This window comes from Amblyomma mixtum, chromosome 9, assembly GCF_055824585.1.
Source record: "Amblyomma mixtum isolate Tamu chromosome 9, ASM5582458v1, whole genome shotgun sequence".
Taxonomy (NCBI): domain Eukaryota; kingdom Metazoa; phylum Arthropoda; class Arachnida; order Ixodida; family Ixodidae; genus Amblyomma; species Amblyomma mixtum.
Genome location: NC_143020.1, coordinates 112563006 through 112635094, shown reverse-complemented (window position 1 = coordinate 112635094; position 72089 = coordinate 112563006). Strand labels below are relative to the sequence as shown.

The following is a 72089-nucleotide window of genomic DNA, read 5'->3' as shown; positions in this document are numbered from 1 at the left end:
CCCACTGAAAAGGGGTCTAAATGCACCGCGCAGTACAAATACGTGCTACCGGCGTCAACATAAAACGCGAAAGGCATCATTTAATTAAACCTGAACAGCAAATATAAAATTTTAACTAAGGGAGATAGAGCAGCGTTGGCCTCAAAGTTCGATCTCCTGTGCTGTTCGGTACACATTGGCTTCCCTATACTGGCTACACACTTTCTCCTGGCTTTGTGTTTAGCTTGTCTGCGTGAAATTTGTAAAAAAAAAAATTCGCTGCGGCTTAGCTTGGTTAAGCCCGGTAATTGCGAAAGCAATATCTGTACGTACACCATGGTACAGCTGGTAGTGTAGCTGGTGGTGGTGCTTGGGGTTAGACTTGTGGTGATGCATCGGTTATATAATCCAAACCAATCCAATCTCATGCAGTCCAATCCAATCTATTCCAATCCACTCCACTGTAATCTAATGTAATGTAATATAATGTAATCTAATATAATGCAAGCTAATCCAATCCAATCTACTCGAATCCAATCCAATCCCCTCGAATCAAATTCACTCGAATGCAATCCAATCCACTCGAATCTAATCCACTCCTATCCAATCCACTCCTATCCAATCCACTCCTATCCAATTCAATCCAATCCCCTCCTATGCAATCCAATGTAATCTAATGTAATCTAATCCAATCCAGTCCAATACAATCTAATAGAATCTAATCCAATCTAATGCAATCAAGGTGAAATGAAGGTCAATGGTGGTCACCATCGCGGCACGATGGTGGTCACCGGCCGCGGCACGGCAACGGCGTGAAAGTGCAAGTAGTATTGCTTTCGCAATAAAAGAAGTATCCAACCCTACTCCGTGCAGATGAAATGCTTTAGACATGGTTGTCTTTGTCCAAGTAGCCTTCTCGCCACTGAAGCCAAAACATCATAATCAGGCTTTAAATTCGGCGCAGTGCCGTTTCTGCTGGAATGTCTGGATGCAACGTACCGTCTTTGCCAGAAGTAACCGAGCAAGGTTGGTTCCTTCCTTAGCCTCGTAGCGAAGCGCGTATACGGCAGCTCTCAATCTCTGTACAGTAAGGTGAACCCTTATCCTCCCGTTCTGACCCCTTTAGGACTCCAGGGGTGCCGTAAAGTCTCCGTTACACGGCTGCGAAGCAAAAACCTGTTGCTCGGTTACTTTTGGCAAAGGGAGCACATCCCAACGGACATTATAACATCTGCTGTTGCTTGGACACGAGTACCCCATCATCGATTCTTTATCAAATTTATCCATGCCGGAAACTTTTTACGATTTATTTTATTCATCCGTACTACGGTTGAGGGACACCTTCAATGCTTAAAAATATAATTGGAACGTACTTAAGTCGTTAGTCATATCCTTCAAAGGGCTAATGAGTGAAATCATTAAGAGCGGTCGAAGTTACACAGCAATAGAGAAGTGAAATGGTCAGGAACTGAGCTTATAGCCAAAGATATGAAAGCATACGAGTGAGGGGGTCCATAAAGAGCTCAGCTTAACAAATCAATGTAATGAGCTTTGTAAAGGAAGTACCCTCATAATTCACTTGCCGTGTGTGCTCTCACAAATGCACTTGTTCGGGGGGAACGAGGATCTGCAGCGCAGAGGTAGCAGTTGGCTTTGAATCTGATTTCAGCTTGGTTTGGCTTATTGGTGTTTAATGTCCCAAAGCAACTTAGGCTATGAGAGACGCCGTAGTGAAGTCCTGCGGAAATTTCGACCACCTGGGGTTCTTTAACGTGCACCGACATCACACAGTACACGGGCCTCTGGAATTTCGCCTCCATCGAAACTCGCCGCCGCGGCTGGGATCGAACCGTCGTCTTTCTGGTGAGCAGCTGAGCACCATAACCACTGAGCCACAGCGGCGGGAATCTAGTTTCATCTGTAGTTTTCCTGCTAAGTTCGAGTGAGAACAATGAGAAGGAGAGCTGAAATAGATGTATACATAATACCCAAGCTCAAGGTTGGCTTTAAATGGCACTTCGTCCCAACCGCCGAAGGTTTCCATGTGTCCGTGGTTGCGATTACCTATTCGATACGGCGTGCGCAATTCAAAGGCCGTGTTGTTTCGCAAGGGTCTCTGCCTCTCCCATAGAGTATAATAGGTCGGGAAAAAATCCAGGCCTTCACTCTCACAGGTCAGCTATAGCCTTGATTTCCAATTAGGGCGACCGATTAAATGTGTCCCAATAAGAGCGCGTATCGGGACCACAACGCGAAGAACGCGCATGCAGACGACCTATACACAAGCGGACGCCACAACTGGACGAAAGTAAAATGCTAGATAGACCGAAGACATGTACGAGAGCGCCGTCATTATATTTCTTAAACGACCGTGTAGCGTAGGGGACAGGTAGGCTTTCAAGAACTCAACAATTAAGAAAAGTCCTTAGACAATCCCGAACTCCGTCACCGTGTTATCTCGAACGGCGGCTCCCATGCCTTGGAAAGCAGGCGGTCGCAGACGAAGTAGCAGACGACAAGCTACGGCAGGACGGCCAACGACTACAGGTTTTTGCAGACGACTTGGCTCGAAGCGATATGTGCCATCTACGAAGCAAAATAGAAGCTGCTCCCTATAAATGCCGCAAGAAGTGATCAGCAGTGCTTCGTAGAAAAGATAAAGATATGAAGTAAAAGGAAAAATGCGCCCAGTGGCGTAAAGAAGACGAGATTGAAAAACAAAAACAAGCAGTTTAAGCACCCCTGGAAGCCCACAGTAGCCGATGGGCTGTCGCAATCAGCGTGTGAAAATGGTCGCCTTATATTTTTCTTGGTCGCGCACTTTTGTAGTACATCTAAGACTTCTTTGGTTTTTGTTATGTTGGCGTCCGCTCTTTCGAATGGTCCCGGAAAGTGACCGGCTCTGTAGCTCTGAGAAAGTTTCTCGAGAGCTTGTTTTCGGTTGAGGAGAAGATATTTATGGTAATTTTTCTCCGGGCTGTCCGTCCGTCAACCCCTGCTGCCTTCTGTGATTTGGATTTGTGTGTGTTTTGAATTAGTTTTATACATCGCTTTCGGTCAATTAAAAGGCCAGCGGGACCCCGATACATCCTCTTCCTGAATCGTTACGGCTTTTGTTATTTCTCTTAACGTCCGTTACAACTGCGTCCTGTCGGGTATGCTTTGTTTTTAATATGATCAATTGATGCTGGTTAGTTGTCAGGTGGCAACCTTAATCGCGTGCTATTCATTAAATCCGTTCGTATCATTTAATTTTTACTGTTCAAAAATTGTTTTGTTTTTATTGTTGTTATTGTTTATGAATTGACATCACCACCACACCCGATTACGCATGGCAGTATTGTCAGTTATACATATGTGTCCTTCACGGGTAAACTATAATGGAAAGTTATAAATAATTTGTAGAAGCAACAAATTTTTCACCGCATAGAGAAAGATAGGTGCATTGAAAGAGATGTCATGAAATAATATACACTGAAAACAAGAAAGCAGTTACGGAGAAAAAATGTAGAATCAAAGCAAACATGGGCAGAAATATTTGCCAAAATAGATGTTTCTTAGTAAAGAATATGCAATAAACGTGATAAAATTGTTCACTAGAAATCATTTCTCTCAGGTTCTTAATGACGTCCAAAACACGCCAGCATTTTATGCATCAAATTTGTTCAGTAGGCCCGGCAATGTGTTTACTGATATGCGTTCTTAGCCGTCACTTGTGTATGTAGAACGCTCTATATTTCCGGTTTCCAGCATCGTAAGCTTGTCAGAAAAAAAAAGAGGTATGCTTTAATAACCGTGACGCAGTGATTGCTTCCGACTTAAACTTTAATATGTGACGGAAAGTAACTAAGGCTACCACTAATTAAATTACATCTTTTGAGAGATATTGTTTATCTTGTCACGTTGTAGTGACGGCAGTCCAGCGGTCAGGAAGACACCAACCAGTCTTGGAAACGAAGCTCTTTATTTGGGCTGACTTGCGCCCACAAAAGAACTGAATCACTCGGTGGCGGCGTAAGCAACAAGCGTGCTCGTCAATCGTCGATCTACGAATGTCTGCTGCTCGCGGCATCGCTCAATTTAAAGCCGGCAAGGAAACTTCCAGATAACAAGTCAAGATTATCTACGGTAATCTGGAAAAACCTAGATGCAGCCTTTCATGGCTGCGAACAATCGAGATTAGTCTGGTCGCTTCTCGCGCCACGAACAAAAGTGATAACGACCCTTTCCTGCTGCCTTGAGCGTGAACGAACACACACTGCAATGATACGTGGCAATCTTATCTCTAGACCTAGCAAGCTCACAGAAGGAATTGATGTGAGAACAGACAATGATATTTTTTTTTCCCCCAATAAAACACCAAAATTATCTGCACGCGCCTACAGAACAAGAGAAATCTGACGTAGCTGTGCGAAAACCTGTCGTGTTTTAGCAAGTATACCATCAATAAAAACCCAGGTGACCAGATTCCGTACATATCAATCGAAATTTCTCAGGCATTTGTGACTCCACAACATGCACACCAAAAAATGTACATCCTTCAGAAATTTATAACAAATTACAGCCTCTTGGCACACATCAGGGAAAACAGCAAAAAGATTTCTGAATACAGTCGTGGCGCGAATTTAGCAACAGAATTAGCCCATGTTGGTTTCTTCAAAAAAATAAAAAAAGAAAGGCTGCCTGTGTGTCTACAGGGTGTATCTTTTTTCGGGTCCCTGAGTCCTGAAATGGTAATTGGCTTTCTTAGTACAGCACAAAAGTAAGCGCAATAAATATACACACTTCTGGCTGTATTGGGGCGCTCAATTTAGCATGCAGCTCAAGTGCTCTTGACGATGGCATTTAAGAGCCTGATAACAGGGGCTTTAATTTCGCGTGAATGACGTACGAATCGCCGCGTGGTTCATTTCTTCTTTCTTCGGCTTCATTATCGCTTGTAGAAACTAAAAGCGAGGGATTGAGCATGTATATTTCTCTACGCCGATGTTTTCTCTGCTGTCTGTGCAGCCTTCTTTTCGTTTGTTTGTTTGTTTTTCCTATTACTGTATGTAACGCTGTTCTCGAATTGCTCCGGCTCTCTAAGACTGCAGTGGGACATTTATCTCGGTGCATGCGCTATTGGTGCCGTTACGCAGTTTCATGGCTCTTCTTATCTGACAGGAGCCCCGAAGTGGTCCCGGATCCTGTCTTAGGACAGCAGAACGTTACATGGCCCCCAAGAAAGCAAAAAAAAAACAAAAACAAAAGGAAAGGAAAGAAGAAGCAGAAGCAACTTCCTAACGCTGTTTTTTTTGTTTTTCCTGAAATCCGTGAAATACAAACGTTAAAATCACTTTTTAAAAATGATGTAAACAGAGCACAGGTCGTTTACCGTTCATTTGAAGCTACGAGTTCGCGGGTGAAGAGTACTTTGAGCGATAGGAGCACCCGGATACACCTAATGCCGTTTTACACAGGTGGGCGAATCGTCCCGCGAATCGTTCCGCAATATACTTTCTCCGGCTTTAATAGACAAAATATGGCGATGTGGCCTTCTCCAGATCCGCTTTCAAGTCTGTGTCGTCTGCTTCCTGCTCCGAAGAAAGACGTAGCCGTTCAGGCAGACGACGGCTGTGAGATGGGAGTTTGAATGTAATTAACGGCTTTCGGTGTTCCGTCTTTCGTTCCCTCATTCAGTCGTTCTGCTTCAACATTAGAGGGCTTTAGAATGGCGTGAGCCGCGTGTCGCTACTATGATCCGCTTCCCCTAGATGTCATATGTGCATGCGCAATGCACAGCGTATGTGCAGCATGCATATATGCATATATGTGTGCACAGCATATGTTCATGCATACGTGCAATGCCCAGTAACGGACAGTGCATTGCGCCATGACAAAATTCAGTATTCTGCCATATTTTTCGCGCAGTTAAGGTACCTGTAATGGTACCTACAGGTCAGTAACAAGGGCATGGCAGGCGACTGCTCCGACAGTCAGTCGTGAAGCTTGCAGGATTTTGCATTGTTCTTCTTGTGGGTGTTCGGTAATTGTACATACTTCCACATTTTTGACTACATAGCTGTATTGTTCGAAGAGCATATCTTTTTTTCGTTTATAATCTCGAAGCCAAGATTTCTTCGCTTTTGGTAGCTTTGGCAAGAACTGTGGAGGAGAAACATTATAGGACCATAGACAATTTCAGTTTCATGCTTTCTGCTCTGCAATGATGCATAAGACATTAATTTACATGAATATTTACATAATTATTATCGCTGTTCTTCACATCAGAAGTGCGGTTCTCTCGGTTGTACTATGTTTTATGGCGCATAGGCAGCTTAGGCTATCAAGCACCAAAGAAACATCAGAAATTGGTCCGCGAATAACTAACTATATTTGCTTACTCGCTTATCTTGTACAACCGTGAGATGATAATATTTGCTGCAAATTTTTCAAACTATGCTACGATTATCTTATCAATGCTAATAATAAATTATTCAAATGTTCCATATTACTTACAAATCCGGCGCAAGTATTCGCGATGCCTTTGCTCTGGTACAGCTGCAACGAAAACAATTTTTACTTGAAGCCAGGAAATTTTATCTTCTTCTCTAAGTATTCGTTTGGTTTCCTGTTGTTCTTACAATTTCTGTGTCTACCCAAGTGAACTTTCTTTTTGGTCAGTAACAATAGCTCGATTGTATACACGAAGTGCCCCAGTTTTCTCATCTGTTCAGTTATGAATGTGGTCCAGTTCTGTGAAATGTCAATGCGGGAAGCTGCCTTGTCGGGCTCCTTATGGAATCATTTCTGGAGGTGCTATCATTCTTATAATCAAGAGAAGATAAAACCTAATTTTTAATCAAAGCCAAAATGCAATGTCCTAAATTACATATTGTATATAAATGTTAAATTTGGTCTATATTAACTGTTGTCCTTTCAAGATCCCAGCTGCCTTAGTCTCTTTGCCAAAGACTAACGACTGTCCCCAAGATCAGCCATAATTATAGACTTGTAAATAACGGCATGAGTCCACATATTAGAAAAATGGACTACAAATCTACAAGACTGCATTGACCGAACATGAAGATTTAAAGTGCACAGGTTTCATCTATATTCACAGCAGATGAAAAGATCCACTCGGCGTTATTGCGGTAATGCAATTCTCGAGCCTCATTCCTGTCAGCGCTTTTCTTTGCCTCACCGTTGGCTTGAAGCATTCGGCAAAAAGACACCAATAAAGAACAAAACACATACGGCAGTTCTATATACCACCCAGTGGCTTCATCGCATAGTTACAAGCCGCCGGACACACCACGAACTTCGGGCTGGGGTACATACGAAGGGCTCATAACAAGAAATTGGTACAATATTTAAGCGGATGACCTGTCAAATAAACGATGCACTCTCGCCGCGCGCCCCCTAAAGGCAGCACTCAAACTGGTTCTATTTTGTTTTTCAAGTTTTCTTTCTCAGGCGGAACAAATTCCTTTCGCAGACGGCTCGGCGACATAAGCATCACGAGACTGGCGCCCGCGTAGTCTTGTGACGCGTCAGAGCAAAGCAGACGACAGGGTGTCTCTGGAGTGCAGCCGGGACGCGCAGCTAGCAGACGACATCGCCGTGGCAGACGACAACCATGCGGTACGCGAGCTTTTGAAGAGTTCCGAAGATGTCCACCGTTTTCTTCCTTGTCCTGTTCTTCTTTTCTCCTTTATGATGACGTATAGCTTTCCACTTTCTCTCCGCCTCGAAATTCCACCGCCAGGACTGCAGGGCTACTTTTCTTGCGTTCGCTTTTATAGAGGCTTTCTTTTAGGCACGTGTAGACGACCTGAGGAACCATACTGTCCGGCAGGTAGTGCAGAGACATATGCGGCTCTTCGATTCCCATCGAGCGATGAGTGTGACTGGCTTGCGGCCGTTGCTTCCAGTGGGGAAGGGGAGCTTTCAGATGCAATCAGCGACACGAGGGGGATCCTCACGACGCTGTCCTCAACCGACGTCGACGACGGGAAAGAAAGCAACAAAAAAAAAGATCGTGCCGGCCAAATCGTGATAAATCCCGTCGCGAACCGTCCCGCAGACGCCCCGACTTGCGCGGTGGCTTCTGTCGTCTGCACTTTCACTCTCTCGGCCTCCCTGTCGTCTGCTACCGGAGTTTCGCACGCCACGTCTTAAGCCTCTCCCCTCTTCTTTCGTCCTTCCCGTTCTGGCGTTCCTTTTACGGGCTTCCTTCACCAAGCTTTCAGTTCGGGTGTAGCACTCCATTTGTTCTAGCCTTGGCCACCATCATTCTTGTGAACGTGTGCTTAGGGCCGGCCGCAGCCTTGCTCAACTGTTCGAGAGCCAGCGCTCTTTCAGAAACGAAATATGAGGCGTATTACCGACGGAGCGCACTAGGGATTCTTTTTTCGCCTTGTAGGATATATAGCGTAGCGTGTGAGGATCAGCTTAGAAGGCCTCTCCTAATGACGACCAATTACTTCAGTTCTGAAACTTCAGTTTTATCGCTTCAGCAGCGTTTCTGATGGTGGTCAGAGTCGGCCGTGTCCGTCTGCGCCTTCTGTCTCTTGCTATATCCATTCTTTTACGTTAGAAAAAGACCATCGGTCATACCTGTTCTCTGCGAGACATCCAGTATAACAATCCTTTAATTAACATGTTCTCCCCAGAGCCCCTAGTGCAAATAAAAAACACTGGTCACGTGATCAGACCTTCGACTGGGTTCCTACGGGGCATAGTTTCTTACCCGATGATGTGTCAAACTACACGTTGCTTCAGTTTTAAAGGAAACACTCACTTTACAAAGGAAAAATAATTACGTGGTCATTTTTGTACTCAAGTAGACAATGCCTCATGATTATTACATGCCATGGGAAAACTAGTGATAAAACAGGAAGAAGTTTCGCTTCACTTATTAGTGCCAACTAATCATTGGTTGTATGCTCACATGCTGCCCCCTTTCATACTGGTGTTAACTGTATGTCCTTCTTCTTGGTTTTTAGTATATACCTTTTTTCTATCTCGTGTTTGGGCCCATATTCCGCAGTTTATCTTTCCGATCCCCTCTCTCTATCTACTTGAACAGTGCAGCACACTACAGGAATTTTTTTTATGTTTACTGAATTATTTCGCTTGAAGACACTCCGGCGAGGGTAATATATGAGATGGGAGTTCGGTAACTAAAAGAAAAAACGAAGCATACTTAATAATTTACATTGCTGAAGTCACACATGCAGTAAAGAAAGAAAAAATAAGAAGTTGGCAACCCGTTAAGCAATATATTAAAATATTAATCTATGGCAGTTAACGATATAAGTGAAGTGTGAAATTGAACGTCAAAAGATATTAAACTATATATGAACTTGTCTTGCAGGTAAATCCTCGTTGTTGCGTCACATGAAGAGCGCAGTGAGTGCATTGGCAGAAAGCAACATCGGCTTTGTGTATAATAACACGTCTTCATTCACTGTTAAATGAGGCCCCCTAAATCTATCGTAATGTTTCTCTGCACAACTTCACTCCAAACGCACCTCCCAGGCCCCCGCGTCCAGGGTTGCTAGTCATGATTCTGGTTGATTCCCCACTTATGGCCTGACGTTGCTCACAGCTCGAGACCTGTATCTGGTTGGGGAACTACTCTGGCAACACTTAACATCTGCCCAGCAGATCGATTGGTGCGGCCGTACGGGGCAGGTGTATCGGCCTCCAAGTTCTCACGATTTGCTACAGCTACACGACGGCTGAAAATTATCGACGCAACAACGAACACAGCCACTTGCACCGGCCATTCGTCCTAGAACAGCTGATCAGCAAGATGAAAAACAAAAATAAACTAAATAAAGCGTCCCTAGTCTCGCCGTAGTGTAACGTGAATCAGAGGCACCACAAACGAATCAGCCGGCCGACAGGTTCGACCGAGCCGACTGAGAGCAGTCCAAATCCATTTCGCCGTGCCGGAATAAGCCCACATTCGGCGGAGCCGCAGTAGTAGCATATGGGTGTAAACAACGATCCGCAAAAGCGCTGCAGGTACAGAAGCTACCTAAAAAAAAGAAAAAAAAGGAAACACCGTCGACATGGGGAAGGGAAATGAGCCTTTCAAGTTCAAAAAGACCTCATCCCCGCTCGAACAGCCGTCGGTCTTTAAAGCCAAAGAAGCACACATAAAAATAAGGACGAGGGGAACTGGGCCCCTCCTTCAAGACGCCAGGCGGCGTCTCGGCGCTATACTCTCGAAGAAGCAAACAGCCAGCCGAAACGAAGCGAGCAGACGACAAGAGGGCGAAGCAGACGACGACAACGCATCTGCGCTGGAGGGGGGCGCCTCTAGAGGTATAGAACGACCAGGCAGGGTACGAAGCAAGGGGGAGGGGCTCTCCTGCTGGTAAATACGGAAAGCGACAGAAAGAAGGAATAAAAAATAGCATAACGGAAGCAAAAGAAAGGCAACAACCACAATGGCGGCTGCACCCCCGTAGCCTCTCCCGTTTTTCCCACCGTTCGCGTCGCACTTGCTCGCCAGGTGTCGTTCGCCGCCGGTGCAGTGCCAGTAAAGCCACGTGGAAAGGGGGAGTGGGAAGGGAGGGGAGATGGGTCGCCTCAAACGGGAAGTTCGATGGCTCAACTTGCGCCCTCCGAGATTCGGACGACAAGATGTGCGAAATGGAACAAGCTACATAAACACACAAGAGGGAGGCAAAGGAGAAGGAATAGGCCTGGGAACCCTGGTTACGGAGCACTGAGGCCCGCTTAGAACGCGTTGGTATGTGCCGTATGCATCGGTGTTTACTCTGCGTCCCCTGGATCGGCCTAGGCCTCGGCGCGGTGTTTTCCTCATTCGCAGTTCTTGCAATAACTCCCTAGCGTTTCTATATAGGCTGCTTATGCTGAAAATTGAAAAGCGCTTGAGCTTCATCGAGTAGCAAGCTTTTTTTTTCATTTTCAGAGAAGAGAAAACTTTAAACACCCCTAAACTAGCATAACATAAAGAAGGGACTGAAATAAACCACCCATTTTATGTTTATATCTTTCGGGGCGTTTATCACAGCTTTAGATTAAAATCTACGGTCTTGATGACACTCTGCCTCTAGCAAGTTCATTGAACTTCTGAACTCAGAATATAAAGGCTATAGAAGCATGCAAACCGACAATCACTCTTTTTGTACCTTATGTTGGCACCTTGATGCCACAAATCACCTTGCACCTTGATGTCATTTTGGTGTCACAAACCCTTATCGTAATTCAGATGGCATTGCTTAATAATTTTCTCTATTTTCCACAACCTTCGCGTATAGACGAGGAAACTTCTTGACGCGACTGCAAACATCCTTCCGCGACAACCTGGCAATATTGCCTTCATTCAGTTCGCTTCGTATTCCCGAGCGATTTGCTCAGTCGCGACAGGAATGAGTCAACTGGTCTCACACTGAGCCCTCTAAATGTAGCATCGCTGAAACTCATTATTTCTAAGTAAAGAGTGGTGTTTTTCTTTTTGTCTCCTAATATATCACCCCTCTCCCCGTCGTCCATAATGCACTCAGTCTTTGATCGCAAAGTTATCTCTCATTATACTTAGGGAGCGCTGCAGTAATATCAACCAGCTCCATCTAAAGGAATATGGGTACTGGAGATTTTGTTTATGCATGTTGCTAGTGCTGATAAAAGCGCCATCTATGGCATCATATTTTCCCTCTCCAGGAGCCGTTAAGTTACTATGTGGTTTCAACCGTGTCTTGGGAACTTCTCGTGGTTTATGTTCACTGTCTGTACTGCCCAAGAAATGTGTACATGTATTGTAATTTTTGCTGCTTCATACCGGTTTTCTATTTCCGGATTTTTAAACTTTTTTACGATTGGCTTCTTCATTTAATGCTGTCTGTAATGAAGCCTTACACTGTACTAACAATTCGGGCCATTAATTTTTAATAGCAAAGGCAAAAAATAAACTAGCGCTTGACACCGACCTTGCGGGGACATTCGAAGCAAGGTCACCTTGTGAGAATACAAAGTCTTATTCGGAGTCAATTAGCGGAGCCTCTTTTTCAGCTGTTTCCAACATAGCATAAAGTACTTTGCGCAGATTAGAGGGCAAACTGCAGTCTCTAAGATACAGCTTCCGTCACTTCGAGGCGTCCTACCGGTGCTCGCGGTAAGACACAAGCAGATATCAAGACGCGGAAGAGAGTGCGTTGTCTTGAGGCACATCTTCAAGCGCTGCATGCACAAACACACACGAAAGCACCGCGCAGAAGCCGGCAGTCTGCAAACAAAAACATCAAGAAGAGTCCACAACACCACACGCAATGCTTGAAAGCTCACACACGCCGCACACGGAAAACAGGAATAAACTAAGGCTGCCTTCACCAACGCCTCTGCACCTGCCGCCCTTCGCCGTCTAATGTCCGACCAGGACATTCCCTCTACCGGGTCTTCCAGAGATCCCCTGGAGATCACAAGAACAACACAGTTGGGAAGTGAGGCAGAGACCTATAAAAGCTGCCCGGCCTTCGTTTTGCCCTGCATCAGTGAGAAGCGTGAGACAAACTCCTTGGCTCGGACCACTTTCCGAGAAACCCTCCAAAGAAACCTTCGAGAGCATCTGCTGCAAGACGCCGGTGGAACTACGGAGAGCTGAGGAGTGAGAGGCAAAAGGGGAGGGGGGGGGGGGGGGGGGGGGGATGGAGGGCGGTGGTGTAGGAGGGGGCGGTTTGCAGGAGCCGAGTTGCACTTGCCTACGCACATGTCGAAACCAGTTTGCCCCTCTCAACCACCGGTTGCCGCTGGCTTCTGGAAGATGAGCAGACGAAACAAGAACAAGGGGGACACCCGGAGAAGTTAAGAAAGACAATGTGCTCCTCCTGGACCATTGTAGCACGCTCTCTCATTTAGCTGCGACTGCCTTTTTCTGCTCTCTCTCTCTCTTTCTCCCTCAGTTTGGGCCTTTATCGGAGCAGTGCTAAAAGAGTGACCATTCGATTCTGCATCTTGGTTTACTACGCGCGTCAACACAACGCTACTGACGATGAAACCGACGAAAAAACAAGTACTCAGAGCCAAAATCCGTTCAGAAAGAGAGTTTCTTCAAGTCGCTTAACACAGTATGGACGCAAGACTTTGGTGCCTCAGAAGACGAAGAGATGGTAGTTCGTCGTCGAAGACAGCGAGTGATGACCAGAAGACGGACAGGAAGTTAATACAAAACGAAGGAAAGAAAGGGAAACTGCGCGGCTAGAAAGTTCGAGGAACAGGCAAGGAAGCAGGCTCGGTGGCGGAGGGGTTGCCGGGAGTTTCGGTTTTAAAGACGGTGTGTTGCTGAGGGGGACCCTGTGGGCAGCCTGGGGGTGCAACCGCTGCTGGCCAAAACAACAGCACCAGCAGAAGCGACGGCTCCGGGCTATGAGGGAGTGAGGGAGGTCAGTGTAGCAGGTGGCAAACTTCGGCGCAGACGAGAAGGTCACCGAGTGTGTTTTCGCCCTCCTCCACCGTCGAGGACGATGCAGTGTGGGGTGTGCGGCGCGTGAGAACCTCCCTATCTAGGGTCGGGTGCATCTCTCCGCGTCTTTCGGTCGTCTTCTTCATTTGTAAATTTTCTTTTTCTGCTCGCCTGTCTTCTAGCGTGGCGCGTGGATTGGGACTCTGTTTTCGGTCCGCTCGCCTCCTGTTTTGTCTCTGTTTTCGGCGCAGTCAAGATTAGAAACAGAAAAGGACAAGGTCAGGGGAGTAGGAAGTCCGCGTTGACTGTGAGGGATCTATGTATTTGTATATTTGCACAGGAAATAAAAATATTATTCTCATTATTACAGGGACATATACGATGCTTTCCCTGGGCTAAACGGTGTCTCAGTCGTAGTACGTCGTAGCCAGGAACTGCCCCTCTTAATAGAGAATGAGGACACTTACAATTTTCCTCCTTAACGAAATTCGATTGCTTGCATTTTTATAGATCTGTTAATGTTCCTTCAGCAGTAATAAAAAATATTAAGCTTGAAACTTGAGATATGAAGTTGAAAATGAGGTTGCTGTTTAAAACTTGAAATTGAAAATGAATATTTCTAACTTGAAATGTGAATATCGAAAGTGAACATTTTAAAATTCGTTCTGAACCTGTTTCATTGCAATGCGTTACACGACTTGCGGTAAATTATGCGTGTGTCTTATCCCTCCGAGTACCTCCGAACACCGGACTTTACGCTAGAATCGGCACTATTGTACGCGAGATTTAACGCCTTCAAGCTCTGCTTGGGATGTGAGAGACGCCGTGGTGGGGGAATTCGGACAACTGGGATTCTTTTACGTGCCGTCATAGAGGAAAACATTAAAACCGGATACAACTCAAGAATAAAGTGGCAAATACCCCTCAAGGGAAGCCCTTCATGCCAATGGCGTCGACAGATTTCCAAGAAATAGCGGTTAAGCACTGGTTACTCCTTCGTCCCGCTAGAGTGACATGAGGTTAATCTAGCTTGACAAGGAATTAACTACGGATTAACAGCGACGTCATAAGAATCGGTCGAAGCCATTCGCTGGAGGGAATCCTTTGATGGAATTTTTTCGCTTCGTTCTTGACACACCAGGCAATTCACGACAAAAGCCTTTTTGAGCAGGAAACCTTTCAGAGAACGTTTTTTTTTTTTCATACAAAGTAAGATTTCACTATTACAATCAATATAACCAGAGATCACACGACGGCAGTCTTGAATTTTTTTTTTTTCGATGAACGTTTTTGGTACCGTCAAAAGCGTTCCCCATTGGTTTTTTTTTTTTTATGCGAAGCATATTAACGTAGGTTTCGGGCCTTCGCGCGACGCCCGGCAGTGGCCACCATTGACCTTGAAGTGAGATCGCATGATGTGACGTCACGTGATGACGTCACACCGGCTGCAGATGGGGCCTCATATCGCGCCGTCGGACGTCGCCCGGCAGAGGCCTCCACGCTTCGGTTCGCGCCGTCGCGAGCGACGCGGCGGCGGCGCCACCATCGCTGCATCACGTGATATGTGACGTCACGCCAGGGATGAAGCAGCGCGCGCCCGCCGTCGCGTCAGTCTCTGTGCCCGCAACCGCACCAGCGTCTTTGCGCCGGGCGTGTATGCGGTCAAGATGCCTCCAAACGCTAAGGACGTTAATAATAAGAATGCAAAACGAAGGCTGCTTCGCATCCACTGGGGCTTAACCTTGATAAGCCTCCAACTTTTTGCAGTCTTAATTGCTCGATGCGAGCAATGAAAGAACTTTCTTTTAAAGATTTCGCTGCATATCACAAGAATGGACTATTACCTTCAATATTTCCGTAAAAGTGTATTAGAATTGTCCAATTTTTAATATTTTGTCCGGAATTGCTGGGCATGTGTATTCGAACGTAGGACGTTTATGTAATTCGCCTCCTAGGTAAATGCGGTTACCATCGCCAGGATTTGATCCCAGGTCTTGTACGCAGCCACTGGAAGCCATATATCTACTGAGCCATTGCAGAGATTGAGTCCCAAACACGGCATTATAATTTCGTTGAAAAAGGCCCACACTTTGTTTTTTATCACCCACATGTAAATACGAACAAAAATACACACGCGATAATGAGTTGCCGCTTATTTCATGAAGCTGAAATTTATTGTCCGCCACAGACAATGATGGGAATTGGCCTGGATGTGAATTTCAACAAACTTGTTTTCGTATCATCTTTCAAGAACCGAGCTCGTACTCAACGTATCTACTCACACACGGCCTTGCCTGCTGAGAAGATCGCGTCCGACATGTTCGAATATATCTCTCTTTCTCCTCCTCACTATTCTCAGACGCTGTCCACAAGCCTAACAATTGGCGGTATATCCCGATACGGTGCCTCTACGCAGCATGATATGAGTCTGATATGTCACAACGCATACTATTGCGACCTTCATTAAGCGAATTAATGAGGCGTTATTTTAAACAACTAAACCTAAAAAAGTATGCATGCTGGTCACGTAAACGAACCCGCAACTTATTCAAAGATCTGACGAGGTTTTTTTTTTTTTTTACCTCTGCAGTCATTAGTCCCATTCTCCGTTTTTATTATGCACCTTATCGTCTTGTAAGGTATCTTTCTTATTTTTTTCCTCGTTACTGAGAACTACGTACGCTTCCGAATAGTATTTATCAGCTTTTAGTTCGAAAGGTTCGACGTGTCGATCCTTCCTGTATCTTGAATGCAAACTTTTAAAAGCCCACTCTGCTTTTTATTACCGGTGTATCAACCATCAACGAGCAAGTCTTGTTTTGGGGGTTATTAATTCTTCGTTAGCGAATACTACAGACACTTTGGCGCCATATTTATCAGCTTTATCAGCCTAACCTCAGCACCGCTTACCCCCCGCACAAGCTTTCCCTGGTTCAATTTTTGAATGCTTTTTTACATCGAAGCTCGCAGCATTGTTCAAATTGAAGCCTGTATCCGTTGACAGGGGCTCAGTTGATTAAACAGGTATCGACACGTGAGAACGATGCGTGATATGCCAGGACGGTCGACCCCGTCCGGTCACGAGAGTCACTGATACGACGCAGCCGAAGCACTTGCCACTGTTCTTAGGGTGAGAACAGCTTTACAAGCTCGTTTCCTGATTCTCCGGTGGCAGGTCTGTGGCAAATTTAGCGGCAGGCTTAGTACACGCGGTTACCTTTGCGTGAGTAGTTCAGCTTAGGTCTCAAAAAAAAAAAACACGCTGGAGCGCCGAACTTGATATCAATTGCTTTCTGGCAGTTATCAGGGGAAGTCCTAACACCACGGTTGTACGCATTCGTTACAGGTTTCAAGCGGTCATCCTCCGATTGTGACACAACGCCTGCATATCTACGGAGACGATGCTCGAAGTAAACATGGATACCATGTAGCCCGTGCGCCCCTGTAGTACGCAGTCGTTGGCCGGTGAGCCCAGTGCCATAAAAGTAGCCTTTATGCAAATGGCCGACGACACTGATTCCACGCAGCGGAAGTGCATGTACGATAACGGTCTTCAGTTTTATTCCTTTTTTTCGGTCTTCATTGAGGTGTGCTGGGAACCGCTGTAAAGGTAAAATCTACATCTGCTCTGCCACTACCCAGTATCCGACACTTGACAGCAACATCTCTCTAGCTGTAGAATCCGCAGTGCCACCACCCTGTGTTTCACGGACGCAGGGACTCTTCGTAGCGCTCCGCTCTGCTTCATTCATTTGCCAGAGTTGTTCCCATACATAGTTGTTCCCACTTCCACTTCAGGACTTCGGGCAGTTTTTTTATAATTGTTTTTCTTTGGTTTTAGTGATCACTCGAGAAGTGTGTAAGCGGCGTGCACAATCGCTATTTGTCTTCGCTGCCGTGACCCCTAAGCAGTCACATTCGATCATCTAGGCACCCGCCGCTGTCGCTCAGTGGTTAGGGCCCTGTCCTTTGTCAGCTGCGGCCACCTTAGTCTTCCCTCTCTTAATTCATTTCCGTATCTACCATTTTCCTTTATATAGCTCACTGCGTTGTCCTGAGTTTAAGAATAACGGCCTACGGGGCGAGTTGGTGCATTGTGAAATGAACGGCGGCGCAACGACAACGGAACAAGTGCTGACTATTTTTTATTGATTTAAGTTGAACTCTCTTGGTTACCCTCCACGTTGCTGCCCTATAGGTGAGTACTGGTAAAATACGGCTGTTATGTACTTTTCTCTTGAGGGAAACCTGTAAACTTACATTCATGAGCTCACAGTACCTGCGAAATGCGCTACATTCAAATTTTATTCTATAGAAATTTCGCTCTCATGATCTGGATCAGCGGCCACTACCTGAAACCGGAATAGGTAAGAGAAGAAATTCGATTATAAATTATTTAGCGGTCGTAGGCAAATAGCAAGTGATGATTCATGCATCCTTACAGGAATCACGAATCCTTATAAAGAAGAAAACACACAACCGAAAATTTTGTTTCTATACTCCTATAAATACATTTCATGACCAAAGTCAGTGCCGGGCGTCGGAGGTATTACAAGAGATGCCCAAGACACAGACGTAGCTTCAGGAAACGACGTCTCTTTCTCCCTGGGTCCCCACAAGCTAACTGCACATTTTTTTTTTTTACATTCTTAGTCCTTACACAATCATTACAGCTTCATAGGTATGTCTTTCTCAGTTAGCTTCATGTTTTGGTAGAGAGCTTCTAAAGTTAATTTACAACTTGCAATCATAAAGCGGTGTGCAGAGTTCCTCCTGTGCACAGTGTTACAGGCAGCGCTACAGCGGACCAATTTCCAGCATTCTTTGAAGGCTATTTAAAAGGACGAAACAGCGCGACGAAACACGGACACACGAAGACACGAGCGCTCGTGTGTGTGTCGTTTCTTCGTGTGTCCGTGTTTCGTCGCGCTGTTTCGTCCTTTTAAGTGCATTACCAACTAGCCCGGAACCTTGCTCCTTTGAAGGATAACATCGCCTGTTGTAGACACTATACAGTACAAGGTATGCTCGCTACAAATGGTATTCTTGCTGCTACTACCACTGCTACCACTAATGCTGCGACTGTTGTAGCTACTACCACTACCACTCCCACTACAACTCTTACTAATAGTAATAATATTATAATAATACCACCATCAAATACTACTACTACTACTACTACTACTACTACTACTACTACTACTACTACTACTACGACTACTACTACTACGACTACTACTACTACTACTACTACTACAACTCTTCTACTACAACTGCTGCTGTAGCTGCTGGCACTTCATATAAGTTGTTCAAAACATGGGCACAATAATCCCTAACAGAGTCGGCTGCCGATACTTGCCTTCTAATTCTTATAATGGAAAGATTGCATTAGAAATACAAAACGTACACACTGGACAGGGCACCGGGCGCACTTATTCAAAAGAGAATACTTTTCAGTTCCGCACACCTCCGATAGATGGCGCCACCAGCATACACACTCCGGCGCTCCTCGCGGAGCTCGCTCCCCAGAGGCAACGTCCTTTTCATCGCCGTCGCCGCCGCTGACCGAAAACTGGCCGCTCCGCTGGCGCTTCGTGCGAAAACTCGGGGAAGAGGGCCAAGAGCGGGCGGGCGGGTGGCGGCGACAGCTTAGCGAAGAAAGCAAGCTGCTGCAGCTATGGGAGAGAGGGTGTGCTGCGGCCGCTACCGGTGTTGGGAGCAGGGCTGCTGCGGCGAACGGCAGTAGTGGGAGTAGCAGCCGTTTGTTGCCGCTGTCCGGCACCAGGTGGCCGCCGCCGCTGCTTTGCCGCGTGGTGGCCCCTGGCCGCGTCGTCCTTGAAAACATTGCCCCCACTTCCCCCCTCCCGTTTCCTCAGAGGGGGTACGCCCCTGGCAGAACCCGCGTTTGTGTGCAGCGTACTACTACTACTACACGGAGCCAGAAAGGAGTCGTTCGTCCGCCGTAGTGGGTGTGGGAAATCTTTGAAGAAAGCACGGGTGCTGCCGGACCAGGAGCCAAGGGTTTTCCTCCCTGCCTGGCTCACTCCTTCTCCCCCACACCCTTTCTTCCTGGCGTAAAATTTCGTTTCTTTGCTTTCGTTCTCCGTGCTTGCTTCGCGTTTTGCTCTACTTTGCTGCGAGACAGTTGGTTTCAGGTTCTCTCTCCGCTCTTCGTTTGTGGGTAACTTCGAGACTTCCTCGCTAGGATCTGCGGTTTTGAGCTTGTTCGGTTGGCGCTTGAGTTTCCTTCAAAATCCCTCCTCCCCTCCTGTTTGCTTGTCTATTTGTGCTGGATTTCTTCTGGTTCAGGGTCGGGATATCGTGGTCGCGAGCCATATGCCAACTGTTCTGCTACCTCTTCCGGTGGGGTCCTTTTGGCGTCGCAGGTTCCATGGGTGGGGGTGTCCGTTCACATGCAATTTCTCGTCCGCTTCACCGCTGCTTTCGTGAAGGCGTTTATAGAGTGCATGGTTCGAGAGACGTATACCAATAACACAGTATCCACACAAGTACAGCAGGTGTGAATCAACAAAATTGCAAGACAGGTCGAATTAAGTATTCCAGAAAAAAAAAATGTGGCTCGGTTTAACAGTGCTAAACACGAAATATTGTGCGACAGCACAGTAGTTATAGCAGTAGTAGCAGTAGTGGTATAGTAAGGCAGTGTCTACCGGAACGTTGACTGTCAGTCTCTTTATTGCGATCTTTCCGTGGCTCGAGTACAGCAGTCGACGTATCTGCGTAAAGGGGGGGAGGGGGGGAGCGAGCATAGCATGAGTTCTGCCATGTCATTTAGCGGAGGCAAATCGGGAGCCATCGGCGGATACTTGTAGCCATCGCTCACGCAATGCAGTGGTATCTTGTTTACGTAGCGAAGCTTTAAACGTTCTGCATACATTCATATTGGCTGCGTCTATCTCGGGGAAAGTAAGCAGCGGTGTCGGATGCATGGCTTCGCTATCCGTGTCCAGATCTTACAGTGCCACAATCGATAACATACGTGGTACGGGTAGCCGAACAAATTTTACACAAACTCTCGCTGAAACTTGGCGGTAGCAGGCGCGGCAATGGCCAACCGCATTTCAGAGTTTGCCTGGCGTTCGTTCCACGGTGAGACGTTGGTGGTACTGCTCATGCAGTATAAGTCTTGCCTTGCCCGCTTTCGATTTCGCTGTTCCTTAATTAAGGCGAACGGCTCACTGTTACAATGCTTCGGCCGCTAGGTCGGACTGATATTTCCATCGCTTATTCGTAAGTTATTCGTTGCGTTTAGCCACGTCCCCCCTCCCCCCCCCTTTAAAAGATGATCTGTAGACAGTCTATAGACAGTTTATAGACTTCTTATAGACTCTATTACCTTCCTACATATATTTCTTTTTGTCTATTCATAGTCTATAGACCATCTATAGACAAAAGTCAACTAAAAGTGCATGGCCATAAATTTATAGACTGTCTACAGGTTGTATGTAGCATTTTTATTGTCTATAGGCTGTTCTCTAGAATTTCTCTATAAAGAGACTATAGACTTTATAGACAGAAGTCTAAAGAGAGTCTATAGACTGTACCTGTAGACTGACGTCGACGCCGTCTTCTTTCTCGCTGTTCATCAATGCGGCGTAGTCGGCGCAATTCCCCCTTCGATGTGTTAGAAGGACTCGGCTCGCTTTCCATCATGGCGTGCTTTGCTTTGCTTGATTTCGTTTATTCTCACCGCAGGTGGAAGATGATGACGGCCTCGTGCAATGCTCAGCGTGAGAGGGTTCAAGCTTCACACAAACTCGATGAGTCGCTTGGACCTCGTGAATGTAGTGCTTTCGCAGTAAAAGGAACGGAAGGAACCATAAGACAAAAACGCGGGAAGGAATTGACTTCTTAACAGTAGTAATTGTTATGCTAATGTAGGGTCCCTGTACTGGATGCAGGGTGATCTTGGGTAGCCTCACGTGGTCTGCATAATGACGACAGCGACGGAACTGCCGCCCAACCGTCGAGGTTGCAGAACATTTTGTGTCGCTTGCGCATGGCTTTGCGACAGTGGAGGAGTCTACAGTGGAGGAGCCTGCTTAATTAAGCAACTGCGCTAAGTGCGTGACGGCAGTTATATAGGACAGTTTTTTCATAACTTATTTAAAAATTGTCAAAGCCTTTGTTTGCGAAGCAAGTGTTTCCACAGCTCTCTAAATCAACCACCCTACAGCACTCATCCGAACCGCATATCTCACCGCACTGCTCATCGGTTTCAGACTGCCCGCCTTGTGTCCCGTACTGCAAATTTTTCACAATCACGTTGAGGACTGGAATGCCCTCCCCACCGATATCGCTGCCATCACGTCCCCATCTGTGTTTCCAGAGGCTGTCAGCACTTATATTTCAAGGGAATGACTTGTACTCGTTGATGAATATATTAACCCACCCCTTAAGCAACACCCCCGAAAGGAGTGTTTAGAGTGAATAAAGTGAAGTGAAGTGAAGTGAAGGCGGTCGCAATCGTGCAAATCTGTCAGGAACGTTAGGCCATAGCTCGCTCCTCAAGAAACCCTTTCGGTCTGATCAACGTAACTAGCGCGAAGCTTGGCGGTTCCTCCACGTTTTTCGAACCGGCGCAAGCACCAAGCTTGGCCCTGTAAGCCATCTCCGTCACTCCATCAAAAGCAGAGTCGAGTCTCCTCTTTTGGAACCGAAAAGCCACCTTATATACCAGTAGCACGCCAGCGCCCACAAGGTTCTCTGCTCGCTAGCAGCGCATTCATTCCACGGAGCCGTTAAAGCGCAGTTACAGCAAAACCCACACACTCAAAAGGACAGCTACATCCGAACGGGAGCCAACATGCAGCCGGGTGTGAGACATCTAGTCCTCGTCAAGCGGCGTGACGCTGAACTGCCACATTTCATGCCTGTCTCCACACGCGAAGAGTACACGTGTCGGCTGTGCCTTGCGGCAAGCAAACGACCTCCCAAGACCTTGACTTTTGAGAGCCGCCTAACCGCCCTTCCTACAATTTACAAACCTATTCGAACAGCGTCGGATGAGAAGGGAGGTTGTCGAGACTGGGGGCGGCACGACCAGCCCTAATAAAACAGTTGAAGAAAGCACTGAACTAACGGCGTCCGGATGTTGGCTGGTTTATGACCCTCTGTACAGCGGCATGCCGACCTGACTGCTGCAGCCACCCGGTTCGCAAATTCGTGCAAAGTAGCGGAGTAATATACCTCAAAACGCACAACTGCGCGACTTTAATCTGTTCATTTTCCCCTTTGTCTGAGTGTGACTCCCATCGATCGCCAGCTAGCTGTGGCGTGTTTACTAACGAATTAGTAAACACTATTTCAATTAGAACACTATTTCAATTAGAACCGAATTTCGAAAACTAAATTCGGCGTACAGTTACCTATCTCCTCCCTCTAGCCTTCCCCGCTGTCAGCCCCCTCTTTCTTTCCGCCTTGCTGACTGCTCTCTACCCCTTTCATTTCCGCTAGTAGCAGCTAAGGTGCTCCAGGAAAAGATGGTAGATGCCGCGGCTAGCAACACCTTTTACTTCCGCTTTTTAGTTAATGAAATAACCACTTACTACGTTTATCGTTTTTTTTTTCGGTATAAACCGAAAAGTCCAACCCCTTAACTGAAAGAGAACCTTTCACGCGAATAGCGCAACATAGACCTTTATTTCGTTGGAGAACTTGGTGCCACGGAACCAGCCATAGTGGTGCGCTACTGTGTCCAACCCTTCGCATGGCATGCATCGTCTTCCTTCCACCTGCCTCCTGAATACCGCGAAAGCGTTCTCGCGTGACGGCTGATACGAAGGGCCAGTCCTCAAAGCTGGTAATCCTTTTCCTCCTGGTTGTTCCTTCAGGACCACACACTGCACTCATCCTCAGACGAGCGCAGCCTTGGACCTGGTAAGCATGCCGACGACATGCGATCGAGTCAACAAAGTAACCGCTGTGGGGCGATGCCAAGTCGTCCGTCTGACTGGACAACCGGGCAGCCATTTTCTAACCAGTTCTCCCATGGCCTCCACAGGAGACGGCTTCGCACCCGGAATACTAAGAGGAGTGTTTTCGCGAGCACGAAACAATGGACCAGAGCCTGCCCGCTGAAGAACTTTCGGACGGAAAAAAGCGTTCCTGGTTGCAACTCGAAAGAAGCAGGTGCCTTTTTCCGTGGCACGCCAACCGCGGAGAGGGAGGTCTTACGCGTGTTGCAGGTCACATCCTCTCCGGTAAGAAGATTCTTCTCGCCAGAAAAAGCGAGACAGCATACGCTGTAACCCTCTTCACGGCTCGACGGGTCGCATCGTAATGCTCTTCTTAACTTGTTCGTCGTACAGTGGCGCCACCGCGGAGGAATACCTCTTCGCCGCTAGCTCCCTAATGAAGCGAATTTACGTCCTCACGGTGGGATTCGAGGAGGCGTCCGTTTAAAACGAGCCAGAAGCAGACGATTCCGGCCGAACGGTCGTCTGCTACGCAGCTCGGGCGGCGCCATGATCGTGCGCGCTTGCCGCTTCCCCTATTGTGTTAGGCTTGCGTCGTCTGCTCTCCCACTGCGTCCAACCTCCCGCTGTTTCCTTACACGAACGCTTGAATGCACGTCAGAGATTTTCGTCTTTTTTTTTTTTTGTTCATAGCCTGTCTCCAGATTCGAGAAGACGTTTCGCGTGTAATGGGCTTTCACTCTCTCGTCTGTTCTTGTCTTTCATTCTTTTCAAATTGTAAGCGAGAGGCAGGTGCCGTCTGCGACAGCGATTAGGCCCCGTTTAGCACACAAAGCATTCGATGCTAGGCGAAGCATTCTTCATGCGAGAGACACCCGGTGATGTGGCCGTTGGACAAATGGGCACCCCTGACGCAAGAGCACCGTGGGGTGACATTCGAAGGGCCGTTTCACCTCTGACGTGTTTGGAAGAGTAATGTGAGAGCAACTCTAAATGAGAAATGGTTTCTGGGACCTCCAGCGTGTGTAATGTGCGACGTGGTTCTCACTGGAACTTGTGGGTGCGCACACGATGACTACTCGAAATGATGCAAGCGTAGAAGGAGCCCCCCCCCCCCCTTTCCCCCTTTTTTTTTATTTGCTAAATGGGATGAGCACAGGTACCTTGACCGCGGCAGATCGAGGGCAGGCTCGTGCATTTTCGCACGGCAAGATCCCTAAAGTTCTTAAACTGCCCACGCGTCTGCAGTATTGAAACCAGTTCCAGGTTTCAGCTTAACCCTAACGGAGCGAACTTCCGGTAATTGTCCTCGTGCTACTACACAGCCTTCTGGATTTTGTTTAAACTACCAATCAGTTTCTTTTCTTTACTCAGAGATGCTGCAGTCGTTTTGTTTAATATAATAGCAAAGCGGATACATCTATTGAAGCGTAAAAAAAAAGGCATGTAAACATTTATGAAGCTATTCCGTGAATGCGAAGTCAGGCATGACTCCGACCACGATAAAAAATCGTCTTTTACTGTGCACCCCAAGTAATATTACTTTGTACAGTGATACTTCTCAGGAAAAAAAAACGGAGACTTAAATAAGTATTTGCAAATGCTCGAAACGAGCTAAATGCTTGTAGCACCATAATATGCGCTATTCTCCGAATTTTACTTTCCTAGTTTACCAAAATTGACATCTTGACGGTTAATCTTTATTGAGAGGCACTTCGTCCGGATATTACAACGCATATACCACCACAGTGAAACATAATATTCGTTTCCAGTGCTTCCCGCAAATTTCTTTGCTCGACCTTACAAAGGGGTGCTTTACCAGCTCGTGTCGTCATCACACGTAATGTGAGTGAGTTCGAACGACGGGTTACTGTTTACTTGAGCGCCTCGTATCGACGGGTTAATATTCAGGTTACTCTTGACACGTACCATTTTCCTGTCAATGTCAGAAATCAGTGTTTGGTCTCGAGTGATGACGCTGTGCGGGAAATAGGGAATGTATATGCTGGCAGATCAATTGCCCTTTCTTATACATGTTCACGACATTGGCCTTCTGTTTAGTGTTCGGTCCGGAGTATGTTTCAAATACCAGTGAATAAATAACGGTGTTTTCTAGCGCCGGCGGTTGTCGTACACAGGGCAGACAGTGTTACGACACATTGCCATAAAATATTAATTCAAAGCCACAAACGCAATACGCATGCACGACCGTCAGCTGCATACTAATGTTCCCCTGTATTCCGTTGCGCTATATGAGTGAGATGCGAGGAATTTGGATGCCTCCGCAGGTACGCTTCAATGAGTACGAATGCAGGAGCCTAACGGAAGAACTTCCCAACAATAGCAACCCTTCCGGCCGCCAAAGCGGTAACACCACACAATGAGCTCACTGGTCTCGAAGGCCACTCCCATACAACAACGGTCGCGGCCCAAACAGCAGTTCGCCGCGGTTTATTGCTTTTGTTTTTATCGACCACAGGAAACAAAGGGTACGCCCTATACAGCACGCGACTAAGTCGAAAAAGAAAATAAAAATTAAAAAAACGCGCACCGGAAACCCATTGAAAGAAAACTTCCACGAAAGGTCCTTCACTAGCTGGGCACAGAGAAACAAGGTATATTCGCAGTTCGCCGTCTAACCCCCTCTCGGAGACGCCGGACCAAACCTCCGCACACCTTTGCTTACCTGACGTTTCCTTCTCGATTTCGTCTTTGAAAGCAAGCTTGGTACAAAGAACAACAGCATAACAGCTCTAGCGCACGGAAATCGGCAAGCTTCTGAAAAGCCAAAATACAAATCGAATTCGTTCAAGACATCGTCTGCTCGCTAAGCAGAGAACACAAAGGGCGACAGACGACGGACAAGCGAAATGTTAATGAGCCCGCAGGCCACGAGGTGGCGTGGCGGGGCAACGGCGGCCCTCTGTTCCTGTCTCTAACGAGCTCAGCCCGCGTGCCCCGTTATCTCCGCCGATGCCATTGTCATTGGTACCGCGAGTCAGTCCCGCAGAAAGCGGGTGCGTAGCCCGCACCTGCATGGCGTCGTGATTTATGGTTGGTCAGCGGCGCGCGCCTGTTATTCCCCCATGAAAAAACAAGGGAGAGACGATGAGGGGGCGGCCTTAGGCTAAACAACAGAACTGTGTGTCTGCGGAGCAGTTCCATTCTTCATTCTTAATATAACGGCAGCGTCGTGCCGGTTCGGCTTTCAAGACGTATACCGCACGTTTGTGTTTCGCGTGCTGCATTGAGGAATACACCCGGCGTTAAAGGCGTCTGCATGACAGATTTAGGATCGTCTGCTAGAGGAAAGCAGACGAAAACCTCTTCTTTTGGCGTCTGGAAAGCTCTCGCCTGCTCGAAAAAGCGTGCCGAACAGCGTGCGAGTTTTTTCATTTCAGTCTTTTTTTTCGTGTAGGGGGAGGGAGGAGAGACAGGCCACTCACTGGTCTTTGTGACACCGACAAGGAAGAAGGCGACTCGATCTCGTCTACAGATACATTTTGTGCGTTCCGAACATAGTGGTTTCGCTGTGCTGCGGTAAGAGGATGGGGATATTTTCGGTCCAGAAAGCCGCCTTCCGTAACGGACGGGATGGTAATCTCACGAGCGTCAGCTCGTTAACGACCCTTGCAAATTGTCGTCTGCGGCGTCTACACGGCGAGAAAAACACCGTCTCGGAAAGCAACCTGAGCTTGTTTCGTTGTTACAACGAGAAAATGTTTTTACGCCTCATCAACAGACTGAACAGCTTTGTAGGTCGGTAAAAAAAAAAAAGAAAAATGCGGGTCGCCGGGTCAAAATGTCACGAGGTGGGTAACGCTTGTCGAACGTTAAACTTAAGAAGTGTGACCTGACGCCGATAAGCAAAAAAGATAAGTCGTTCTCATCGAAAAGCGCCACCTTGCGGCTGAGTGATACAGATAGCGACAAACAATGCCAGGAAGAGTTTGTATAGACCTCGGACTTGAGGATGCCTCGGACGATTAGCGAAACGCACTTAGGCTCAAGAACTAAAAATAAGCTTCGTTCTTCACATTCCTTGTGTTTCTTACAAATGAGCCTTACACTGAGCGTGTTGGCATTTGCTCTTACTACAGACGGCAGCGCGTGTTCTTATTGCTACTTCTTCTAAGTGTAGGAATCGCTGTTCCTGTCAAGCTTCATTGGTTTCATGGGAAGGGATTCGAACCATCTACCTGCAGCGGTGGCTCGATGCACACAGGAAACAGGATATCAACGCGCATCCTGTCTGCTTCTTTTCGTCTTTTTGTATTTATTATAGTATGCATCAAACGTCGATTTCTCAACTAGCCAAGCTCAACGACTTATTGGTTACTTTTTGTGTTCGGCTCCTGAAACCGGTGTGGCGTCACATCAGTGGCAGATTCGCATTTAGATGGCGGCGAAATACAAAAGGCAGCTTTATATTTAAGAAGCCCACAGAGGTGCGTATCTAAGGGGAGTCTGACGGCCGGGGCCCATTCCCCCCCTTCCCCGTCCCGGTTTCCTTGGCAGTGTCTTTGCCGGCAATGCAGGAGCCCTTGGCAACAAGATCTCTTGTTCGGGCTCTCCCAGCACTACCCTCACCCACACTTCGATACAAGAAATTGATTTGCCCTCTTCCTCGTAAAATATTCCTGGCTACACACCTGCTCCCAGATGTTCACAATTAGTCCCGAGCCCTCCACTAATGTATGTCTAACAGTTCACAGTGCGGGCGCGGGGCTAAAAAAGAAAAAATCGTCCCTCCTCGACCATAAGGTTCTCCCCGCAGAAAGTTCGCTTTCGAATACGCCTGCATCCCGGTATGAATGACAATCGCCTCCACTTCGCGACAGCACGCATCCTCGGAGCGACTCTGTTTACCAAAGGAACACACGGATATCTCTCGCGCTCTTACGCAATTTCACGCTTGGGTAAGAGAGCTCTTCGAAGCTCGGCTTCAATCGCATCAGCGGCGGCCAACGTTCCGACAAAACGCTGAACCAACGTCGCACCTCTTTGACGACCGCGGCAGCGGAACTCGGAATACATGTTTGTCCACGTACAACACATCCTGCTCGGTGCAAACACCAATTTCGATCGGTCAACAGTTTTGCCGCTGGCGCATGCGAGAGTTGTCCGAGCGGACGACATCGGTGCACGCGGCGAACGTCCACGCCTGATATGCCTCTCTCGACCTACCGTCATCCGTGGGCACAGTAAAAGCATACGACATCACAAGAAAAAAAATATAAAAGCGAACTCGGTCACCGTGACGGCGAGCGTAGTAGACGTAGTAGGAGTTGTAGTAGCATGTCACTTAATTTGTGGCTTCCGCTACACGAGAGCAAACAAAAATAGGGGACGAACTAAAGAAAACATGGAGAGAGCAGAGTCGCCATCGTTGACCAGGTGCGGCGAAACCGGAAGCTCGAGACGCCACCTGCCGGCGATCCGCCATGCGTGGCTTTCCGGTTTTAGGAGAATTCTGCCACGAAGTACACAGAAACGTAAAGAACAACGGTCTGGTCTGGAACAACACATACCGGGTGCTGCGGTATCGACGATTTAAGCAAGGAGATAGCTTTACGAGGCGAACAGACTTTGTTCAGTATGTTTTCGCATTATGTGGCTCATCGGCAGTGAAACCCGGGGTTGTTGACTGCAGAAGCGGTCACGAATAATCCTAGATGAAGTCACCGTGGTATCGAAGAAAGTAAATTTCTACCCAAAGTGCCGGTAATCGAACCCGGGACTCTCAAGATTGTGAGGAGAGTGCGCCACAAAACTGCGTTTCTTCTTGGTGAACAAAGGTGAAAATTGCGTATGCGTTGCCTTATAACTCTGTATGTTGGCTAGTAGGTGTGTAATTAGGAGAAGAAAAGTAAATAAATAACAACATAAAGAAAAAAAAATTCTTAAATGCCCTCCGTAATTTTTTCAGGGATTTCAATAAAGTTGTTTATACTGCACTGGTTTGCTTCAGAGCATTAGCAGCCCTGAAAGGCGAAATAGTAAATTTTGTATGTAAAGGCAACCAAACAAGTCCCTCCAGTCCCTGTCATCTGTTTTTTTTTTTTTCGATTAGTACGACAAGAATAAAAAACACAAGTGGGAAAATTTTAAGTTCTCTTTCTTGAACGAATGGCTGGATTATTGAACAAAGGGCGGCACTGAACAACGCAGACGGTAAGCTAAAATATGTGCCCCACCGAATCGATGCAACTTAGAACCAATTATTGTTAGCCTTGGAATTGGTAAAACCTAACTACAATAGCGATTTAGTCACCAACGCAGGCTTGAATACATTTTTTCGTTTTGCGTCCCAGTTGCGTCAAAAAAGAAAAATCCATGCTTTTTTCTCTCGACGAAAGTTGGGTTGTACGCGTGTATTGTGAACAACTATGACTAGTTTATTCGACGGGATAAACAAATTTGTGCACTGAAAATAAGAGAACCGACGTCAGCTCCACTTGGGCGAATATACCACAGCTTCGGTATTCGTTATTATTTTGAAAACTATGCTTGGTACTCTAGGCCGCCTCACGAAAGCAAAAGACCGCGTTGGCACTTGCGGCACAGAAGCAGAAGCAGTATGATAATGAACATCTTGCATGTTTGTACAATTTATTAAATCATTAATTCTATATGCTTCAGTTAAGATGTCGAAGTGCAGAAGGATCGATCTACGAAGGTTAAAAAAACTACTGCTGCTGTAAATAGGATCCGTACCAATGCACCTTTTCCCCTTTCGTCTGTAACCGAACATCGAAGAAGTTCTTTCAGTTATGCCAGCAATTTCTGAGCTTATTTTGTGTAATTTTATTGCTTCTCTCTTGACCACCTGTGGTGAACTTACAGAGCTGTATGGTTTAGTTCACTCCTTTGTTGCCAGCTTTCTCTTGTGTATTATGTTGCTGTCTGCCTCCCACGTAACTCTAGTGGTATACTGAGACCTTTAGACTCAATAATTAATTCAGTTGGACGAGTTGATGATGGCCTCTTCAATTAGTCTTTTCAAGTGTCCTGTTTTGCTGTGCGTAGTGTGAGTAACGTGTGTATGTGTCTGTGCGTGCATAATGTCTTCAAGTTCTCCGGAAAGGTGAATTTATAAGGCATTTAGTGTTAGGACAAATAAATAAATTGCAGGAATGATTGGAAGCTGTAGAACAAGACAAAAGCAACGCGGCTGTTATCAGATTCCATACTAGCGACTTAATTCGCAGTTTGATCGAGTTCTAATGAACTGTGTACTCAGATTTACACGAATTCAATCAGCACGACACTTTTGCTTCTAGCTCAAAATAAGCATCTGTAGGAGTCCGCATAGATATGACATGATAAGCGCCCTTCCAACATCGCGAATTCGATATCTAGCATGCAGTCGGTATCTACAAATTTTTGTGTCGATAAACAATAACATAATTTAAAGGGGTAGACACACGCCTTTGTAGGCTCGTTCAATGGCCTGTTCAAACACGCTGTTCAGTCACATGCAAACAAACAGCGTCCCTCCAAAGTCTGCTTGCGCGAGCACAATCCGGAGCACAAACAATGCTCCTGTTTCCAAAAACGGCCATGCTTGGATATTATTTCAGGCACGCGAGCTCTCACGCGTCATAACACAGAGTAAAGGCAAATAAATAAACGAGCAGCGCTAGATTCCCCACAACTGTGCGCGACCGAATAGGCTAATAGCTAGTGCATTATAGGCTCCATAAAAAGTTTGGTTTATTTGGTTTATTGGGGTTTAACGTCCCAAAGAGACTGAGGCTATGAGAGACGCTCCATAAAAAGTAAAATAGGAACACAATCCCACCGCTCTGCGTCACTGCGTTTCACTGATACATCTCCGATACATCCTGTCGCAGACGATCCGCTTCTGCGTAGCAGACGACGCGTTTCTGTGCAGGCAGACGATGAGCTTCCGTGCAGCCGACGATGCGCTTCGGCGTAGCAGACGACGGGCGATCGCGCGCAGCAGACGACGCCGCGGCATGCGCGCCGTCCATTGTTGTGTAGAGGGAAGGGGGGGGGGGGGGGGGACACCCCCTGCCAGGCGAAGCGATCTCCATCTCCCCGCCCCGTTGCGTGACAGCAAAAGCTTAGCTGTCACTTTTGGGCTGCGCGATGAAGACGCATTGTGGGAAACCGTCTCCGCGGCGACCTGCATGACGTGAACTCAGTCACGAAAGAGAGCAGCTCGGACGAATCCATCGTTTTCGGGCGCGACGTGGCGCAGACGGCGCGAGCGCATCGCCTCTTCTGCTGCGTGCGGGCTCCCGTGTGTGTACACGGCGATAGCGGCCATCTTGGATACGGGTAGGCTGTGAAACGCTCGCATGCGCTTGCGAACAACCGCAGGCGGAGCGCTCAGTGATTTGATTGCTCCTAAGCATGCCGGAGCACCAGCGACAAGGTTTGCTGAACTGTTGCAGTTCAAGGCGCTGATTTTCCCGCTGTTTGCGTTTTCTTCTGGGGTTCTATTGTGACTCCAGCCGCAGATGTCGTAACTTCGGTGTAAGATAACACAACAACTAACGGGCCAAGCCTAATGGCCAAGGAAGATTCGCAACCCAATGTGCTACTAACAGTAAACTTTATTGCCCAAGTGATGGTTGGTTGGTTTATGGGGTTTAACGTCCCAAAGCGACTAAGGCTATGAGAGACGCCGTAGTGGAGGGCTCCGGTAATTTCGACCCCCTGGGGTTCTTTAACGTGCACTGACATCGCACAGTACACGGGCCTCGAATTTCTCCTCCAAAGAAATTCAGCCCACGCGGCCGGGATCGAACCCGCGTCTTTCGGGCCAGCAGCCGAGCACCATAGCCACTGAGCCACCGCGGCGGCTCTATTGCCCAAGTGAGCAGGCGAGAGTATCCAGCGGCGTTTTCACACATTGTAGATTACGGCGTTCTATTGACAAAGACGTTAATTTCCCAGAAAATAGAGCTTTTATGAGCCAGAAAAGAAAAATTGGAACGTACACTTAAGCTCCGCCATAACGATATGACACGATAGCGTAGCGTAGAGGGTTAATTCCTATGTATGCGGAATGTCATTCTCTACTTTACATTCATAGATCCCTGGGAATCCTTGTACCCCTCCTGGCGCAGTGGTGCAACGGTTAAGCGATGAAGCACTGCCCTGCGATATGGCAGGTGCTCCCAGTGGTGCGCCTTGTGGGGCCAGGGTGCTCTTCCTGAGCGACCAATCATTAATTTAACTGCCACCTGCCACGGTGGGCAGTTTTCTCACAATCCGTTGGGCAGGCTGTGATGACGACACAAGGTCACGTGACCCAGGTGGCCCACCTGCCTCCCAGGTTGCTCTCTGGGGACCACCTGCCAGAGCCATGCCCGTGATTTTTCGCTGACAACGCCGACGCCGACAGTGCAGACACCGAATTTTCTGGTGAACAGGGCCTTTAACGCTATAGCGTTGAATATCCAGTTAACGAATTACAGGTATCGCCACCACGGGCGGATTTCGAAAGCACGCTGCGGTGACGTCAAGATGGTTTATTGAGCACGGGTCTTTGAGGCTAGTCTACTCCTTCGTTCACTTCCAAACGGTGACACCGGTGTCCTTGTTGGACTTCAGGTCAGAAGTTTTATAGGGTGTCGAGAAGAAACATTCAATCTTTAAATCCATTTTTGACAGTAGAAAGTGCGAGGCTGGTTACCGACAAAAAAAAAAAAAAAACACCCGCGCAGCCAAAAAGATGTATACAAATCCACGTTTACCGAGAACAATAAAATTAGATGAAGTTACCCTCTGTGTTCCTGCAAGGATGGCACATAGAACAGAGGTGATGCGAGAACAGCTTCAAGTGCCTCATGACCCGCTTTCTCTTTCCTGTTTGCCATCGTTTAGTACTCTTTCAACCCTCACACCTCTCAAGCTAGACGTTGTAGTAAGATGTGACAAATCTTTATATACCAGTCAAGCTCCGGAGTCGTCAGATATTAACTACTGACATCCATCTTCTTGTTAAAGGAGGACGCTCACCATTAGTGAAAGAAGCTGATGACCTATAGACACCTGAAAGCCATTGACGCTTGATAAAGGAGCACGAATGGCCCTTCCTGTTGAAGAAGTGTGCTGTGTCGACGAATTGCAGTGCTCGTACACAATGTAGCCACCGACAAGCGAGTTCGAGAACTATTGGTCTTGAGGAAACACTGTGAACACACAATGACCGGCAACAAGGCCTCCTCACAATAAGGGGGGCGCTGTCTAACAGCTAATGGTAGTCAGAGTCGATTGATAGCTGGTAGCTGTTCATCTTTGATTTTTGAAGACAGGGCAGAGCACCTGTGACGTAGTTTTTCCTTGTGTTTTCATACAGTTTCCTAATGATCAAAGGACTGATTTCGATTGGGTCTAAGCATCCTGCGCGGAATTTTCACCCACAGAGCTGGTCGAACAGACTGGACTCGTTAAAACGTCAAGTGTTTAGTATAGAGTCTTATGGCACGCATAACGAGATACGCGCTGAGGCAAACAAGAACACAGACAATCTTTGACTCGTGACAGCGACGTTTATTAAATAATATAAAGTGTTTGATTACCCCTTCATAACGAGGTGCTTTCACAACGATCCCACACACAATCACCGCTGAGAAGGAGCAGAGGTTATCACAGAAGACGGTGCGACAGAAACAGTGAAAACTGCAGTCCCAAGCCCGACATGTGTCACCACTTATTTCTTGGCATGAAAAACTATTAAACTCCCACACCGAGCAAGACAGTTGAACAGCTCACCCCGACCTTAGTGACACCTGTTTATGTGCATCACAAACAGCGTACAGTGGTGAGCAGCCTTGTCTAGAGCGCTCTGGCGGTGCACTTCCTTGCAAACAAATCCAGATTTTGTGTCTAGGGTCCAGCTGCAACGCTTGCACGGAAGTAGCGCCAGATAGCCTCGTAAACAAAGCAGGCACGAAAACTTTGCCCTGCAATGAGGGGCTGCTCTCTAATTTCGGTTTTTGTTACCAAGTGCGCACTGCTCAAGCGCTCTAGACAAGGCTACTCACCACTGTACCGCTTAAAAGGATGTGCCTCAGCGACAACTTAACACAAACAGTGCAATAGTTGTTTCCAGAGTCTTAATGACAGTGCGGCGTATAGTATGGCAACGCCAACAACAGAAAAAAAACTGCAAACACGGCAAACGTGCAAGTTACACTGGTGATTTATCATGTACCATAAGTGGTTTCACCATGCTTGTGCAAAGTTATTTGACGCAATTGAAACCTTATAAAGATACTGCCTGCAGGTATCAACATTCTGCAAACGAATCAAGTCACCACGTCGTGCGCACTGCGAGACAAATCGGCAATCAGTGACCTCATCCACATCGAAAGTCAGGAGGCATAATAAATAATCCCAGTCAGTAAACAAACACACCACACAAAACTACGCATCGTCTACCGTAATAGGAACTTAGATTACATAGGTTGCTCCCGACTCTTGCCAAAAAAAAAAAAAAAAGTGAGCTGGAGCTGTTAGCAAAAAAATACTGACAGTGACTCAGGCATAACACCTGACAAGGGCCGATCTGGTTTTTCCCACACAACATATCTCACGTTGGGAGGAGAGGGGATTATTACGGCCCAAAGTACAGGGTGTACAGATCTGAGGGCGTGTTTTCAGCACCGGTCATAACACAGGTGGCATGATTGAGACAGATTACAACAACGAAGATATTTCTGCTTAGGCCACTTGGTTAAGCTCTGTATACGAGTACGACTGAGATTATACTCTGCTTTACGCATAGCCTGTAATCTGTTTCAGTGGGAGTAATTGAATTCCAAGGCGACAGAGAGTAAGCGTCTACGCCAGCTATTCACTGCTGCCATAATCCGGTTTTTCGTATGAAGTAAAAAGTTTTCTCGAAGGTTTCGCTGGTCGGATAAGTTAAAGAAACCTGTGTAGAGTGGTAGCCAACACACAGGGCTTGAAAACTTCGCCGTTGATCCCAACGGATATTAATAGGCTGAGTGCTTCAAAGGCCAGATTACGCCTCTTTTACCTAGAAGAGCAGGGCTGAAGCCCTTCATTAAAGCACGTTCGGAGCAAGTAAACAGGAATTAGCATTTACAGCCGCGTTGAGAAAACGGGAGTCATCAGACTTTCTGTTAAGAACAGTGTAATGACAAAAAAAAACTAATTAGCTCGAGCGTTTCAGTGAATTGATTTAGCTCATGCGCTCTGGTTTTAGAGTGTCTCCGTGCAGATAGAGATAACGCATTTTGTAATACAAAAACAAACTGCGGGAGAATGCGCGAGCCAGATAATAAAAAAAAATGATTGAAAAACAAGTATGATCCCAACGTGTGAGGCCTCGATAGAGTGGCCATTTCTTTTTTCAAACAGGTGGCACACAGCACTGCAACGTGATGTGAAAAGTTTCTATGATGTGACGCGTTTCTCGCACAGCAAGTACCGATTTGTTGGCGAATAATCAACACCAATAAAGGAACTCCAGAATTCAAGCGTTCTGGGATGCTATAGAATGCTGGGTGTTCAACATCAAGTTAGTCACGCCGAAACCTCATAAAAGGATGACAGATTGCATAGAGAAAACCATTATCAGCGCAGCCAATCAATTTTTTTTTCCGTTTTTATTTAGGCAAGGAAGAGCGCTAAGCGCTCTCATGTGCCCACCTACAAAACACACGTGCTATTGGTTAGCCACCCAAGAAAAAAAGAAAAACGGCACGGGCCTTACGGCAAGACTCGTCAAAAACCCGTCACTCAAGAGATCAGTTAAATGGTACAAGGTCAACGACTGCCCACATGGACACGGGCAGTCCTGTTCTGGACACGATGGACTGTCCTGGACAAGCCATACTGCCGTGAGACGTACAGCATCGCGTACCAAGACTCGTTATCGCTTTCCAGACGATATGCGAGAGATCAATGGGTGCAGTTACTGATATTTCCGCTGTAGACATATCGGCCGTCCGCTGCACCAGTCCATCTCTGCGTTTTTGGTCCTCTTCCAGCTGCTCATGGCAGGGGTGAAAGAAAGCCACAGACGTGTTGTCCAGCTGATAGGATTCGCTCTTTACATTCTGAAGGCCTTCCTGGGCGCCATGCGGCGAGAGTGAAGGGCGAGGACGGCAGAGGGACGAGTCTCAAGAGAGTAGAAGACGGTACTGGATCATATGTTCAGGCACTTCAACTTCCTTGAAGGCACCTGGGAGGCGAAGTCATTGTTTACGGCCATCGCAACACCTCCGGCGACATCACCGCCTTCTTGGTCTTCGTCGTCCGAGGACGACAACCTCAACTGCTCCACTGACGACACGGGGGCCTCGTAGGCGCTCATCTCTTGTAGAAGGTTCCAGGAATCTTTGAGCCTGGTCTTCACCACGGACTCGAGTGTGAACAGGTGCTCGTCCCAGGCATCCGGCACTTCCTCCCTCATGAAGCGGGCCAGCTTGAGCACGTACTCGGCGTTGGCCCCGCAGAATCCCCTCGCGGCCAGGACCTCGTCGGCCAGCTGGACTTGGCTGGCGGGCCCCAGGTAGAGCGGGTTGCTCGGGGTGGCGATGTACACGAGTGCGGGGAAGGAGTCCTCGCGAGGGTCCCTGGGTCGGAACTGGACGAACTGAACAGAGTAGCCGCCCAGCTGGGCTTCGCGTTCGTCCAGGTAGCTCAGCGAGGCGCGTGAACTGGCGTCGTCGTCTCGAAGGAGGAAAGCCCGCCCCCATACCTGGCCCTAGACGAGAAAAGAAAAAAAGAAAAGGTGCAAATGAGAATTCGTTCGTGGGGGTGGCGTAAAAAACAGATTCAAGCGACGCTCAGCGAGCGGCGGGAACAGCACGTATTTGAATATTCCAGAGATCTATAAGGCTGCTCGGCTTCTCTCGGCCTCCTTCGACGCTGTGACCGTAGAGCAAGAGATTCGCAAGCAAGGAGAATACTTGTACAAAGCAGGCCATTGACGTTGCCTTTAACATGCTTACCCTATGTAGCTACTATTCCCATGAGGGAGAAGGGAAAGGAGGAGGGTTAAAGGGAATAAAAAAATTCTACTCCTAACTCCCGACGCCAATAAAAGTTGTTCGTCTCATGAGGGTGAACGTTGGGACTTCAGCTTACTGCTGCTCTTGTGACCCAGCAAATCACCGAAACTCGCGAGTTCGAACTAGTGCATCAGATAAAGAGTCTAGTGCGACCACTACCAGGTACTGCAGCCCTGACATGCCGCAGCTCCAAGTGGTTTATGGTTTATGGAGGTTTAACGTTCCAAAGCGACTCAGGCTATGGGGGACGCCGCAGTGAAGAACTCCGGAAATTTCGACCACCTGGAAGTTCTTTAACGTGCACTGACATCGCACAGTACACGGGCCCCTAGAATTTCGCCTCCATCGAAATTCGACCGCCGCTGCTGGAATCGAACCCGCGTCTTTCCGGTCAGCAGCCGAGCGCCATAACCACTGAGCCACCACGGTGGTTTAGTTCGAGTTCAGTGTATCTCGTCACAACAGTACTAACGATGGTCAACCCGGCAGAGTCATTGTTTCAGTTTCAATCTCTTCTTGTAATTACTCGTCACAGAACCACATGGTGCACAGAAAAGGGTTTGCAGCACAGTGGCATACACAAACGGAAAACATTTCCCATACCCTAGTAAAACAAAGGAAATACCCATCACAGGCAAGAAGCAAAAGACGAATGGCCGCAACGACCGTAGGAGAAACGATGAAAAAACAGCTGTGTTTTCAAAATGTACAAAACACGCAGCCACTCTAAAAACGACCTCGCTCTTGAAGCGGTGCACTCGTCAAGCCGTCTGCGCGAACTGCCAGCGGGTCGTGACCGATCGTTGAACATACAATGGCACGGAAGATCAGAGTTTTGGGCTGTTTGTAAGTTGGAAAATTTTAGTCCGTACCCAGGATGCGCTCTCATGTCTACATCGAAAAGAATAGGGAGAAATGGATCGGTACAGCCCGCAAGTGCAGCTTACCACGAGACTGACGCAACTGCCGAGCTGGGTACCAGGAGAACAACATAAACACAGGCAGACGCATTTGCGGAACAATATGCGTTGATGCACCTGCGAGTCGAGCGTAAGGTTCTTCCCATGTGCCTGCCTGCGGTCCATCTGCATTTCGATTTGCTTAAAGCACTAAGTGCTCGTAAAGGCGGTGACAGCGGCTAGGCTCACGTAGATAGTGGTGTTGGTGTTAAGCTGCGGCTCTCACTGCATCTTGCGCATACACCTTTTAATCCCGCCCAAGCGGTGTTCAGAACGTGCGGTCAAGTAATATAAAGCTCAGAAAAGAAAACTGACTTTTCACTCAACAGGGTGTGGAAGTGAGAACGACGGTTATGTTACGCTCGCCATTCAGGACGATGCAGGATGAAGCTTACGTACCATGGTCACGTGACGTTAAAACCTCATGTAAACGACAAACGTAATACTGAACCGCCCGAGAGTATTCAGCTGCTGAGAGCCCTGTACATGACTATTGAAGGGAACTATTCGCTATACGACGAGCTCGAATTGCCGTTTTTGTCGTTGTTGCTGCTGTTTCGTGTTCCTGCTGCAATTAAGCAAGGCTGAATGGCGGGCCTGTTGGTATGACATTGACGTATAGCATGTTGGTATGGCATGTTGTTGTTAGTCCAGCCCTTGTCCTGTACACTTATCCATTTTGTAACCTCTTTTTCTTTTTGCTGGCAAATCCTGTTCAACACGCTGTAATGAACTATCGATTGAAATAACACATAATTTCTATAAATCCACAGTGCTGAAGCAGAGCCGTCTGTGGGGCTAAGTTAGCACGCGGAGACGAACTTGTGTACAGCATTCAAGCAGTGCGCAGCAGTCACTGGAAACCGATGTCAGAATTTGATGCTTTCCATCACGTGACCAGCTTCAGTGCTTCCATTGCTCTCTTAGATTGTTTCGGTGCTTAGCCATGGGCATGTCTCACACACACTTTCAAATTTCTTTTCTGCTGCATTGATTTTGGCGTGTAAGCTATCCACTAGCTCACGCAGTTTTATAAAAGGGGCTGCGCTAGAGGATAGCTTCAGGGAACGCAAGCATATTTCTAGTGAGAAAAAAAAAAAGAAAAGCCATTGTGAGTCGCATTTTTTTTCCTAGTTAGTAGCAGACAGAGAGAAACAAGCACGATAGCGTTTAAAGAAAGCAAATAACGAATGCGGAAAGCCAAGCAGCACAGCTAATTGGCCCAATGTTGGAAATGTATTGGCAAATGCCGGTTCTACAAGGGACCAGAGTGAGACCATCCATTTGCAATACTGGGCCAGTTACCAGTGCTGTTTGGGAAGCCAACCTCCTACAACAAGAAGGACAAATTCAAGGGCTGAAATCAAAGCGATGAATATTGTGTGAATTCTTTCTACAAAATTAATTTCGCAACGCTTACAAGGGCTGCAAAGCAGACTTGCAAAAGAAATACGTCGTCACGGAGGAAAGACGCCAAGCCGAAGAAGTAGCTAGCGAATGACTTAAAGACCCATAAAGCTGCCTCAATCCAAAAGCTTGTGCAGAAAGCTAGAAAGCGAGGATTACGTCAGAGGATTACCGTTAGAAACTTGTTCAAGACCATAGAGCCCTGCTGCAAGCATACACAATGCTGCTTTCTCCTTAATGGAAGTCGGTAAACCTTTTCACAAAGTGTCCTTACTTCTTTGAAGCCGATACCGTCAGCTGAGCTTTAACCAAAGCTAAGATGCATTGCACGTCCCAGATTCTTCTCAAGGTGCCAGCTTCTATTACGCGTCACCTGGATCGGCTTACGGTATCCGGAAAAGTGAACGCGCGCAACGAAGCGCCGTAGGAGTGTAAGGTTAAGTGTGACGAAATCCCGCATAAAGGGCCTGCGGTAGTTAAGACGTCAAAGCGAGGCCGTATATTTACACTCCAGCTGCACGACGACAAAACGGGTACCCAAGTCGCAACCTGGAGACTCGAAAGGCCACGGGGATGCATGTGCCAGACGCCTTCATAAATTCAGATTTCTATCCAAAACTCGCATTTTCGCTTTTGTTCACTCTTTCACTTCTTAAGTATTTTTGTTTTTATTTTTTGATCACACTTCTCCGCTCCAATGGAAAGCCTGCTGCAAAAAGGCGCTGCAAAGAAGCCCCAGAAAAGGCTTTCACGGAGAAGCATTGTATAAAATAAATGTAACGGAGTTCGTCACGTTACCAACTGAGCCACAGCGCTCACAGCTGGGCTAATGCGCAAAGGAAAATACAGAATAGACAAGAAATTTATTCTGTTCCTTGTGGCAACGAAAGAAGAATGCATATTGTGTCTCAAACTTGCGGTCGTCCTTACGTGACTAGTTTTTAAGAATACATGCTCAGTCACGTGGGCTGGTTTGGCGCAGGGCGTTTTCTTGCGCGCATCGTCTCAAGAAAGGACACGTAAGTAAAGTGAATGTTTTGTGCGAGCTCAAGGTAGGCGTACTGGAAATAAACGTATGACGATGGGAAATGTGCAGAAAACGTTTTGCGAGTCAGGTCACGCGTCGATTTCGTATGGACGATTGGATTGAAGCTCTGTGTGGAAACAGTCAGGAGCATCGCGTGAGAACGCCACGTCTTAGCGTGGCAAATTCAGATTCGGGAAGATATTTTTTTTGGTACGATTCTAACATATGTGTTGATGGTAACAACTAACTAACTCACAACTAACTAACAAGCTTACAACAGAACTCGGCTGCTATAGACTAACGGAAATGCGGAAATAGGGAAGAACCAAGCTTCACATATTTATAGAATAAAGAATTTGGAGCCTTCTTAATCACATTTTTAAAGAATAAAATGCGATAGCATTTGGAAGTTGGCACACCCCCAAAATTTTTGAAGTACGCCCAACCCCGAAAATGGGTTAAGGTGTATTAGAGGAGATTAGTGGTTGAGTTAACGAGGAAGATTGGGTCGGTTTAGTATAATTAAATTTGATAATCGAATGGAAGGTAATCGAACGTTATAGTCCTAGGTTTTCAAATTTGGCGGCGCTGATGGCGTTCCGACCATATCGACTAATGCGGGAATTTCATTACGGAGAAACTGGGTGGTGTTTACAAGAAAATAACCTAAATTTTATCGCATTAAAATCGGTTTCAAGCTGCTGTTTCACGGGATACTATTTCGTTACCTTAAAAGTCAGGCAAGAGTCAGGCAACGAATTGGGCCACTTAACTTTTGATCGGTCAAATGTTTTAGGGGAATCCCCCAAGGTGGAGTAGATTTGTAATAAGGGAGTAATTACTCATTGGCATCCACCCGAACGCAGCCATACGGCTACAAAGGAAAGCTATACAGCTTTCTCAGAAACTTCGTAGTTAAAGAAAAATTCGTCCTGGTCCGGGGTTCGAACCCAGGACCACCGCTTCACCGGAGCAGTCGCTCTACCAAATGAGCTAACCAGGACGGCAAGCTCATGGTAGGGCGAGGGCGAATTGATCAATAACTCGAAGTGCGAACTGTGTTGGTCAAATGTTTAGGGGAATCCCCCAAGGTGGAGTAGATTTGTAATAAGGGAGTAATTACTCATTGGCATCCACCTGAGCGCAGCCATTGATTGTGTTTTTACTTAGACACAATGTTCGCGCACGTAGCACATAAAGAGGGTAACAGCGCTTCGTCAAGATCCGGTTTCTTCTTCAGATGCTAGTAGAAATCGACCGAAAACAGGAAGTAAAACCGCACTAAACAAACCCACTATTTACATCAGCCTAGAGACACGGTCAAATAGCACAGTGCTCAGAAAAACACGAACGGCTATCAGCGGTTACTTGTGTGGTTGTGATGAGTAGGCAGTTAGGAAAACGTATAGATTAAGAAAGGCGTAGGAGGACAAGCGACCTGACCTAAATGCAGTAGTGTGAAAGAAGAAATCGCGAGTCAGCCATTATGGCTCCCACCATGAATGCAGGTGCCGACAGCAGTCAACGCATCACAAGCGACGTACAGAGGAGAAAGTCTTCCAGATTGTTTACAGTGCACCTGACGACTGAATGAACAATGTCACGAGGATCAAACAAGTCCACCTCTTAAAAGCTCAATATCTACCACTAAGGCGTCAGGCAGAATCTGTGAGCACAACTTTTGAGGCACGACTTAGCACGTGAACCATTAATGTTTGTCGGAAAGGGGCGCTGAGCCGGAAGATGATGTCGAGGCTGAAAGTTTGAAAGCTGGCCAAGCATATGACACAAGCCATTTTCTTGAAAAAGATAGGGAAAAAAGTGTCTAAGATTGATTTAGGACCTACAGAAGTGCAGCCCCTTTTCTGTAGTAGGCGGTTCTTCGATCTAGGATTAATGGGCACACCTCGGATACGGTTGAGGAGGGCAAGAGCAAACACAACAGGTGGTTTGGGTCGCCGGTCGGCAGGTCACGACCTCTCACCTCCGCACCCAATACATCGCCTTCAACTTCTCCTCACCCACCCCCGTTCGCTTCAGAACACTGGGACCCCGAACCCCGCCGCTTTCGTACCCCACGCAGGGGAGTCACAGGGGACGACCCGCTTTGGATGATGCCACCCTCCGGCAAAACTCCCTCGCATGTCCCGCATTAACTCGGATTCAATCCCCAAACACCTTCCCTCCCTAAAAGCTTAACTTCTCTCTATCCTAATTGCTTATTTCTACCCTGCGTGTTGTGGCGAATCGTAGAGGCTTACCACCAGCTGTTTTCCAAGGTACCAAGACGCACAATGAAATAGCTATGAAATTTTTTTCTAATTAATGCTGATGGCGTAACATGCGGCGCTACTCTGGTAGCTACAAAGCTGGCAGAATTGTTTTCTTAGCTGAAGCATTCGTCGAACTCTCTTGAATAAAATATTTATGCTGTACGCCGGCTCCTTATATACATTCGAGTCGTAGCCATTTTTTCGCTGGCATTGTTAACGTAAGGCCTTCTGAGGGTCAGACGGGCGGATAGACGAACGGGCGCTACGAGTCCATGGGTGCCTGATAAACGCGCGTCTATACGGTATCCCTTATGAGCAGGGGAGGCCCGCTGTACAGCCCAGGTTTAAACGCCCGATCGCCGTTCCCTGCATAGACGGGTGCAGCAGACGCCTTCGAGAGCTTGGCACACAAGGTGGAAGGAGGAGCCGTGGGTGCGTCCCTTTTGTAAAATGGGCCGTTCTCCTCCCAGACGATGGGGGAAAGAGGTACAGTATAGAAGAGGAATAAAATAAAAGAAAAAAGAATACAAAGGCCGTGCACTACGTCCCGAAATCGGGACAAGGCGAATAAAGGAGGGGTCGGGCTAACGTTGAAACATCGAAAAAGAAAAAAAAATGAGTTGGAATAGAAAGAAGAGCGGAGAAAGAAAAGAAGGTATCTTGAGACACTGACGGCTAGAGAAACAGCCGTGCAACCGTACCCCAGCTGAGAGTTCCGAGGCGAGCCCCAGTTCGTCTCGAATGCGTGCCCTGGCAAGGTCAGCTAGGTCTCGGGTTGGGCTTAGGTGCACGGCGGGAATCTGTTTGTCATCAGCACCGAATTTAATTTTAAAAAAAGAGGAAATAAGGGAGTTGATTCCTACTGAATAAAAAAAAAAGAACTCAATCAAATCATAATAGTAAGAATGAAACACCTGCGACCAAGCCAGGACAGAAGTAGAACGATAGAGAACGTCCGTTGCCGAAAAAGAAATCCAGTTCATATTTGAAAGGGAAAACACAAGGTAAGGATGCCGGGCGCAGAGAAGGACAGAATCAGCCGAAAAATTATATTATTTTGACAGCGGCTCCCAGGTTGCCACTAGCCGACTGACTCAGTCCAAATTGATTGCGGTGATGGTTGTATTGCATCCTCCTATGCATGTTATCTGGGCACGGCGAGCCGCATTTAATACGCGCTGTCCTCACAAATTAATCGGATCGAAGGTCTCATGTGTACACTACTCGCCAAACTTCTAAAAAATAGCGTCAGGGAAGCTCACGAGCTTCTTCATTAGCACGGAGCTCACAAGGTGAAGCAATTAACTGGGGAGTAAGAACCGTCATGCAGTTCAACACCCTTGGGTCTAAAGAAGAAGGCTTCGCGTAGTACATCCGCTACCCTGAGACGTCCACTGCTGTAAAAAAAAGAAAAAAAAAACGTGCGAAGCTAGCGCTCGATGCCAGAACCAAAGGTACAGCGCGGAAAAAGACAGACCAGGTAAAGGTTGGTTGCTTTTTTGCTGCATTTCTAACGCATTTCTTTTGTTTACATGTGATACACCTCTTTTTGTAAGCCAGTACTAGCGCTGAGTTCTTGTCTTTCCCTGTCACTTCATTCTCTTATCTTTTATCACGATTCATTTCCAACTTGCCCAGGTTTTTGTCTCAGTACAAGTACCAGCAAAAAGTGATTACATCAGAGCCTTCCCTGGGACTACTAAGGCGGTATTACCTTGGTAAGTACGAAAGGCCACTTCCCAGAGCTTAGAACAGTGTCCAGTCCAAAACGAACCAACTCAGTCTTGCGGGGGCTGTATTGACGGTTCCAGATGCGCTATCGAAAGTACAGTCTTCGTCAAAAGTAACCAGGCTGCATGGTTTGCTTCTAGCTTGTATAGTGGGGCCCTTGTGACTTTCCTAAAGATCGAAAAGTGTTGGAAGGTAAGAAGACTCCCAGTCCTTACCTTTAACGACCATTTCAGCTTCAGGGAAGCTGTAAGGGCTCCACTGTGCGAGCTAGCAGCAAACCATGCAGCCTGGTTACTTTTGACAAAGACTGTACATACAGTGTAGACCTACAGCGGGACATCGAAGTTGTGCCTGTTTTGCACCAAGTATAGGCGATCGTGCCTTACCAGTCACTGTGACTCGCTAAGCACATGGCTCATGCACAGGCTGTCGTACCAGACCTTGACTTCCAGTTTCCCTGTACCTAGAAAGAGCCTCAACGCAGTACGATTTCCTTCCTTAACGGGCAACCAAAGTTGCTACGCTCTGGGATGCGAAGGTATATCGTGAGCAAGCAAGATCAAAATGACGCTGCTGAGCAAAAGGCGTTCTAATTTCCGAATAAAGCAGCGTTCGCAACATCCTCGGTGAAGAAGCCGCCGCATTTCCTCCCTTCAAGACGTACTACACGAGTACCCAGCAGGAGGTATACCTAGAAACAAGCAGGCCAAGACGAAGTAAAAAGCCTCAACTGCAAGCTGTAAACACTGCCCCATCCACTCGCTGCCCTTCCCCTCCTCCTTTCAAAGCAGCAACCAGCACATCTGGTCCGCTCTCTCCCCACCTTCACTTCGATTCCTCCTCTTCCGCACTTCCTGAGGAGCGGCCTACAAACCTTTGGCCACCGCGGCTGACGCCTGATTCCCCATGGGGTGCCAGACAACGTGGAGCCAGGGGATACGGACCCACGACCAAGGAGGAAGAAGGGGGGGGGGGGTCAAGGGAACAGGAAAAGGGGGGGGGGAGAAGGGGCCAGGTAGTACGGGTAGGTGTGGCGGAATGAATGGGCCAGCAATAGAAAAGCAGGAACAAAACCGTACTTTCCGTGCCACGCTGTGTAGTTTGGGGTCGCCATGGCGGCGGCGAGGTGCACTGTGGTGTTTTTGTGAAATCGAGCGAGAGCAGGTGGCAGGTAGGAACGGGAGGGAAAATAAAAAAAAGGGATAAGAGGGAAGGGGAGGGGATCCTCTCATGGCCCTTCCCTTCGCGCGGCCCCGGCTCCTCCTCTACCGTGGCAGCTAGGTGCTAGCTGTGCTGCTGGAACACTGGGACCACATTGCAAGCTGACTTGCGAGCCAGTGGAGCAACAGACGACCCGAATTCCGGTGGCCATCAAAATATGGTAGTCCGCCGTGCGCAGTGTTATGCCATTTGAGTTTGTTGCGTTGCGTTAAACATGCGGCTGCACGAAGCCACGAGTGACACACACGTTGAGAGGAACAACTCTGCCGGCCACGACAGGCCTAGCCTTTCATTAAATTGTCGGAAGTGTAGGGGGCGCCAGTGATTACACATAACACGCAGGAGATGGCAGACAGCGCTAAGGTTTTGCATTAATCCTCTAAAGCACTTCGTCTTGCAAAAACCACAGAGTTTCTCAGGCACGAAATTCCCTGATCGGCCGAGAGCGTTGTGACGGCGTCAACACCACCAAATTCGAAAATCTGAGGGCTAGACTTAGATTATCGTCCATTGGATTATCATATGGGATTATACTAACCTGATCCACTCTTCGACCTTAACCCAAGTACTAATCCACATCAACTCACTCACTAATCCTCATAAATGCGCCTCAATGCGCACACCATTCCACCTTAATCTCTTTTCTAGAGTGGGCTGTATACTTCCAAAAAGTTGAGATATCAAAAATAAAAAAATGAAAGAAATGAAAAATGATAAATGGAGGGAGGATATATTCTAAAAGAATTACAAATAATAAAAATAACCAAGAAATAAAACAAAAATAAAGAGAAATCAAGAAAGAATAAACGAAAATAAAAATGAAAAGCGAGGGAGAATGAAAGCAATGGGAAAGGCTTCCGCATTTCCGCTCTTAAGCAGATAAGTGAAATCCTGCAATTCTTAGTGACGTCATGGAACGAACAATTAACTCGTAGACTCTAGAGCGTTGAAGCGATAGCGACAGTGATGCCTGTGCCAAATCTTGTTTCTTAGAATATGAGCAGTGCCCAAGGCTCTTTCCTCCATCCTCCGGCATGGTCTAGTGGTTAGGATACCTGGCTCTCACCCAGGAGGCCCGGGTTCGATTCCCGGTGTCGGAACAAATTTTTTTGCTGTAAAAACTGCAGTTATAAAAATACTTTATGAATTTTAGCATTACACTTTTTTTGTATGCTGATGTAAACACGAACCCGGACCAGTCCCTCGACCCTGCCCGCCACCTTTGCATCTTTTTATTTCACTCTGCTTCACACAACAGACGCCGTCTATGATAGCCTCCATTCAAAGCCTGACGCCCTGCCCTCTTCCCCTAGTTTGCGCATGGTCAGGTGGGCTTTAATAGTTAAAGCCCGCCGCCTCCTCTCCTGCCAGGGTGCCCGCGGGGTCCGACGACAGACGGTGGATCTTTCGCCGCAGTTGGCAGGCCTCGGTGGATTGAGAGAGGGAAAGAGAGTGAGTACGATTACGCTTGTGAGGGAGAGAGCGGTGACCAGGAGAGGGGGAAAGCCCGGCAGGGGGAGCAGCGTTATACATATATATGCTCCCTAGTACACATAGACCACCGAGCGCCCTCTGATGGGTGAGCGACGAAGCGTCTAAAAGGCGAACATCTGGACACCCTAATCTGGACTTGGCGGCCGTGCAAGCCGACTGACCCAAACGTTACTAGCACGTTGCCCCTGACTGTATCGACAGGCGTCAGCAGCTGCATCGGGCACTTGCAGAAGGTGACCTCTGAACCCGCGACCTTAACTGCGACCTCTACAGAAGGCAGCCTGCATGTTGCTATTAGCCACGAGTAGCAAACAATTACAACTGAACACGAAGAACTAAGTTGCGTACCGACATCCGTGAACGGTGGTTTGTTGCTCTTTCGGTTAATAGTTTACCTCTATCGCAGAGCTAAATGTTATGTGCGTGTTAACTTTGTACCCCGCTGCAGCGTGAGTTGCTACTTTTGATCTATTCCCTGCCCGCTATGACCACATTTGCTGGGATTGCGCGTTTAAATATTATATTTACAATTCCGCAGTGCATCTCCTGTGAGCTGACATCACTAGTCATTGGCGTACTCAGCAATATGCATACCCAACAATTCTGGGCAAAAACATTTTTGAACAGGAAAGAGTTTATAAGCGCAAATTTTCCATATATTGTAAGATTTCACTATAACAATCAATATATCCGCAGATCTCCCGACGGCAGGCTTGAATTTTTTTGCTATTAACGTTTTTGCTATCGTCAAAAGCGCTTCTTATTGGTTCTTTATGGCAGTCGATGGAAACACTATAAAAGATAGATATTGCTAAATATCCGAAGAATAGACCATTACCTCCATACGAGTACCTTAAAGTTTTCCAATGTCCAAAATTTTTGTCCAAGAATGCTGGACGTGTAATAACGCTAAGGAATAGACAGCGCTAAGGTATAAGCGTACCCTTTCTTGCAAGTTGTTGCCAACTGTGCGGAGACTACGAGCTCGGGGTGACGGCTTCACAAAGTGGGCTGTTCTCGCACGCTCATCAGCTAATCACACACCACTAAAAGCTGTCACCTCGCATTTGTGAAGCTTTCACTTTACAACCAATAAGTTATGGGATGGAACACACAAGCAGCATGTCAAACTACACATGCGCCATTGAACGACTGCGGCGGTGGGATGCAACTTTTTTGTCATTGCCCCGCCGCGGTGGCTCAGTGGTTACGGCGCTCGGCTGCTGACCAGGAAGACGCGGGTTCGATCCCGGCCGCGGCGGCTGAATTTCGATGAAGGCGAAATTCTAGAGGCCCGTGTGCTGTGCGATGTCAGTGCACGTTAAAGAACCCCATGTGGTCGAAATTTCCGAAGCCCTTCACTACGGCGTCTCTCGTAGCTTCAGTCGCTATGGGACGTTAAACACCAATAAACTAAACTAAACTTTTAAGGCGGAAGCCTTTAATGCCTCATCGTTGTAAGCAGGAGTTTTCGACAGAAAATGTCACGCTTTTCAATTGGTCGAAATGCTCGTGACGTCACAGTGCGCGAATTTCAAATGGGGCCAATTGTACTTTGGCTAGTAACCGTGCAACCAATCAAAGGGATCGTGTAGTGATGCTCCAACTAAGTGGGACTGAGTTTAGTTAATTGCTTAATTAATCAATTAGCCTAATTAAGATAGAGGAGAATGAAGAGGTCAAAGACAGAGGAAAAGAAAAGAAAGACGCTCGTCGCAGCGACAACAGCGTCCGCGGAAGGAGACGCTGCTGAAAAAAAACAGATAAGTACGAAGCCGCGTTCGCTCCACCACCACGCACTTCCCCACTCAGTTCGACGTTGCTCGTTTCATATACGTTGTGTCGAACATCCTAGACAGTTCCAACATTTGACAGGTGAATGACAGAACACGATGGATAGAAATACAATGATATAAATATGAAATAGCCTAATTAACCTTTCTAGTTAGACCGCATAAATCAATAAAACCGAGAACGAAATTGGTCGAGTTGGGGAATCGAACCAGGGTCTCCGGAGTGCGATACGAGCACGCTAGCCACTCCGTAATGCCAGCTGAATGGTTTGGAATGAACAAAGGCGCGTCTAGCTAATACGCCGTCTTCGTTCACTCCCATCTTCCCCCTTTCCCTTACGGCGAGGTGCAGGTGTCCACCCAGATATGCGAGAGAGATACATTTCCTTTCCTCAAAAAATAAATTTACCGCCCAGCAAGGCGTACAGCCGAATTGGCGATGGCGTTCTGTGGACTCCCTGGCAGCGTTGCAAGACGCTGTCGCGTTCCACTCTTACAGGCGAAGCTTAACATGTTAACCACACATCAGTAACACACGCAGACAGCCAATGGACGCGTCATTCGCTGGTAGCACTTGAATCATCATTCACAACCACATTCGTGGCAGAATGCTGTACTCAGGCTTTCGCCTTGCACCACTTTAGTCGCCAAAGTGACTCCTAATTTTTTTGTCATTGTCCGTCCACTGTGAATGCTGTACAGGCCGAATGAAGTGCCATTGAAGCAAATGACACGAGAGCAAATATTTAAGAGTGTCTACAAACGTTTTCATTCCTTAAGAAAGGAATGTGTTTTGTCGTTTCTTCTGGTCTATAGTGCACAGTGTAGTGAAGTATAGCGCGGGTAGTTTTCATGATGCGGTCGCTGTTGCAGCGAAACAAACCATAGGCAATCAATGCCATCTCAAAGACAGAAAACAGCAAGAGGCAAATGAGTCCCTTTCTTCTCATCTGAGAGAAACGCACACCCGCAGACGAACAGTAGGCATTAAAAGTTACATAATTATACATAATAAGGTCGTGAGTTCGGGTCCCACCGGCGGCATGTGGTTGTATATTTGCTTCTGCTTTCTAATCAATTATATCTAAGTAATAAAATAATTACACTATTAATGTCCCATTGATCAACACCGCGAATTGAAGAAAAAGAAAGATTCCCCTATGCTCCTGGGGTTCAGTGACTGTTGGCTTCCTTTATATAGCTTTGTGGCAAAACATAAACGTCTGTGAACAAAAAACGAAGCATCCAAAAGCTCACCTCTTCACGTTCCACAAGAGTTGCCACCCGGCCGATCTGAAATGCAACCAAGGGCAGGCGGTCAAAATCTTCAGCAGTAAATTTGGTTTTTTAAACGAGTTTACAAAGTCCGCAGCATGTGCGAAAGGTGAGAAACTATAGGCTTTTAACCATAGTTTCCAAAGTGGTGAAGTAAAGTAGTTTTGATGCTACTTTACTTCGCCACAGCACAGATTTGCCAGTGACTGTATCGTCGAGGCTGTAATCGAGTATAAAAGCATTAGTATCGATTACTCATCAAAGACCACCAAACTGAAATTGCTAGTTAGCCATACAGACCAAGAACGATAAAAGAACAATTCAAAAGCTGGTGCAAATCAAACACTGATTGACTAAGGAGCGGCAGGTATAATTTTACAGCTCACAGTAACTGTACAAACGCTGTCAGCGTCGGCAGCCGAACGGAAGCCCAGCTTTCTTGGACAATACATTCAACTGTGAGGCAACTGCGCAATATTGTAGCATACTGTTATGAACCGACTGATTGGAATGATACATTCTTCCGATACCTTCCAAAACATTGCTTTTAAATTTAGGTTTGTCCTGTATTCGCAAGTCTTACGGTAAGAGAAAAAAAAAACTGCTCATAAACAACTTCCACCAAAAAAAAAAGGCACTCGTCTAGATTCAATCAATATTCTATCACCCCAAACAAAACGAACGTTTTCGACGCAAGTACGTTCACCTCAGAGGTCGCTCAACCTTACTTGTACAACACTGATGACTACGAAACAACACTCGATTCTATCTCCAATTCTTTACCTTGTTTTTCTGCCCCCTCGGCAACAAATCATAGAAACGAAGGAAACCGCCTGAATGGCATCAAAGCGTGCATACGAGAAGGCAGATGCCAACACGGCGCTTGATTCCACGGCTCAGCCGAAAGACAAACGACGACGTGACCCCTCTGCCAAAGACAGTGAACTTCGCTGTTCCCCGCCCTAGCGTATGCCGCATGTGGTATAGTATACAGGGGCAACGAAGGTACAAAAAAAAAAAACGGAGGGCAGGATTCGTGAGGCCGGAATGGTCGTAAACAAGGATTCCTGGCTACCTCGAGGCAAGCTATACACCCATCCCCTCCCACGGCATCGCAAGTGATTAGGTCAGGAAGCAAGCATCGAGCATTCTACATCATAATCATCATATTCTCCTCCTTTGGCTCCGGAGTCATTTGTCTTGAATCGCGGCGGAAGGTGCTTTACGGGAAATCCGCCACCGTGTTTGCCCCCCCCCCCCCCCCCCCTCTCCATGGGATATGGCTTTATTGTCTTTCACGGGGGAAAAACTGACGGATGAAAAAACAAAAGAAGGCATCGTACTGCAGGGGAGCTGCATTCCAGAACGGGTCACGACAGAGCTAGGAAAAAAGAAGTGCAAGCTCCATCGCTTGACTGAGGAGGGCCGTGAGCACAGTAGCGTGCTTTATCGTGGCCAAAAGGATGTCACTTGGTCCTATCTCGGCATCTCTTTTTTAGAACACCAATGGGCGAGTGTAAATTAAGAACAACATGAGCGCCTGGGAAAGCTGGTTAAATTTAGTTACAGGCGGCTCATTATGAGCTGTAAGAGATGGCAATCCCCCTCCATTTCTTGTTTCTTTTTTAACGTATTAAAATTAGAGGTACATTTCTCCCGCATTCGAGACGGAACTGGAAAATAATAACCGCAAAATGCTCGACCCAGTTTGAAAAAACTATTGTTGGAACAATTGTCGCGCCGTGGCTGGTTGCTAACTGTACTGCTTTACTAGTTAATTCCGGGAAGCCCATTATCTATTCTGGTGCGTAGCGTCCATTCTTGCTGTAACTAATTTGACCCTGGTCGTGGAAACCGGGCCGGTAATGTTCACAGAGTCCCAAAAAGAGAACAAATGAGAAACAAATTAAACGAGCGCCCTCAGTCCAAATAGAGCTCCTGCTGACTGCCAAGCAAAAATAAACACCCCGAGCTACACCGTGAGAAAAGAAAAATTAAAAAAAAAGACAGTCATAACAACAGCAGTATAAAGACGCGTGACTGAAAGCTGATGGAGACACGACCAAGAGCAAGAGCGTCTAATTACACATGCTGTCTGAACGCCATAAAATTGATTAAAAAGTTAAAAAAAAATATTAACCACGCCACGATTGAACTATGAAGGTGCAGGTGCTTTTTGACGAACTGAGTGGTACGTTTTCCAGATTTTACTTAACTCCCAAGTAAGCGTCAATGAAGCAACCACTGCCAATTGGAAACAAGTCATATTTAAAAAAAAAAAAACAGTACAGTGTCTTTAAAAAACGCGCGGAGCTGCATTACCCCCAAATTCCTCGTGATCTCACGGAACAATTGCATGTACTGCACATCTCAGACGACTCGCATTTTATAGGGGGGGAATGTTTGCTGTACAAGAATACAGGGTAAAATCATGCAATTTATTTCGTGCCTGTATCGTCCTTCACAAGGACGCATGAGGATAATAAATCAAAAGAAAATTAGGCACTTAAATAGCGGTAAAACATATGCGTACAGGCGGCTTGAACAATTTCTGAACTCTGAACACAGAAGTCTCCAGCCGCAGCCTGTCATTGGTATACCTGACCGAAACCGACGCCGCACCATCGAACTAAGAAAGATACTGCTGGTTCGATAACTTTATTCCGTAAATGCACGAGCCTGCATATAAAGTCACAACCATAGAAACGCGGAAAGGCGAACAAGACATGAGAAGCAGGCTGTCAGCCCTACATGCATGCGATTATAAGACACGAATAAAACCCGAATATTTTTGGAAACCATGCAAGTTTGTCGATACATCACTCTTCCTTTCATCTTGTACTTTCTCGTATCCTGGATACGGCGCCAGGAGCCACCGTCAAAGACCGTTCTTAGCTATTCTTATTCCCAAGTGATCAATACGTCGGTATCCCTTTCGAGAATATGCCGCGTATCAATTGAAAAGCTGTGTCCGCAGTACACCGATCTATAGGCCTGCATTAGCGCGAAAGCCAGCCTTTATGCTATATACCTCAGAGCTGCAGGCATACCCTTATATTTGACGGCGCCTAGCAACGAAGCGGCTTTGTGAAGAAACGTTGCAAATTCTTAAAAGAGAAAACGCGGGGTTTGAAGGAAGGGGGGGGGGGGGGGGCACAACAGAAGCAAATCTGCCCACGATTTGCTGCGGTGGTTCAACGGCTATGGCGCTCTCCACCTGGTCCCTACTGGGTGTCCTCTTCTCCTATGTTCACAATCAGGGTTTGGATCGTGCAATCAAAAGCTTTACTCATTCCTATCGTATGTAGACAGAAATTCTTGAAGCGAGATCACTTTTTTCGATTACTGCAAAGTCTTCAGTTGTGCCGCCGCGGTCGATCAGTCGTTATGGTGCTCGGCTGCTGGCCCGAAAGACGCGGGTGCGATCCCGGCCGCGGCGGTCCAATTTCGATGGAGGCGAAATTCTAGAGGCCCGTGTACTGTGCGATGTCAGAGCACGTTAAAGAACCCCAGGTGGTGGAAATTTGCGTAGCCCTCCACTACGCGTCCCCTCATAGCCCGAGTCGCTTTGGGACGTTAAACCGACATAAACCCAAACCCACTGTTCCGTTGTCCTCAAAGAGGTGCCCATGTCGCGAGATCGGAGCTTTGGGACAATGACGAAGTCCCATTTTTATCCCGCAAGGGTAACTAATGCAAAAGAGCGCCATTCCCAAAGTTAAAGGGCCAGCTCTTGTCCGTGAAGGCGTAGGACAAAATCGAGAATGGAAGCGAGCTGAAATCGGGGCGTAGAGGCCCACTCTAGGAATCGCTCTACAGTGATTCCTGCGACAATGTGCATGGCCTTTGCCGTAGCAAGAGGGCGCAGTCAAACTGACGCCGCGACAGAGCTAGTTGGTCTTTACGATAGGAGACCACGTAATTGAAACACGGCAATAATTTCTGTGGTTACGAAAAGTTGGTTTCCAAAAGCACAGCCAAACTTTTTGTGCTAAGACATAAGAAAAATACTATAATCTGCTCGTCTTTGTCAGCCAGGGCTTCACGAAAAATTACGAGTCTGCGAGATGGTGGGTGCTAGACCACGGTGAATGACCTCACTGGATCACAGCATCTCATATACGAGAAGTTTGTGTTCAGTGCGTCGAAAGTGGGGCTATAGACAAAGTGAGGCCAAGCCCTGCGAAGCTTCAGGTGCGCTGTGGACTCTGTGCGAACAATAAATGAACGCTCTCCCTAAAATAACTAAAATAACTAAAACGACTAAAATACACGTGATCTAGTTGCTAATCAGACTGCTGTTCGCTGTTCAGTTTGAAAGCATGACCACAGACATATTGGGAAAAGAATAAGGAACATGTTAGTAGCTGCCACCGAAAGAAGGCACAATATGTCTACATTCTAAAGATGGATTAGCCTATAAGAGAATAAAAGGTGAATAAGGTGTCCCCTAGCGCACTTTCGTTTAAGGGCAGGATTCGGTGCTCAAAGCCTGGGGTAGATTTCCATTACTAAATATACAGAATGCTTACTCTTGTCAACGGAAGTATATTCCCACTGCAAAGCATAGTAAATTGGTGCCGCTAGCACTGGGATGGGCCTTTTAAAGGGGACACTGGAGATCATGAGGCTAGCGAACATGGAAGATTGAAACATCGTTTTAAATCTTCGTAACTGCTAGAACTTCGCATGTTTTGTGGTGGAAATTTGTTTCGTTGCCAACCATAAGCGTTCCCTATTAATTTTTAGCGATGGAAATCTACCCCGATCTTCGCATGTTTTGAGGTGGAAATTTCTTCCGTTGCCAACCATAAGCGTTCCGTATTGGTTTCTAGTTATCGAAATCTACCACAGGGCTTGGGCAGCATACCATTCCCCTAAAAGGGAGTTAATCAAAGGGCAGTTTATTCCCTTTCGACACCTGTATAGGCATGTTTAGAGTGTGCCTGTCTCGGAGGAGAACGAAGAGAAAGAGTACAGAAAGGGAAGAAGCGTGTTCCTTCTCTGCGTGTTTGTGCTTCTTCGCTGCCGGTATGAATCAGGAATGTTACCAACTTGCCCAATAACGTGTTTTACTCGAGCTTGGGCACATCCACAATCCCCCCCTTACTGTGTGATATTAACTTCACATAACTATTTCCCCGCCTAAACAATTTGGCGTGGCACCTGTTACAAGAATGCGCAAACCACTCGCCTGGTTTTAGCAACAAACAAAACAACAAGAAAAAAATGTACAAGACGCTTGGGTGTCGAACACGTACACATAGTTGGGAGAAAATAAATTCGCTTCACGCCAAAGGGCTCACGTTGGTGCCCATCGTCTCTAACTCTCCTCCTCATCAATTACAGCGCGCTTACGCAACGATTTACGAATGCTAAGACACCCATCACTGAGCGGATAGCAGCTCCCGTGCTTGAGCTGAGAAGAAACGCTCGCGTGTGCATCCCCTCCGGCCCTTCTCTCTCTGAAAGGAAGAAAAAGAAAGGCAACATTCGCGGACGTGGAGAGTGCCGTCCCAGGCAGTAGCATTCAATTAGGAGAGACGGAGCGGCCGCTCCCAGTTTTCATTGCGCTGTCAGCCTGTATTTGTGTGCAGCCTTGTTGAAGGTACCGAACGGATCGTGGCGAAGTGAGTACGAACGCCACGTTTGCACGTATTCTTTCCTGTCCACCGACGGGGGCATTAAGCTCCACTCCAAACAGTCCTAAGTGTGCACAATATCCATAGGCACAGTGCAGCTCCTCCAGAAACAATTACCGCCGTATCACCGCAAACCTCAAGTGGCATGAGGCAGCTTCCTGTTGCATGCCATTATTGTAGAGTCTGATATCCTAGGATCATGGCCTCGCATACGATTAAAGGCGCATTACTTTGCAGCGCGACATATGCGAAAGCGCGAACAACTCGAAGGGGAATAAACAGTTGTGGGTTAGCGCAAGTCCCGTGTACCTTTCTGTGCTGTCCCATAAGTTGAGTCGTGATGTAATCTGCTTTTTCCGCTCTTCCCCTCCTTTCCTTTTTTTTTCTTGTGATTCTTTTATTTTTTGACGACAAGTGGTGGCCTTGAATAGTACTCAGCCAGTATCCTTAACAGGTTAAGAGTACCTTTGCACAAGCCAATAGGAAACAAGAATTCACAACGCACCCAAGACGATAGTATCAGGGAATCGGTGCTGGTTTATGGGGTTTAACTATGTTTAACGTCCCAAAGCGACTCAGGCTATGAGAGACGCCGTAGTGGAGGGCTCCGGAAATTTCGACCACCTGGGGTTTCGACCATCGGCGAACACTCTCACAGGCTTTGCTCATAAAGTTAGCGGATTATCGCGCATTTGTAGCTTCGTGAGATCCCAACTTCAGGTACTACGGAGCTCCTTGAGAGAGATAATCCTTATGCCTCTCTTAGGTTTTTATATGGAAATAAAAAACTGAGATCACAGCGGCGACCCGCACTGGAGCAATGCGAAAGCAAAACGTCCGCAGGCTATAACGACGTCCGTGGCTTTTCTGACGCCCATGTAGTAGATCGACCACCATGACTATTTTGACGTCTAAGTGAATTTTTTCGCGCTTTATTAGTTATCTAATTACACCTCATCAACCAGATTTTTCCCACGGCAACGTTTTATGTCACGCTGTCTATTGCAATCACACTTTTACGCATTTATCTTAAGGGAACGATGTAGTCGTGCGGACAAAATCGCGGACACATTTTGCTGACGCGACAGAGCCGTACAATGGCCAAGTATTAATAATAAACGAGAAAAAAGGATTCAGGGATAAGGATAATCAGAATGCGGTCCCACTGTGCCATTGCTTTCGGGCCCGCACTAAACTTGTACCCTACAGCCCTTCTCTCTAAGCATGCGCAGAGCTGCACAGATTTGTGCAGAGACAGGAGTACGCACTAATCAGACGGGAAGAAAAAATAGCGGATGCCAAAGCCGCACGGTTAATTAACATTCCTGGATGCCCCGGCGCGGCCGGGACGGACAGCCGTTCGAAGCCGCCATCTTTCTTCCAAACATCCTGACCACGTGCGGCGAATTATTAGAGCGCCACCCACCCGCTCTACGCCTACAACCAGAGCGGAGGCGCAACGGAGGGCTTTGGTCTTCCTCTTTTTTTTAGTAATCTTTGAAAATGTCTGAGGAAGGGTGTAGGTGACACACAGCGTGCGTGGAGAGGGCGTATGATGGACGTACGAGAAAATAGGAAACGGTCCGAGACCTCAAGTCGTGCCGAAGTAAGAACAAGACAGGCACTCTTCTTTTAATTGCGTGGCTGCGTAGGGCTTCGCGTGGCGTTGACACGGGGGGCGTCCCCTCGGTGCGGCTACGGGGTTCGAGAGTGAGGTGCGGTCGAGTTAGAATGGCGTGGAAATGTGTTAGGAGTGGAGCTACGAATATCCACAGGTCAATTCGTTTCGAAGAAGAACGCCAGGGGACTCTGGCATGGCGTTAAGTGAAGGCGAAAGGGTATCAATCGCGCAGTGCTGTCTTTAGTTGTTTCGACGTTTTCTCTAGGCTCCCGTGACCAACTGAAAGAAACATGAATCAGTTTTCTCTTCGGTTCATACCTTGACGTCTTCTAAGCTGACGCCCCTCTACCCCCCCCCCCCCCCCCCCCCCCCCCCAAAGAAAGAAGAAAAAGTCTCGTCGTGGCATCAGTTGCTGCACATAATGACTCTCTCCCTTTAAGCTTGCCAAGGGTGTCCAGAATCAGTTCTAGACTGTAAAAATTGCTAACAACTGATAGACTACACAGCCCGTGAGCATGACTATCACGTATGATAATGGTGGAGACAAATTTAACATCTTAAATGAGGCATTGCTTCTCCGAGAATTAAAGGTTACAAGCCTAATTAGAAGTCAGACTTTTCGACTTGCTACGGAATTAAATGGCAGAGGCAGTGATATAGCTGTCCCCTACTAAGCCCCCTCCCGTTAGCTTGATCGTGCACTACAAGGCTTACATTAGCCAAGCCCCCCGTGAGCACATAACCACGCAGGGCGCACTCTCGAAAATGCGCCTCTCCGTGAGTGAGATTCTTTTTGACCAACACATGAACACGAGAGTTCTCTGTCAAAACGCATTACGCTGCGAATGTCGTTTACTCCCGCAAAAGCCCCCTGCGCGCCGATCACCGTATACCTGTCCAACATTCGTCGGCGAGAATTTTGAAAACTTCAAAACTGTAAGACACTGGTATAGACATACTGAAGGTGATGGTCCATTCTTTCGACGCGTAGAAAAATCTTTCTTTTATAGTGTTTCCGTCGCTCGCACAGAACAGTTAAGACTACCATAGAAAACCAATGGGGAATGCTTTTAACGTCCCAAAGCAACTCAGGTTATGAGGGACGCCGTAGTGAAGGGCTCCGGAAATTTCGACCACCTGGGGTTTTTACCATGCACTGACATCGCACAGTACACGAGCCTCTAGAATTTCGCCTCCCTCGAAATACGACCGCCGCTGCCAGGATCGAACCCGCGTCTTTCGACTCAGCAGCCGAGCGCCATAGCCACTGAGCCACCGCGGCGGCCCCGGCAAGCGATTAACGGGAGTCACAATCCAGCCGCGATTCCTATTCCACCACGTCGCGCCATCTCTCGGCTTCTCACGCCTTTCATCTTCCCTTTCCAAGGTAACCCCGAAACCAGCATCAAAGCTCGCCACCACCTTCCGAAAAAAGACGACGACCCGCACACACACACCACTGTATATAAACACGTGGGAAAAGCGCACGAGCTTAGAAAGAGACTCGCCCTGGGGCCGGAGATGCACGATGGCCAAATGACGGGTTGCATAGCACGCACGGGGAGCGAGTCACCGAGCGCAAAAGGCAGCCCCGAAAGCGCTTCCCTGCGGCGCCAACCCAGCCGCCGTCATCGTCGCTGGCGTATTAACGGCGACGAGGCACGCAAGCGTCTTCATCCGTACTCTGCTTTGCGCGAAGCTCTCTTTCGCACGGTCACTGGGCGAGTGAAGACTCGCGAGAACGTCCCGTAGGATCGCCATAGGCGCCCCTGCCGGTGGTTTTACAAACAAATCTGCTCTTGAAGAGCGTAGTGGAGTTTAGAAAACGGGTACGCCTAGCTCGTTTATAAATATGTAATTAGGATGAACCTGATGGGAAGATAGCACCAATTACTCTCACACGGTGATGTAAATTTTCCGGCCAGAAGGTGACGGTTTACCAGACAAAGGATTGGATACTTGTGCATTTCAAAATTTCAGCAGGAATGCAATGCAAGCGTCGGAGTCGCTGACTGTGCACGGTCTTTGCAGCAGAGTATTGTTCTTTTCCAGTTGAAGTTTCTAACTCACTCAACAGTAAACTTTGTTGCACTGTGGGCGTTTGTCTTAAATGGATGTAGCTTTGCAATACCAAGGAGTATATACCAATGCGCAAAATGGATGTAGCCTTACAATAATAGGGAGTGTACACAAAAGCGCAGCCCCACGGCTACAAAGGAAAGCTATACAGTTTTCTCAGAAACTTCGTAGTTGAAGAAAAATTCGTCCTGGTCCGGGGTTCGAGTCCCAGACCATCGCCTGTCCGGGGCAGTTGCTCTAAGAACTCAGCTGTCCCGGCTAGCTCAACTGGAAGAGCAAATGCCCCGGAGGGGCCGCGGTTCCGCGTTCGAATCTCGGACCAGGACGAATTTTTCTTCAACTACGAAGTTTCTACGAAAGCTGTATAGCTTTTCTTTGTAGAAGTATCGCTGCGCTTGGATGGATGCCAATGAGCAATTACTCTCCTATTGCAAACCTTCTCGACATTGGGCGATCCCCCTAAACGTTGGACAAGCCTTGCAATAACTTTGGTTTGGTTTATTGGGGTTTAACGTCCCAAAGCGACTGAGGCTATGAGAGACGCCGTAGTGAAGGGCTCCAGAAATTTCGACCACCTGGGGTTCTTTAACGTGCACTGACATCGCACAGCACACGGGCCTCTAGAATTTCGAATTCAAGAAATTCAGCCGCCGCGGCCGGGATCGAACCCGCGTCTTTCGGGTCAGCAGCCGAGCGCCGTAACCACTGAGCCACCCCGGCGGGGCTCCAATAACTTTGTTCCTGAGACTGCTGTGTCATGACATCTCCGCCTTTCGTTAAACTGCAATTATGTTGAGCCGAAACCTTTAGGCTAGCTGCCCCTTCCTGATTGCTGGCCTCGAGACGAACCACTGTCCCCTGTTTAGTTCTCATCAAATACAACCACTTACCCGACCATCTTTCTCCATCCTAGAATGCCTAGCGCTAACCCAACCAGACAACTAACTAGCTCTGGTGCAGTAAGCTTATGGGCGTCCTGGACACTCATTTTGCGACATTTTGTAATGTGGGCTCTCCTCTTATTTCTACTGTCAGGAGTTCAAGTAGGTCCTCTGGAAACGCAAACTCTGTCATCACGATCCCCAATACCTTCCGCTTAGCACCATGGGCGGCGGTACGCTCTTCAGAGCACAATGCAACAAGTGGCACATCCACAAGAGCACCCGCTCTCCGTTCTTGCATGTTCCGAAGCACAGCACTGAACATGCAAGGAGCAAGGGCACATGGGAAACGACACCCCACCTTCTCTCTTTTGATTTAACGTGCGTGAATGGAGCCCGCATAGCCAGACCAAACGGCCACCGTAACCTGCTTCATGGAGCAAAATGTCCCAGGGACAGGGACAATCACGACAAGGTATACGATGCCAATTGGAACGTTGTGCATTCCAGAAAACACCCACCAATCATATGTCGCTGCAAAAACAAACTAAAGGTGCACGTGATTGGACACAACACACCAACAATAGAATGTAGTACCTACACCCACAACAGATAAGTTCGTCTCTATAGTAAACCGCACGGCCAAGGTGCTCAACAACTGTCGCATTAAGATGCTGATCAGTGAAACTCTGTGCGGTCATACGTGGCCTAACGTACGCTTCCCTTCCCGCATTATACCACACCTTTCCTCTGCATCACACCTATCCGGGATCCTCATGCCAATGTATTCCATGCCGATGATGACCGCATTTGCCCAGGCGAAGACGAGTCCTCTAGTTCGAACGGTGGTAAGTGGGTATGAGCTGTCCTCCCGCCGGTTGTTCAGTTTATCTGTGGTGCTAAACCTGGTTCAAGTGCGCCATTCGTTGTAAATGTGGGGCGGATGGTGGACAACTGAGAGGATGCATCAGAATGGTCCATAGGGGGAAGAGATCCCTTCCTTCGGCCCTGAGAAGACCGAAAAGCCTGAGAGCATTAAATACGAAGATGGGCCCGTTTCGGACTTCCTGACATAATACTGAGGCGCTATAACACCAAGGTTCCTTTTTGTTTTGATATCTTGACCGCCATTTACAGTATGCACGTTATCGGGAAGCAGAGCTAATATCTGGATTCCAGATGGTGACAGCAGCAGTGCTCTGATGACTCCTATAGGCGATTGCGTGCATGGCGACGTAGACCTGCCAGGTCACAGATCTGTGCCTTATATTCCAGATCTTAACTAACATCTAAGTGTAGCTACGGTGGAGCAGCTGCCGTTAGAGTAACCGCATGGCTAATTCCACCAATAGCTTCAACAACCTCAACTCATTCAACTACCACTGCCACTTCGTTGTAGAAGCCTAGAGGTGAAGGATGATTTTGCACTTATCCATGCCATGTAGACACCAATACACTTTACACAAACGAAGCCAAGGCGCTCAACTGCTGTATTTTCATGTTTGTTCCTTCCTTCAGTGATACGAGCCATAGCGATGCCACTCGATGCAAACGATGCAACGCGCATTTCAAACGTTCCGAGCGCACTTCGTATGAGGTCACCTCGTCGACAACCACTCCGCCGCGCGAGCTAGTCCCACACTGCCTCTACGTACACGTCTTGTCGGCGTGGGACTAAACCCCTTTCCTGTAAGGCAGCACGCAGGCATGCAGCCGTTGATCAGGGCCGACCCATCGGGCCCGAAGCAGGCATCCTATACAGATCAGTCCCTCCGTATCGTACGCACAAGCAGGCCATTCTGGTTAACCTCCTCGCGTTTCCTCTTCAGACACTAACAGACACAAACCGTGTGCATATAGTAGCGACAGACAACGGAGCTCGCGACCCTGAGGAATATAAAGGTGGCAAGGGGGAGGTGGGAAAGGGGTTTGCTATGCATGGCCGCGCTAATTGGTCGTCGTCCCCCCTCCGGGATCGACCCGGTTTGCATGCCCGGTGGCCATCATCGGGCCCAACAGTGCAGCCGAGGTTGGGGGGAGCTCGTTTCACCACCCGCTTATGGCTTCGCTGGCGCTGGCCTGTGCTCGTTGGCCGTGCGTGCATGTGAGTGCGTGTGTGAGTGCAGCAGTGTATTATTCTGGAGTGCGTGCGTACGGGCCGTTCAAGGCCCCGAAGATCGGCTGGCTGTCGGGCCATGCTACTTGTAGCTGGATGAATTCTGTGCAGTGCAATATAAAGTCACAGCTGTGACTGTTGCGTTTGTACGATTAGGAGAGAGGTAGATGCAAAGCGCCCCATTTTGCGAAGCGTTCGTTGGTGGAACACCGTAACGCTAAAAAATATATTAACTGAAATGCAAATAACAAATCTCTGTGGTTCACTACAGAGAAAGAGATGACTTCAGGGAACGGTATGATATGAGTATGAAGCGCGAAACAGTCCTGTCAACTGAACGACTCAAAAGCTAGCGCGTTAGTTAACACTCCACTAAAAAGGCCCGAAGAGAGATCGAATACTTCAACAAGGTCATAATCCTGCCCGGCGTCTTGCATAAATGCAAAACACGTAATAAGGTTGAATGAACTAAATAAACAACGTCGCTAGCAGCTAAGGAGGCTCGGACTTGAGCTGAAAAATAAAAGTTCTCTCTCTCTCTCTCAGCTGACCCTGAAATACAGGGAAAATTTTATACGCCCAAGGTCACACCGAGAGCAGTGCCCATCCGTACACGCCCTAGACTGTTCCTGGTACGCTTCTACGACTCTTTTCTCAATTTTTTCTTTCCTCTAGGCTCGTTCCCACAACAGATGGCACTTCCGAGGTGTCCACAAAGGATGAGACACCTACCGCTCCTTTCTTTTCGACACAACCTAACCTAACACGTCCTAATCTAACACGCAAGCGCAGGCTCTACCGCTCGCAAGCCCTCCCTGCCCTCGTACAGCACTGCGCGCAATTAGCCTTCGGACGCGATAAACACTGAACGCCTCATTTAGTGACCATGGAGGCAATCGAATACTCGTTTTCATTCCTTTTGCTTTCCTCGCTTCTTCGCCAGTGACGTCGCCGCCCCCCTGAGGCGGTTCTTGGGTCATTTATGAGCACTCGCATTGTTTCGGCTCTAACGGCGTCCTGGGTCACCTTGTCGCCTCCCAGCGGCGATCTTGATTCCTCTCTCGAAAGAGCGCTGTTTCATTTTTCATTTATGTTTTTGTTTCCCGATTTGCACTTCTTCGTACTTTTCCTCCTTCAGTCCTTAGCGCGCGCTAAGGAACAGGATGGACAGTTCTTAGCCCCTTTCTTAGCCCGCACTGTTTCTGGGCGCTACCAGGAATACATAACGACTGCGGGGAACTTCCCTTTTGCTGCGTCCCATTGGGGGTAGGGGCTGGTGTGACCAGGAACGCGTTCAATGACGCGTACCGAACAAGGCCACTAATGCTCACAGATTTTGCATGGTTGCGCCAGTGTAGAAAACGTGGACACGATTCAAGCGACAAGAAAACTTGCGATTGAATTTTTACTGCCACACTCCAGACGTCTATTCTCTTCCAAGAACTTTTAAAAAAAATTAAGAAGAGGTTTGGTTTGGTTTGGTTTATGGGGTTTAACGTCCCAAAGCGACTAAGGCTATGAGAGACGCCGCAGTGGAGGGCTCCGGAAATTTCGACCACCTGGGGTTCTTTAACGTGCCCTGACATCGCACAGCACACGGGCCTCTAGAATTTCGCCTTCAAGAAATTCAGCCGCCGCGGCCGGGATCGAACCCGCGTCTTTCGGGTAAAAAAAAATTAAGAATAAAAGAAGCAAAAATAAGAGAAGTAATAAGAAATTAAGAATAAAGTGGCGACGTGAAACATAAGACACCGGATAAATTTGTTAAAGGACCGTTCAAAAAAGCAGTATGTTCCCGCGCATGAGCATTCGCTCCAAACTTTCGTGCTGTCTGTACTGTTTTCTGAAAATTGCACTTTTATCTTCTTTAGTGTTTTCTGCAATAGCGAAACCACGGGAGAATTTATGACAAACAAAACTTGAAGCGCTATTAAAGCCACTAGGTACACTCTAAACACGAATACGTTTAAATGGGATTGAAAAGGCTGTGAGTTGTCCTCTGCCGTTCTAGAGCTCAGCTTACTCACTTTTCACTCTTTTTTCTAGAGCGTAGTTATTAGAAGCAAGCTCAGAACTGTTCAGGGAGGCGTGAAAGCATCACAGGTGTCCCGTCTATATGCTCATATGTCCGCATATGTTTTATGGGGAAGCGAAATGAGCAGTAACTGTCTCACTCCTCGGTGGACACCTCAACCACGCCGTGACGAAAGGGATGAGGCAGGGTGTTCATAGGGAAGAGGCGCATTAATGGAGGGCTCCGGATTAATTTCCACCGACTGGGAAGTTCACTAACGTGCGCTTACACCGCACAGAACACGAATGGGTTTTCACACCAGTCTCCATCGAAATGACGCCGTCTTGGCCGGGATACCTTCCGATGTCCCCGTGCTCTGTAGCCGAAAGCCACGAGCATTGTGCCACTACGCCGCGAAGGTGCTTCCCAACACGACGGCGTAACAACAGAAATTTTAAAACCAATGGGAAGTTGATTTTTTCGCCTCACAAGAAAAGAAGTTCCGGAAAAGTAACTAGCAGAACACGTGCAGAAAGGAGTAGAAATAGTAAAATCAAACAAATCGTTGTTTAAAGACCTGGATATCTTTCAGAATTGAACAAACGAGAACATACGTGCGGTGCCGCGGGTAAAAGAGAAAGATGTCTCCTATGTGCTTTCGTGGCATCGAATACTATATATCTCTTATACGTTTCATGTTAAATATGCTTTGCTTTTATACACTTGTTATATATGTGTTCTATGCATAAGTGCTTGTCCTGCTGTTTTGCAGTCCGTGTAAATGTCAGGGGGTTGACTGGACGCTAAATACACCGGCAAGAACAGAAGACTTCCAATTGTACAAGCTTACGATGATGTTCAGCATCTAGAGGTGCCGAGATAAAGCTTATTACCCAGGAACTCCTTTCCACAAAGTATTACTGAAACTACTTAGAAACTTCCAAATCAAGTTATGCGTTGGCATATACTCAATGCATTTCTTGGATTCTCTTCGACAAAAAAAAAAAACAAAAAAACAGGCATTTCATGGTTTTCGCGAAAAAAAAAACAGTCTAGGAGAAGAGGAAAGATCTTCCCCGTTCCCCTCAAACCCGCGCTGTTCCAGCATTTATTTTTTTCGTTAAAAACGGCTCTTCACAAAAGAAGAACGTTTTCCTCGCCCGATAATCTACCGACCTTATCGGGCTTCTCACACCAACGCACGATAAACAGTAAGTTCGGCGCAACCTGAGCCTTTGCTTTCAGCCTAACGGTGCGGAACCCGTCCCGCGTACAAGCCCGAACGACGTCTTGCATTCGAGACTTGCAGTCACCCGAGCCGCCTTCGGATATCCCCCGGAAAATTCTGCTTACTGCCACGCTCATTCCATGAAGATCTAGGAAATGCTTGCTGCTTTCACGAGCGCTGGTAATTTCCTTTAGCGTGCAGACGTGATTGCAGAATAGCTGCTTGACGATACTCGCAATGTTGCAAAACGAATGGCTACATCTCTTAAAGTCAAAAGCTGTCCTCGCGTTAATTGAAGTTAGTCTAGAGAGGAAAATTCACTCTTATCTAAGATGCACAGGATGGCAGGCAAAATGAGGCGATACTTAGTTCTCTCCGAATGGCATTTGTAATTCGTACCGCGAAGGCTAGCATCTGTAATATGCAACTAAAAGACAAGCCAGCTAGTGCGTTTGCAGTAACCAGGCACGTTCAGAGTAGCCGTAGGTTTTCCTATGAAATACCGGCGCTCAACAACAAGCGGTAGCAAAAAAAAAAAAAAAAAAACTTTTGCAATGATGTAGTGCCAAAATGCAACGGGCAACTCCTATTTGGCCTTGGGGCTACACAATGTGCTTATTCAGTCTGTCAACCTGCCTGTGATCGATGCGATAAGAACAATGCAAGAATAAATGGTGAATCATGAACACGTGCGAAAGGAAGCACTTGGAAACCACCGCGTGAAGTCCTCAAAAAAAAAAGAACGGGGTTGAAAAATTCGCTGTAGACAGCTCAACGTTTCTAAACATACATGTGTGTCGTAGCGCACGCATATTGTGTTGCATGGGGATAACACAGTCTCGCCGATGTTCCGGGATGAGAGAGAATTGTAAACAATTGCTGGATCCCCTGTTCTTCCTCGTGAAACGTATACCTGCTTTCATTGCCAAAGCTGTGGGCGCTAAGTTATGTGTTCTCAAAATGAAAGCCAGACACACACATGTAGACAAGAAACGAGCCAACAATGTCAGTGAAGTAAGAACAATCGAGCAAAGGAACAGCTGGATTGAAGCAGTCAACATCAATCTTCATTCTATTTCCAAAGTTAGCGATATAATGTCGTCTTTACTCGGAACAATTATAGCCTATCGCTAAGGGAGCATTCCAACCCGAACTACAAAAAACAAACCACTCGTCCGAAATCTGACAGGAAGAGAATCGGCTATTTTGCTTCTTCGTTTTCTAGCACGCAGGCAGTCTCATTTGCTGCTGCAATTAATCTGACGTGAAGGACACACCTGCCTTCTCAGCCGATCTCTCATCTAATGCCACGCAAACCGTCTGCAACAGATGTTTCGCGGAAATGACAGCCAGAGGCGCTCCCCGCGTACGCGCTAAAAGAGAGAGAGAGAGAAAAGAAGAATGAAGTGTGGCACCAACCTTTTCCGGTGTTCCACGGTGCTTGTCGTTGCCTTGCCAAAACCTCCGGTCGTAGCCACGGATGTAGCCTATCTGGCTACGCACGAAGTCGAATCCAGGGTTCCACACCAGTGATCCGTAGCCGAACACCCAGATGCCAGACGACGAGCCCATCGCGAATTGACACGCGTACGGAAAAGCGCAGCCCCTTCTTCTAGCCTTCTGGAACGGCCGTCGGACGCACCGCGGGGACTGAAAGCCGCCAATTTAGCCGAGGGCGTATGCTAATCGATTACCCTTCATCGATACGACGCAAAAACTGTCGATATGGCCAATCTGAAAGCGCCGTTCAACGTGGAAACCGGAGCAGACGCCGGGCGGCCAGCCATCGGGAGCAGACGACGCGCTGGCGAGGGGCGGACAAACCGGTGCGGGGGCGCTGCGGAGCGATGCCTAGAGCCAATGGCAGGGCTCGAAATGAGTCACGTGATTATTTTTTCCCGTCGGCTGACGCAAGGCGTTGGGCAACTTGCGCACGAGCCCGCGCTGAGCTCAGCTCTCGGCTTCTGCTCGCTTTGAATGTCGCTGCGACGGCCTAGCCCTCCGTGACTTCTTTTTCTTTTACTCGGAAACCGTTGCTCGCGGCGTTGGGCTGGGTCGTCGGCGCTCTCCAGACATTTCTACTACCCACACAGAAGAGCCGAGCCCAAACGCTTCCGTTTTATTTTATCTGCACGGGCAAGGAGGCGGTTTCCGTTATTTCTTCCCTTTTCTTCCTTCAGTTTTTGCGCGTCTTGTGTGGCGGCTGAGGTTAAGGTCAGTGGCACCGCGTTGACGTCGCCGCGGATTCGTGACGTGCGGCGCGATTCTTTAGGGCAGTCGATGCCAAGTCTATGCAAATGAGGAGGGTTAATGTTCAGAATCAAAACAAGCTGCTCTTAAAGATTTTCTGAACGTGCGACAAAAGGACACGTGCGTGATGAGTGTTTGTCTCTGAGCGCATTTTTGTCAACGCTTTGCCGTGACGTCATCTCAAGAGGTGCTGTCGACGGTTGCCCGGTTGCTGCCTAAACATTGCAGCGTTGTTGCTTACGTTGCTGAAAGATGGCCAAAGTTGTGAAACCTGGCGGCAGCGCCATCTGATCTGAATTAAAATGTGTCCGCATTCGGCAATAATGCGCATGGTCGGAAGCAATGAGATGTCGTTCTTTTGCTCACGATTTTTTTATTTCTTTTTTCAGACCAGTTAGCAGTCATCACCCATTGCCTCAAAGCATGTTTTATTCTTTTAATTTCGCGCTCTAAAACATTCAGTGAAACTAGAAGTGGCGCTGAGTGTCATATGGACAACAATATTGTTCTTTACTTTTTGATCTACAAGGTCCGATTCAGCAGCTTCGCGACAGCTCAACATGGTCGGAATGAGCAAGCTAATCCACAAAACAAAAGTGGGGTGGTGAAAGCAGCCCTCAGTACAGGTGCAAAATAAATGTATGAAACAATTTACAATAAATCTGTAATTTACTACAGGAAACCGGGAGAAAGCATGAAGAACATATATGCTGTGAGAGAGGACGGAGCGAACTTCAGTCACATTCGCAATAATGGCGGCCACCCCTCCGAAGACGAAGATGAGCGATGATGATGAATACATGTATGTACAGATGAAGACGAAGGTCGCACGATGATGATGAATATGCACAGATGAAGATGAAGGTCGTGCATTGTGCTTACAATACAAAGAAATTACATGCACAATCATAACTAACCAATTTCTTTTCCACCAAGCCCATCATAACAAAACCCATTAAGGTCAGCTTTTGTTGTGCATTGGTACATCGAGCCACATACTATTATATGTTCAATATATGCCTTGGATAGCTTAAAAGATATGGTACATGAACCGCCCGTCAGAGTTTCTACCACCTGCGTGATCAGTGTATAGGTTTTGTTGCGACGGACTTCAATCGCCAGAGAAGTCTGATTGGTCGCTATAAATTACCGTATAACTGCTTTTTTCTCTGCTACATCTCTCAAGCCTACACATGATTAATGTGAAAGCAAAAGCTACTAGCTAAAGCGTAAAAATTAACGACGATTACAATTGATAGGCAGCATTGGGAGAGTTGGTTGCAGTGCATCTAATTAGGCCAAGGATGGTGAGCTGACACACGTCGCTCCCTTCTTATGGGTGACATGAGGGCGAAACATTTCACACACGAACAGGCTAAATTATTCTCGTTAAAATTGCTAATTTGTCAAACTGTGCAACAAAACAGCATGTGCAGTAGTTTCAATGAATGTGATTGCGGCAATTATTATCCTTTAAAATTCACATAAAATGTTCCTAAATTACAGCAGTTCACAGAGCTGGCTTCCGAAGCCATTTCCGCGCGTTTAATGCTGATATTATTTCAATTCCGAAAGTAAGGTTCTGAAAGTTGAATAATGGTTCTTGTTCTTTGAAATTTTCGGCATCGTGCCGGATGAACAAACACGTCGCGGCTTTTCTATTGTGATCATCATCACCCATGCTCATTTAAACTGCAGAAGAAAATCCCCCTGATTAATAACTCAAACTGGAGATGTAGGCCAAATACTGCGCCAGGGTGGCCGACTGCTGTTCTCGAGAGGGGATCCGTTTTTTTAAATCGACCTTCAATGATGCTTTCTAGTGGGTTGCGCATTGACTATAGCATAGTTTCGCTGGGCCTCTGCACTATCCACCGGGAACCACACCTGATCCTGCCCATGGCGTTCAGCTTCGTCCACACTCGCTACCGTTGGTAATTATTAACCGGCGGATAATTATGCCGGGACAGAATAGCGACTGCGGCCCCCGCCGTACGCGAGCTAGGTGCTTTATCTCTAAGCCGTCAGAACTACTCTTCCACAAAGGCAATAAAAGCGATATATATTGTGGTCTATTGCGAATTAAGAAAAACTTAAGTCTCAGCGATGCAGTTCAACAATCGCAGCATTGAATAGTGAACTAAGAGCACTGTGTAATGAAGCGCATCTAAGCTAACATCGATTAGGGCACGATCCGCTTTTCAGGCGGTAAGCAAACGTGAACAAGGTCAACTTTTTTCGTGGAAACAAATTCGATTCTTATTTGTTTATTTTTTCCTCTTCAGTCTATGTGTTTTGAAGTCCCGGAGTAGATGCTTTATGAAGGGCCCTCATCGACTCGTGTCCGCTAACTCCTGAGTTTCTGTAAATAGTCCGTATACTTCGAAGTTCAAGGTACAAGCGTGCCGTTAACGAGACTGCGAAACGGAAGTAATCAGCTTAAAGCTCAAACAAATTAATAACAAACTAGCCGCCTAACTTTACTGATTGGCCAAACGAATAAATTTCGACTTAACCAACCAACTTAAGCAGCAATGTACTGGCTATGTTATTGCGCAAATATTTATTATTACCCAAGTGAATGAAGCGATGCAGGCTATTGACGCTGGCCAGTGTAACCCTACGCGGGCCCCAAAAGATGACAAACATGGTTACTGACACTGGTATTCGTGGTTTTCGCCACGCTCGTGATGTGACACGTGTGGCAGCGAGTAATAAACTAATGTTGTTAGTTTAAACAATGAAATGCGAGTGTTTGATGGCGTACACGGTATTGTCGCATCACGATACTGACGTAACACGCGATACTGCATACGTATATTATTGCAGTCACTAAATCAAAGGATTCAGTTGTATACTACACGTTTAGAAAGAAGCCAACCAACTTTGAGGTCATGGTAGGTGTAGGAAATTACTACTTTCTATACTGTTTACATTGAGGCTTTTGTTGATAAGAAAAAAATAATTAAGGAATTCTTTCAGTCACTAGGTAGTTTACAAGAACGCAGAAGAAAAGTCAGCTACATGACACCAGTGGCATGGTTGGGGTACCATCGGCGGCATGCGGTTGTATTTCCCCCTAATTTCTTCTAAATTATGTCGCATCTATAAAAATGTTTCAGTCAATTTTCATTCATCAATAAAGCCTTATAAAGAACAGCATGCAAATTGGCATTCCGCTATGCCTACCTTGTCCTCAAAGACACTTGACTTGTTTCTAAACATATCCTAAGCAGCCCCTCAAATCCCCTATTCATGTCTGCTCATTGTACGCAAAACATCTTTCACTTATTCTCTAAATGCTTGAAAATTATATGGACTCGGTAAAAGACCTCAAATGCAATGTATTAGAACTTAGAATTGTATAGAAATAAACTGACCAAAACATAGCGTGTATAAGAAGCATGCTGTTCTGCAATTCTTCTCTCCCTAGCTTCTTCCTCTATCTCTCAAGGTGTTACCCCCTACGGCGGCTGTGATTTAGTGCTATAGCCTCCGTGCGAATGGTGGAAGAAGAGAACAAACGAGGGGGGGCCAGGGTCGGCGATATAAAGGGTGGAGGAAAACCAAGGCATTCCGAGTGACCTGGAACGTTTCTCGAAGCCTTGGCCCAGTCGCTGTCTGCAGCGAAAATCTGGGTCAACAAGAAAAAAAAGGTACTGCGCCCCGTGGAGAGTTCAAAGCCCGTGTCACCAAACCCGCTCCCAGTTCTCTGGCACC

General features: G+C 47.2%; 1 protein-coding gene and 1 non-coding gene across 3 annotated transcripts; one reads left to right on the top strand and one right to left on the bottom strand.

The window, feature by feature from the left end:
- Window positions 1-34881: 34881 nt before the first annotated feature.
- LOC149330766 (glutathione-specific gamma-glutamylcyclotransferase 1-like) lies at window positions 34882-68010 on the bottom strand. Of its 2 annotated transcripts, XM_089561425.1 has the most exons (3): window positions 67539-68010; window positions 50521-50556; window positions 34882-37051 (listed from the first exon to the last, which is right to left on the bottom strand). In XM_089561425.1, exons 1-3 carry the CDS (start codon window positions 67689-67691, stop codon window positions 36491-36493), a joined length of 750 nt encoding a protein of 249 aa, XP_089417551.1. In that variant the 5' UTR covers window positions 67692-68010; the 3' UTR covers window positions 34882-36490. The 2 variants fall into 2 exon arrangements, with proteins under 2 accessions (XP_089417551.1, XP_089417550.1); XM_089561424.1 differs by lacking the exon at window positions 50521-50556.
- TRNAE-CUC (transfer RNA glutamic acid (anticodon CUC)) lies at window positions 47005-47076 on the top strand. The gene has a single exon. It is a non-coding gene; the product is annotated as a tRNA-Glu (tRNA).
- Window positions 68011-72089: the final 4079 nt, after the last annotated feature.

Excerpts from the sequence above, each read along its gene's own strand:
- LOC149330766 (XM_089561425.1), bottom strand. The coding sequence starts at position 67,691 with ATGGGCTCGTCGTCTGGCATCTGGGTGTTCGGCTACGGATCACTGGTG. Across the intron at positions 50,557-67,538 it reads ACCGTGGAACACCGGAAAAG|ATCGGCCGGGTGGCAACTCT; the intron begins GTTGGTGCCACA and ends GTTGCATTTCAG. Across the intron at positions 37,052-50,520 it reads CTCTTGTGGAACGTGAAGAG|GGCCAGGTATGGGGGCGGGC; the intron begins GTGAGCTTTTGG and ends TTTCTCGTCTAG.